The 72089-nt window shown below is 39.7% G+C and overlaps 4 protein-coding genes and 1 pseudogene across 5 annotated transcripts; 2 read left to right on the forward strand and 3 right to left on the reverse strand.

The window, feature by feature from the left end:
* The first annotated feature begins 11813 nt into the window (after window positions 1-11813).
* LOC141623351 (peroxisomal nicotinamide adenine dinucleotide carrier-like) lies at window positions 11814-17956 on the forward strand. 2 transcript variants are annotated; one of them, XM_074439462.1, is made up of 12 exons: window positions 11814-11912; window positions 12744-12897; window positions 13193-13306; window positions 13526-13600; window positions 14670-14800; window positions 14975-15029; window positions 15538-15690; window positions 16450-16518; window positions 16616-16723; window positions 16825-16893; window positions 17361-17415; window positions 17637-17956. In XM_074439462.1, exons 2-12 carry the CDS (start codon window positions 12817-12819, stop codon window positions 17825-17827), a joined length of 1101 nt encoding a protein of 366 aa, XP_074295563.1. In that variant the 5' UTR covers window positions 11814-11912; window positions 12744-12816; the 3' UTR covers window positions 17828-17956. The 2 variants fall into 2 exon arrangements, with proteins under 2 accessions (XP_074295563.1, XP_074295564.1); XM_074439463.1 differs by having other exon boundaries at window positions 11910-12096.
* An 846-nt stretch (window positions 17957-18802) lies between these two features.
* LOC141623352 (putative inactive ATP-dependent zinc metalloprotease FTSHI 4, chloroplastic) lies at window positions 18803-38218 on the reverse strand. Its single transcript, XM_074439464.1, has 3 exons — window positions 37800-38218; window positions 36515-36770; window positions 18803-21304 (listed from the first exon to the last, which is right to left on the reverse strand). Exons 1-3 carry the CDS (start codon window positions 38109-38111, stop codon window positions 19257-19259), a joined length of 2616 nt encoding a protein of 871 aa, XP_074295565.1. The 5' UTR covers window positions 38112-38218; the 3' UTR covers window positions 18803-19256.
* On the forward strand, window positions 28998-33404 carry LOC141623353 (uncharacterized). Its single transcript, XM_074439465.1, has 2 exons — window positions 28998-31878; window positions 31979-33404. Exons 1-2 carry the CDS (start codon window positions 31259-31261, stop codon window positions 32157-32159), a joined length of 801 nt encoding a protein of 266 aa, XP_074295566.1. The 5' UTR covers window positions 28998-31258; the 3' UTR covers window positions 32160-33404.
* A 3102-nt stretch (window positions 38219-41320) lies between the features above and the next one.
* On the reverse strand, window positions 41321-52029 carry LOC141617485 (uncharacterized; annotated as a pseudogene).
* Window positions 52030-67898: 15869 nt separating this feature from the next.
* Window positions 67899-68933, reverse strand: LOC141617486 (uncharacterized). Its single transcript, XM_074434685.1, has one exon. It carries the CDS (start codon window positions 68931-68933, stop codon window positions 67899-67901), a length of 1035 nt encoding a protein of 344 aa, XP_074290786.1.
* Between the last annotated feature and the right edge of the window lie 3156 nt (window positions 68934-72089).

The raw sequence follows: 72089 nt of genomic DNA on the forward strand, positions 1-72089 counted from the left end.
GATGCTATGGGTGATATGACAGTACACATGGAGTTTTATGATGATATTCGAGGTAAACAGGCTTTGGATCCTAAGATAGTGGAGTGGAGAGCAGGAGTAGAGAAAGGACAGTGTCCGGTTTTCCATTCATACTGAGACGGTAGCTTGAGGTTTGATGGTAGGTGGTGTGTTCCTAATGACGAGGAGTTGAAAAAGACAATCATGATGAGCGCATTGCACACCATATTGAGTTCATCGGGTGGAGACAAGCTTTACAAGGATTTGAAGAAAGCGTTTTGGTGGCCTGGGATGAAGAAAGAGACAAGTGAGTTTGTGTCCGTTGTTTGACATGCCGAGAGAGTTAAAGGGGAACAGAGAAGACCACAAGGTAAGATTCAGTCTTTGGAGGTGCCTGAGTGGAAGTGGGAATCCATTTCCATGGATTTCATTGTGGGTTTTTAGAAGAGTCAACAAGGTAACAACATGATTTGGGTGATAGTAGATCGTCGACCAAGTCGACTCACTTTGTTCCAATGAAAGATACATGGACTAAGGCACAATGGGCTATGGCCTATCGAAAGAACGTGCTTAAGTTACATGGAGTCCCTAAGGACATAGTGTCGGACAGAGATGCGAGGTTTATATCGAGGTTTTGGAAGGAGTTGCAGGAATCGTTGGGAACGACTTTGAAGATGAGTACGACATTTCATCCTGCGACAGACGGGCAGACTGAGAGAACAATCAAGACTCTTGAGGATATGTTGCGAGCTTGTGTGATGGATTTTGGTGGTAGCTGGGAGCAGAGGTTGGACTTGATAGAGTTTTCTTACAACAACAGCTATCACACCAGTATTGGTATGGCACCGTTTGAGGCTTTGTATGGGAGGAGATGTAGGAGTCCGATCTGTTGGGACGATAGTCTTTGAGGCGGTGGTTTTAGGACCAGAGATGGTACATGAGATGGTGGAAGCAGATTAAGATGATCGAGAACGTATGAGAGCGACCCGGGATCGGCGAGAAGAGTTATGCAGATCTACATCGTCGGGACATAGAGTTTCAGGTTGGGGACAAGGTTCTTCTGAAGGTGTCTCCTATGCGTGGGGTTATGAGGTTTGGGAAGAAAGGCAAGCTAAGTCAGAAGTTTATAGGGCCTTATGAGATCTTAGAGCGAGTTGGGGAAGTGGCTTATCGTTTGGCTTTACCGGCTGCATTGGAGAGAGTGCATAATGTGTTTCATGTATCGCAGCTGCGGAAGTATGTGAGTGACCCGTCACATGTGTTGGAGGCAGAGAGCTTAGAGCTGGATGAGTCTTTATCATATCTGGAGGTACCTAAGCGAGATCTAGACCGAAAGGTTAGAAAGACTAGGGGTGGTGAGACGATTACGCTTAAGATCCTTTGGTCTAACCACGAGTCTGAGGAAGCTACATGGGAGGCAGAGGATATCATGAAAGAGTGTTACCCTTTCCTTTTTGATCAGGTATGTGTGGTTACGGGGACGTAACCTTGTTTCTTTTAGGGGGGTAGGAGATGATCGCGAGCAGTTTCTAAGAGTTTTATACACCCTTTTTATATGTTGTGTCGGTAGGTTGTCGGGATGAGTTGGGTAAGTAGCGTGCTTTAGATTGAGTTTTGTTTTGGTTGTTGAGTCGGGAATGTTTTGGAGTACCTTTGTTTTGGTAGTGGTTTGAACTTCGGGGACGAAGTTCCTTTTAAGGAGGGAAGACCAATAATACCCGTATTTATATGTCTTGGGGTACTCTGTCGAGTAGCCCTTACTCTGTCAGTATGGGCAAGTTGCGGAATAAAATAGTTTTTGACTGTTGGGCACTCGATCGAGTAGTGGGGCACTCGATCGAGTAGGGGGTACTCGATCAGTACCTTGGGTACTCGATCGAGTGTCCGGTTCTGAGGAGTTTTCGCGGGTTTTGTTAATTATGCGATTAGGGTATTTAAACATAATCATCGTTGTTTTAATTCACTTTTACCAAAACCTAAAACCTGTTTAAGAGAGAAAGCGATCGAGTCATCTTCCTAATCGCATCCTTAACAATTCCGGAGTTCGACGGTCGGTTCGTATCGTAGTTCGTGTCGTTGGATTCCTTGCGTCGAGGGTAAGCTTTTAATATAATTTATATAATGTTTTGCTAGGTTTGGTCAAACCCTAATTTAGGATTTGGGGTTTTGTGAATAGTAAGTAATTGGTAGTCTTTATGTGTTATATGTTAGGAGGAGAATTCGTAGAAGAGGCGTTTTGAGACAGTTGTAGATACCGTCTGCGTGTTGTGCTTTCCGGTAGGATTTCTACTCGGTATTAGTCCCATAATGGGATATTGGTGATGTCTTTGTAGTTAGTTGTTTGATATGATGATTGTGATTGTGATTGTGATTGTAATTGTGATTGTGGTTGTGTTTGTTGATGGTTCTCGAGATGCGTTCTCGGCTGAGTGGGGTCACTTGCGGGAGTGATCTCACGCCTTAGTTTCGCCCTTCGTGGAACCCGCCACGAAAGGGGATGTGCACATTAATGGACAGGGTTATCGCTCAATACGATGAGCGGGGCTTAGGTGGGAAGCAGGCTGCGGTCCCCCAGCTGGCGGTGGTCGGTGGACGGTCGAGATTGAGATGATGGGAGTTGGTGGTGTGTGTGTGTGTGTTAATTTTGTCTATTTGTCTTATTGTTGTTATCTATATTGATTGTGTGATTAATCGACCCGGTGTTGTTTTGTAAAACTGCGGTGATCCATTCGGGATGGTGAGCGAGATATTGAATAGGTATAGAGATGATCTTTGGGATATTTGGGATGGCCATGACATGACGATAGAGTCTTCCATTTGTAGTTTAGTTTTTATTTACATTTGATTGAGAAAGACGAGTTTGGAATAATGTATTGTACTTTGGTTTGGTTTCGAGGATTGTACTTATTCATTAAATTACTTATAATAAATGTTGTTTTTGTTTTGTCTATTTGATTATCATACCTCGGGCAACCGAGATGGTGATGTCTTCATACCCGAGTGGTCCTGGTAAGGCACTCGGAGTATGGGGGTGTTCTGATTATCCCCTCATTTGCCCGGTCCAAATCCCTATACCACTCCCTTGCGAAGATCGCGGAGTGAGAAAATGAACATGGTTTCTTTCACTTGGTCGAGTCACGCCGAGTTGGTGGAGACATGGGCTGCAATAATCAATGAATATTTCCATGTGCTTGGTTGCATCTTCATTTGCAGCTCCCCCAAATAGATTCCTCTCGACCAAATTTATGAGGGACGGCTTTGGCTCAAATTTTCTTGCCTCCCCTGGTAACGTGAATCCCTTGTAGAGATTATTTGCTTTGTAGGTTCAGAGTGACTAGCAATGGTCGCTTCTTCGGCCATCTCAGGAATGTCTGGAAAAGTGACGGTTTCAACTGATGAAGTAGAAACTGGAGAAGACGGTGGGTTGTCCTCGAACAGTTCGTTCTCGTAGTAATTGGAACGAGAACTGGACTCTCCCCGGCAACGGCGCCAAAATTTGACACAGCTATCGCAACCCTATCAAAGATAAAACCTAACGGTCTCAACTAAAATGTAGCAGAGGCAGTCGAGTATCGAATCCACAGGGAGGAAATGTAATTATAGCCGTCTATTCTAATCCTATGGTAACAATTGGGGGTTGTTTAAATTTTGATTTCTAAACTACGAGAATTAAAGCGGTAAATTACGATTTAACTATCAAGAAGAGAGGGACATGTCGGGATTTCGGTTCACTACGGTAGTCCAACAACTCAGCAGTAAAAGACTCAGATGAACTAATGTGAGACGGATGTTAGAAGGTCCTTTCGGTCCACTTCCTACCCTAAAATACCACTAACTTAACTTTCGTCCTCATTAGGGTAGTCTACTGTTTATAGAAGGCCTATTTAGTCCAATCTTTCGATCCAAGATTAATTGTAGCCAGATTAATGGGTGACATAGAAGCGTGCACTCAACTAGGTCGGGAATTACAGTTAAATTGCTATAGTGACAGGGTCCTTTAATCAATTCGTCCAATTCATTCACTACGTCGTCATTTTTCTCGCATGATTCCCTAATCCCAACATGAAAGGGGTTTAGCTACTCATGTCGGTAATTAAACTAACAATGAGATAAATTTCAAGAGAGAACATAATGAATAAATGATAAAACGTAATAATGAAAATTAGGGCAAAGAGAAATGATAACATAAACGAGAAATTAAAGCAACAAGTAATTCTTATTAATAAAGAGAAGGGAGGAATTACAATCCAAGCAAATTCCGGCGTAAAGAACACGAAATTCAATGAAGCAATCACGAAAATAAGAGTAGCGATCGAAAGCAAAAAGTAACGTAGGAAAGGAATGTAGTTTTCTAGTGTAGAAGATTCGATAAAAAGGAGATGCTATTAACCTAGTAAATCATAGGTTAAATAGCCAAAACAACCAAGAGTTTATGCGGAAATAAGTAAAGCATGGACTGATTAAAGCCCATAACGTCGAAAAGCTCTCGATCGAGTGGGTTAAACCACTCAATCGACCATCATCTCAGCAGAAGTCCCTCGATCGACCAGCTTCTTACTCGATCGAGGACTTGGCCATGTGTAGCTTACTCGATCGACTAAGGGATAGCTCGATCGAGTACCAGGGGGTCTAGAAATCACTCGATCGACCAAGGGATAGCTCGATCGAGTACTTTTATCTTCAGTTCAGCTCACGTCTTCACCCAAGTGCCTCGTAGTGCGTTCCACGACGCTTCCAAATGCAGTAACTCACTCTGGGTCAATCTCGTCTCCTCTAAATGCATGCAAAAAGGACGAAAAGGAGTATGGTTCCACCACTTTCGCGATCATTCCTACAAAAAGGACAAAATACACCAAAGTAGCCAATTCGGGGCAAAATACTATAAAAATAGTATAGAAAAGCATAGAAATACGTGCTGAAATAGGCCAAAAAGACTATATATTAGGCACGTATCAGGTGTAGTCGAATGTCGTCGGCGAGAAGAACGCAGGTGTCACCGGATTTCGTTCGGCAGGCCGATGGGTAGGACGACTTGCGGGAAGGAAAAGGTTGAGAAGTGTAAAGAAGACATCAGTCCCAATGTTGAGAAAAGTCAAGTGCCAACTAGAAGAGCTTACAGCCACAAGAAACAAAAGCAAAAGGAGGATCCTAAGATGTCTAATACGTAGGTCTGCTATAGAGCATGGCTTGTTCATTTTGTCTGATGGTTCTCACACTGTACTCTCTTTCGTCTGTTGGTTATTATCCAACAGCATGCTCATATATATGTAAATCTCTGACTTTGTACTCACTGATTCAATTCAACAATTAATACAAAATCTCAACTACAAATTTGCTCAGTTTCTCTGTCATGTCTTCTACTTCCTTAATGGCAATAAAACCCAACATGGTATCAGAGCCTCAAGGATGAGGAGACTGATAACCTACCATGTACTGAGCATTTACTACTCGTTTAACACCACAACATTGAATCTCTGCCTATTTATAGAGCAGATCTTACTTGCTGAAATTACAACCAATCCATTCTACAAATCTTCCTTAAACTCCTCTCACTAATCAATTCATATGGAAAATCCTTTCTCCAACACTGATAACTCCAACACAACATCCAGAACACCCTCCTTCATGGAACCAACAGATCCCCTTTACTTGTATCCTGCTGAAAGTGGTCATCCCTTAGGTGTTGACACCAAGCTTTCAGGGATAGAGAATTACTTGGAGTGGAAAAGACAGATGGAAATAGCCATCTGCTCCAGGAGAAAGATTGGTTTCTTGACTAGAGTGGTTAAGAGACCAACAAATGATCCTCTAAGGGAAGATGCTTGGGATACCTGCAACAGCCTTCTCATACAATGGATCTTGCAGAATGTGGAGAAACCCATCAAGAACTCAGTTTTGTATGTCAAAACTGCTAAGGAGATCTGGGAGTACCTTCAGAGGCAATTCTCTGTTAGCAACGGTGCAAGGAAATTCAGGCTTAACAAGGAATTGGAAGATCTGGAACAAGGTGACAAAAGCATCTGTGAATACTTCACAGAGCTCAGGATATTGTGGACTAATCTTGAGATTATGTCAGACTGGCCACCTATTTCTCAAGTGACACCTGAAGTCAATGCCTGGCTAGATGCACAGTTGAAAGAGCAAGAGGAAAGAAAGCTATTCCAGTTCCTGAATGGCCTGCACTCATCCTACACCACTATGAGAACCAATGTGCTCATGATGACACCCCTGCCTACTGTCGAGGAAGCTGCTGCACTGTTTCAGCATGAGGAGGCTCAGAGGAGGAATTACAAGAACAATGTCAAGATGGAAATAGACAACTCTGCCTTTTATGCTGGTCCAAAAGAGGGAGATATAGCACCAGCACCTACCTGCAACGTCTGCAAGAGGAAAGGACACCCAAGGGATAAGTGCTGGAAAGTCATTGGGTATCCAGATGATCACCCTGTGTCACTGAAGTATCTAGAGAAGTCTCAGGGATTTAAGCTCAGAAACAACTACCAAGGGGCTTCTTCCAAGGGACACAGATCTGGTGCTCACAAGAACAAACAAAGCTCACACAACAGACAGGGCAAGCTGGCAGGGAATGTAATGATGGGAGAAGGACAGGCTGATGTAGGTGGATCCATAACATTGACTACACAGCAGTTTGAACAATTGATGAACAATCAGAAAGGAAAGGGGGTAAGCTATCCAGAAACTGAAGATGAATTAGAGTCAAACTTTGCAGGTATGGCCTATCTAAACTGTTGTTATACCTCTAAGACTCCCCATGAGTGGATCATAGATTCAGGGGCATCAAATCACATGGTGTTTGATTTATCAATTCTGGAAAATAAATTGGAACTGTCAGACAAGCCTAAAATTAACTTACCTAATGGTGAGACATCCATTGTTTCACATTCAGGAACTTACACATTTGAAAATGGAATAACTCTAAAGAATGTCCTATATGTGCCCACTTTCAGGCACAACTTATTATCTGTCCAAAAACTAACAAGAGATGAGCAATGCTATGTTATTTTTTATGCCAACATGTGTGTCATACAGGACTCTCACACCAGGACTACTAGAGGAATCGGAAAGGGAAGCAAGGGTGTTTATTATTTATTAAATAATGGTAGAAAACCACACCCTAAGTTAATTAGTGACTCTAGTTACTCTAATGTATGCAATTCTGTTGTTTCTGCGGTTCCTTTTCAGCAAAGGGAAGAGTCAGGTGTCACAGTTTTCAACTCTTGTAGTGCACCTGACAACTTATGTAATGGGATTGGAAATTTTAATGACAAGAATTCTGATCTCTGGCACTTAAGGCTAGGGCATGCTTCCAATGGCAAACTGAAACACATTTCTCACATCACTCAACAGCTTCAGTTACATTCAAAAAGGATGTGCATCACCTGTTCCATGGCAAAACAAACCAAATTGCCATTCCATGTCAGAACTGAGAAAGCCAGTGATCTTTTTGATCTTGTCCATGTGGATGTGTGGGGTCCATATAGAAAGGAAACAAGGAATAAACACAGATACTTCTTAACTCTGGTTGATGATTACAGCCGAGCTACCTGGGTGTATCTGATGAAACACAAATCTGAGGTGGCTCAACTGTTGGTCAATTTTTACAAATTTACTAAAAATCAATTCAAGAAAACCATCAAAGTTCTCAGGTCTGACAATGCCCTGGAAATCATTGAAGGAGACAGCAAGCAATATCTGTTGTCCAAGGGAGTTTGGCAACAAACCAGCTGCATAGACAGACCACAACAAAATGGTGTGGTTGAGAGGAAACACAGACACCTCCTTGAGATTAGCAGGGCCATTAGGTTCAGCTCAGGCCTTCTCTCTCTTTTGGGGAGCGTGTCCTAGCTCCGCTTTCATAATCAATAGATTGCCCTCTCCTCTTGTGCAGAATAAGACACCCTATGAGATTCTTTTCAACAAGTCTCCCAACTATGAGATGATGAAGGTCTTTGGCTGTCTTGCCATGGTTTACAACCCCAGCAGAGACAAGGACAAATTTCAACCAAAAGGTATACCATGCCTCTTTATAGGATACCCCCTATCTCAGAAAGGATATAGGGTGTATGACATAACAAAGAAAACTGTTTTTGTTTCAAGAGATGTACAATTCTTTGAAGAAGTGTTCCCTTGTAAAATCAAAAATTTCTATCAACACATACCCACACTCCACTCAGGCCACTATCAATCTCCTCCCTCTGTCCCCTTGGACAACACCACCGGGTTTATTGAGCCACTCATTGGTACAGGTGCTCCTAACTCTTACGCACTCGATGTTCCCGATCCCGATCTTTGAAGAGACTCTCATACTGTCACCAACTGTGCAACCAGGTGATGAAGCCAACTCTCCTGAGGCTCACCAAGAGAGGCCTAGGAGAGCAAGGAGGGCTCCTGAGTGAACCAAAGACTACATAGTTAACAACCCTGTCATGGGCCCCTCAACTGTTGCCAATGTAGAGAAGCCATTTGCTGGACATGTCAGCATAGTCACTACACAGAGAGATCCTCTCACCTTCAAAGATGCTATTAAGGATCCTAAGTGGATCCAAGCTATGAATCTTGAACTTCAAGCTCTCCATGATAATAATACCTGGGTCCTTACTACCATACCCAAAGGCAGAAAAGCCATAGGTTGCAAATGGATTTACAAAACCAAGTTCAATCCTGATGGCTCAGTTGACAAGCACAAAGCAAGATTGGTAGTCCAGGGGTTTAGGCAAATGTATGGAGTGGACTATGATGAAACTTTTGCCCCAGTAGCAAAGATGACTACAGTCAGGGCCCTCCTTGGTGTTATATCCATCAATAATTGGGAGACATGCCAGATGGATGTTGCCAATGCTTTCTTACATGGTGATCTAACAGAAGAAGTGTACATGAAGCTACCTGAGGGTTATGGTGAGGGCATCCTGCAGTCAGTTGGTCAGGGGGAGTATAAACATACTGAAGGAAAGGTCTGCAAATTAATCAAATCCTTATATGGTCTAAAACAGGCTCCTAGGCAATGGTTTGCCAAATTGTCCCAGGTCCTCCTTGATTGTGGCTTTCGACAATCACATGCTGATCACTCTTTGTTCATTAAGCAGCAAAATGGTCACACTACTGTTGTTCTTATCTATGTTGATGACATGGTTATAGCTGGGGATAATGCTTCTGATATACAGGCCTTAAAGCTACAACTCCATGCCTCCTTTCATATGAAGGATCTTGGTGAACTAACCTACTTTCTCGATGCAGGAAGTGGAAAGAGAATCTGCGATTATTTTCATATCCCAAAGGAAATATACTCTAGATCTTTTGCAGTCATTTGGAATAGACAAATCTAGGGCTATTCAACTACCTGACAATCCCATTCTCAAACTTGAACCTGGGAAAGGCACTCCCTTACCTCAACCAGATGTCTATAGGAAATTGGTTGGCAAGCTCATTTATCTTACCATTTCTAGACACGATATTGCTTACTCGGTTCAAATATTGAGTCAATTTCTCCAAGCTCCCACCATCGACCATATGCAAGTGCACGAAGAGTCCTCGGATATCTTAAATCCGCACTGAGTCAAGGATTCTCTTTGCTAGTCGATCTGCAGCACACTTAAGCGCCTTGTGACTCGGATGGGCTTCTGTCCCTTTAGCGAGAAGATCCACTACTCGGTTTCTTGTATTCTCTGGGCAAGTCTCCTATCTCATGGAAGTCCAAAAGCAACCGTAGTGTTCGGGTCCTCTGCTGCGAGGTGAATATAGGGCCATGGCCATGACAACTGCGAAGTCACCTGGCTTTTTCAACTTCTCCAAGATCCGGGACTAAAGCATCGGGTCTGCTCACCTCAAGTGTGACAATCAGGCTGCCCTTGCCATTGCAGCTAACCCGGTTTATCATGAACGCACAAAACACATTGAGGTCGACTGTCATTTTGTGAGGGAGAAAATTCAGCAAGGCCTTCTCGCTACCTCCTATGTCAACACTAAAGATCAAGTGGCGGATGTTTTCACTAAATCCTGTCCAATATCTCAACATAAGTACCTACTCTCCAAGATGGGAGTTTCAACAAGTCTCCACTCTCATCTTGAGGGGGAGTGTAAAGAAGACATCAGTCCCAATGTTGAGAAAAGTCAAGTGCCAACTAGAAGAGCTTACAGCCACAAGAAACAAAAGCAAAAGGAGGATCCTAAGATGTCTAATACGTAGGTCTGCTATAGAGCATGGCTTGTTCATTTTGTCTGATGGTTCTCACACTGTACTCTCTTTTGTCTGTTGGTTATTATCCAACAGCATGCTCATATATATGTAAATCTCTAACTTTGTACTCACTGATTCAATTCAACAATTAATACAAAATCTCAACTACAAATTTGCTCAGTTTCTCTGTCATGTCTTCTACTTCCTTAATGGCAATAAAACCCAACAAGAAGACGGCGGGTGGCTGACGATGGTGGTGGTGTTGGGCAGGTGGCCACTGGTGGAGGTTGGCCGGCGACAAAGCGAGTGCGGCGTAGTAGTACACGGATGGTTTTGGATGGATTTTGCTTTTTTGTTTCTTTCCAATGTACTCGTGTAGTACTGTACAAAGTATTGATTGGATTTTAAATTTTTTTTTTTTTGTTTTCAAATGTAGTGCGAAGAAAGTTTACGAATGTGTGTTTGTAAAATAATTTATCACAAAGTACATAATTTATTAACATATTATATGAAGGTATTATTTGTGTTATGAAAATAATTTATTAATGTAGCAGTATTTAAATTTTGTTCATTAATTATTCGATTGGTAGAATAAGAGGAGAATGAGCATATGAAATTAGAGAGAATAGATTAGAGAGAGAAAATAGAAGGAGAAATGAGAAGGGTATAATTGTCAATAGTGTACTATGATGAGTAAAATATGTACTGCGAAAATCAGCACCCATTATGAAATTTGTTCGTAGATTAACATTACAAATACTATCTAATGTATTCATAAACATTGTAAGCATTACATTCAAAAAAGACATTGGGTAAAAAATGAAAAAATCAAAGCCATCACTGCATACACTCGAATAAATATCAAATTCAACCATGTACTAGTGTACTACGCACTGACCAACATGTTACAACACCACTGCTACGTAGTATGTACTACTATGAGCATCGTTCAAAACCCAACTAACACCACCGATAGAGCGTCGTCGAACTGCCCCTCCCTCCGGCATCTACTACCGTACCTCTACTCCATTACTGTCGTGCAACAAATAACATTACCACCGTGCCGACATCAGCCTTCACGTCACCGGAGGACCACCGTCGAACCACAACGGCAACACATGGCCATAACACACCACCACCAACAAACCCACAATGTCACACTAATTATTCCTTTATTAATTTGGGCACAAACCCTAATTAAAAAGGAATAAAATTGTAAGAAAGAGTCAATTAAATTATTAATATGGGATTAAAGAATTAAATACCCGATCTTAATTCGAATAATCGTTCATAATTGAAGGATTTCAAGGAGATTTAAGAGAGTTAAGGTTTCAACAATAAGAGAAGGTAGAGAGAAGGTGGAGAAAATTAGGTTTGATGATTTTTAGTCAAGGGTAGAGGAATGGAAAGTTTGGTGCAAAATGTACTATAATGAGTAAAAATCGTACTGCGAAAATAAATTATTAATTTACCAATGTAGTACAAGATTAGAGAGGGAAAATGGAACAGGAAAATGAGAGGGGTATAACCGTCAACAGTGTACTATGATGAGTAAAATGCGTACTGCGAAAATCAGCACCCTAAAAAAAACATGCCCTAAAAAATAGAATTTGGGAAGACGTTGACAGCTAGCAGTTTTCCTTATCTTAATTCTCCTGGTGGTTAACTGTGTGGCGCAAAAATAATAGTGTGTCAGCTTCTTCTCTCAGTTTCATCCATGGTATGTAATCCCATCTCATCCCCGATATTTTAATTTTCATTTCATTTCTGTAATTCTATTCTTGGGTTTTTCATTTCATTTGTTTATATGATTTGGATAACATCCAAATAGTAGTGTTGCATAAAAACAACTATACAGTAGCGGAACCAGGATTTTACGTTTGGGGGGGATAAATTTCAGCGGGGTAAGTAAATAAATCGGAAGTTTCAATATTTTTCATTGTTCACTCCCTGCCATGCTCCGCCACTGTAAATATGCCTTCTAATTTTGCCAGTTTAATGTACTTCTAGCTGGTAGTTATTTAGTTTATGGTTCATTGCGTCGTCGTAGTTTGCAAATTTTAATCTTCGTGAGAAATATATCTGATTGAATGGTTGAGAGATTGATTAATTGCAATGTTTGTAACCCAATTGAGAGGTAAGTTGGGTAGTGGGTAGTTTATTTGTGATTTTATTTTTCTTGTCATTTAAGCTGATATATGCACCATCAGAATTTGTCAAAGGTTCACCATGATTTAATTTTTTTTATCATTGAGGTAATTCACTAATGAAAGCACTTAATTGACGGGGCAGCGATAAATGGCAATACAAACAAAGTACATGGGAGTCATGTAGAGTTATGCACTGTCTGAATTATGTCGAAGAAAGAGAGGAATAAGTTTTGGTAAAGGGGATAAAGAAAAGTCCGGAGATGGGGATTGCTCATTTGATTTGAGGGGATAATATGTTTTAGGGTTAGACTCAAATTTAAGTTTGCATTTTGCACTGTGGAGTATTGATCAATATTAATTACCTGTTGCAAATGTACTGATACGTGATTCTTCATTTACAGCTTTAGAGATTCTTTCTTTAAAAATTTTGTGGTGAACCTGGTGCCTTTGGTGATGCATTGAGTAGGAGAAGGTATGTCTAGCGCTTTAGCAAATGGACTTGCAGGAGCTGGAGGCGGTCTAATTGCCCAGATACTAACCTACCCTCTTCAAACGGTATGTAATCTGGTGTTTTCTTCTGTGGTAGTTGTGCTTTGAAATATCAAATTCTCATATTAGATAGTCTCAACACTTGTGATGAGATTATCGTACAACTGACCCATATTATGGGTAGTTATTTGTCAGTTTTATCCAGTAGGTTAATTGGTATATTAGTATATATGGGTTGGATCTAGTCAAATTGGTTTGATCTAGCATTATAATAACGTGGGATCATCTCATAGTTGACTAACTGAAGCAATCTATAGCTTATGAAACATAATCAAAAGTGGGTGTGGCATTATGATGTCAGGTTAATACACGCCAGCAAACTGAAAGAGTTGTCAAGAAAGGGCTAGAGGGTAGCCATGGATCCTTACCTTCTGCAAGTCGTCCTTCTGGAGGCACACTTGTCCAAATCCTTCAGGCTAGTTTTTCTGGTTTTTGAAAATTTCTTCTCAAAACATATGATTTCAAACTTTTTATATATTTACTCCAGAATGTGAATCTTACTTGTTGATGCACTCTTCATTATCAGTCAGAGTTAATGAACTTAACTGCTGAGCTTCAATTAACCTTATTGCCTTAGCTGTCTGCCAAAGCTTTGTAAATATTTGTTGTGAATTTGCATTTTCTCTTTCATCAGGTTATTAAAACCGAGGGCTGGGGTGGTCTTTACAGTGGTCTGAAGCCTTCTCTGTTTGGGACAGTTGCTTCACAGGTTTGTCTGATCTATATGTTCAACTGGTTTTACCGAATTCATCAACCTGCACGTTACAGACCTGGTATTACAGAAGATATAATTGTTTTAGCTTTCTGTCCAAACTGTTTGAGACAGTGCTTGCTATTTTTGGACTTTGGTGGCATGTTTGGATGCTGAACAAGTTTTTTATTCAATCCTATTCCTGACTACAGGGCTACAGGCCCTTTCCAATTCTCGAAGAATTAAATCATTCTGATTTTCTTCCAAGAAGAATATTTTTTTTTCTACTGGGGGGTTGGATGTATGCAACTTTACCCCTGTCTTGACTCTTAACAACACATAGGTTTTTTTTTCTCTCTTTTTTTTTGCCCTGAATGATCATAATGAATATTGTGTCAGGAATAGTGTCAAATAGTATATCACCTTAAAAACCACATCAAGTTCTATGAGCAGTTTTCTTTTATTGATTGAAATTTATTGGATATTGTGTCCTTGACACAATTGGAAATAGAAACTAAGTAACGAGTATATAATTATAGTGGTTGAAATTTGAAATGTCTTTGAAATGTCTCTACAATCTCCTGTGTAATGGTTCATGGTTGAAATGTCTTTGAAATCACTCTGCAAGTTGAAATGAGATGATTATGTGCATATTAAGGATGTTTTAAAATTCGTTACTTTTGGATCATCATTTAGGTCTCTCATGATCATGTGTGATTGACCAATGATGACTAATCTAGATATAGCTAGAATATAACTTTATAAACACATAAAGAGTGTATTTTTTTTTTAATAAACTTCTTTGTCTATGTTCCCATTTCCAGTGGAAACAAAGACTTAAGATTCTTTGGTTTTGTATTATGATGAACTATAACAAATGGCCCACTTACACCAATTGCGCATCAATTTATTGTGAACTGTTGGTCATTTCTATTCAATTCTCGGCGCAATTTTCATTTTGGGTTATTTGTAAACAGCCAACATAGAGGGTTGGTTACATCAAACCTCTCCTTACCTTGCAACTTGCGGGAGTCCTTGAGCTACCGTGATAATATTTTGCTGTAAGCTTGTTTATCTTTTTTCCCAGGGTGTGTATTATTACTTCTACCAAGTTTTCAAGAACAAGGCTGAATCGATCTCAGCAGCACGCAAGGCCAAGGGACTCGGTGATGGAAATGTTGGAATGATGTCATGGCTTGCTGTAGCAGCTGCCGCAGGGTAATCTAAGTAATCTTGTTGTTTTTGATATAAAGTTTTAGTTACCCTCTATAGTTGGTGTCTGCGAAAACTGTAATCGTCCCGTCTAAAGAAACCAGGACAAACATCTACGAACGTCATAACAAGAAGGCCAAATTCTTATACTAATTTCTTGATGTATCTATTAACTTGCAGATCCTTGAATGTTTTGCTGACAAATCCAATCTGGGTACTTGTCACACGGATGCAGGTGCTCGCAAATCTTTCCTTTACTTAACAATTGGAAATTGTTTTCATTTGATCACGTATTCATATGGAACGCCATTTGCCCGAATATTTGAACTTTTAGTTTCTCTTACCATTTTGAGTTGTTGAGCATTTCCTTTTAACTTTTAAGAAATCTCTTAGTTTGATGTATGTATGGTTCTTGAGCTTCTTTGCATATAGTATGTTTGTAAGATTTTTAATTTTTTTTCCTATGACCAGAACAATAAAATAAATCAAGAATATCTATCGAAATATTATCGATCAGTAAAATATAGTTATGATGTGCATCCTCTCAAATTTCTGCTAACAGGTTTTAGGTAGAATGGCTGTTCTAGTCGTCTAGATGCATCTTAGGAACTCTAGAAAGCAACAGCTTTATTTATGGGCATTATGTGTAATATGTTTTGGTTACACTTGTAATTGCAGAACTTGCAGTGTGTTTATCAGAGCTCATGAAAGATATCTAATGTCTGCAGCCTTTTTCCTTATAGACACACACTCAAGCAGAAAGAAACATAATGGAGAGAAAGAGGGATGCTCTTTTGAGGGAGGCTTCTGAAAACAATTGGATAGACTCCACTTTACAAGAAAAGTTGGCCGAACTCGAATCAATGAAACCAAAGCCATATGGAACGTTTCAAGCGGTGGGTGTCATCTTTCTTCCAATTGGTTATATTAAGGCCTTCGTCGTTTCATATGGCTTAGTGATGGATGGCAAACAAATGGTGTGCTCATATTATGTTTTCAGTCACCGAGACCTCTGTATAGTGTAAAAATATGAAGATAGACTTGCTAGAGTTTCCTGCTGACGGCTATGGTGCGAAATTCAATAATGTCTAGAACATGACATTTGGGGTGATGACACTTCGCTTGAATTTTACCCCCTTTCACTTTGATTCATTTCATTTGCTTTGGGCCAAAAATTTGTAGAAGTTGAAACATATGTGAGAAGTTGGTGTCCATACTTAACATGAGAGTGTTTTTGTGAGTTATTTCTTGCTCAATGTAGAAATGTTAGTGAATTGATTTGAGTGTCAAAAAAAACAATTTGGTCCTTCTAAAAAGAGGGGATTTAACATCATGTATAAGTAGGAGTTTCATGGATAAGCATCAAACTAACTAATGCAAGGTTGTACAAGGTTCACAACCTTGATTGATGGAAACTTGACGAACTTGAACGAACTTATTTGAACTAGCATGTCATAGCTATTGTTACTTTGGAAAAGCATGTTTCGCATGTAGTCTAACTACTAATGTGACCTTGAACTTATGGTGCTATTAAATTGCTGATTTATGTGACCATCCCTGCATCTCTAGATTTCAAGACTTATATGAGTGATTGTCAGTGTGTGTTATTATCTTCTGCTCTATTTTTATGCCTTCTTAATTTGTAATGGTGACAGGCATCTGAGGTTTACAACGAAGCAGGCATTAGAGGATTTTGGAAGGGCATTATTCCAACTCTAATAATGGTTAGTCTCCCTCGAGTCAGCAATCTATCTTATTAGAAGAAAAACATCTTAGACCTTTGAATCTTTGATCTAACACGATGAAATTTATTTTTATCAGGTCTGCAATCCATCTATTCAGTTCATGATTTATGAGACCTCACTTAGGTCTCTCAAAGAGAAGCGGGCTACTAATAAGCTTGGTGTAAAGCAAGTGACAGCATTGGAGGTAGGTCATAAGTGGTATTACTGCTTGTCTGTTTAAGAATCTCACTGAAAATGTAAAAGAAAAAAAATCGCTGAAATTTCACTTCATCGTATTTTACATAGGTTTTCTTGCTTGGAGCTGTGGCAAAACTTGGTGCAACAGTCGTAACATATCCTTTACTAGTAGTCAAGGTATTTGGATTTCTGTCTTCCTTAGTCCTGCAATTACCTTAACGTTCAATGCGTCGTTGAAAAGATTGCTAATTATCCAGCATAACTATCAGTTAGTACATAGTAGTATATGATTAGTCTTTAAGTTGAGGGCGGGGATTAAGAGGGTGATGAAGATTTCAAGGGTGGTGGGTCGGTGGGGTCGTTGGGTCACGGCCCACGGGGTCTTGTGGGTTGGTGAGGTCTGGTGGTAGTTTCGGTGCTGCCTGATGGTGGTCTGTGGGGATATCCAGGAGGATAGTCATATTCAGTGAAATTAGTGCCTCGGTAATTAGAAATTGCCGGTTAGTTGATCCGTCAATTGTGTTTGTAAATTGGCCTTCTGTATATGATTCAATAATTCCTGTCTCTGTGCCTTTGTCTGGATTTAGGGAAACCCGAGTGAAAAATTTACTAATACATTTATGTGAATTTGATTGCGTTTGCAGTCAAGGCTTCAGGCAAAGCAAGACATAGGCAAAAATATCTCGTTGAGATACTCGGGTATGTCATCTGACCTTAATAATTCTTTTTTTCCCCCCTTTAAAGTTACGAGCATACAAACTTTTGTGATAGAGACTCCCTCCTAATTTTTGGAAATTCCTCCTTTTTGCCTTTTTCAGTGGAATTCATCTGTTACCAAAATCATAAAATGTTTTGCTGTAGTGTGAATACTATTTAATACTTAGTACTCCGTATATGTTTTATTGAATTATTTGCAACAGGAACTCTGGATGCAATATTCAAGATGATTCAATACGAAGGATTGCGGGGATTTTACAAAGGGATGAGCACGAAAATAGTTCAGAGTGTATTTGCGGCTTCTGTGCTTTTCATGATGAAGGAGGAGCTTGTGAAGGCTTTTTTGGTTCTAGGAGATAAGAGCCGCAGGCTTAGACTCAATGCCCTGAAATGAACGTGAGATAATATTGTACATATTTTAGTTGACAAAATGTGAAAATTGGTCCATTTGTTGATACTGCAATATTGCACGCTATTATGTGAAGAGGAATTTGACTAGCAGTGAATTTTTGCGCCCGGACCATCTTTTTGTTATGCTAGGCTCGTTTTTATTTTTATGAAATGTCAAATACGATTTCAAGCCTCAAGAGGAACAATGTCAAAATCGATTGAATGTAGTGATAACACTTAATTCAATATCAAGATAATAAAGTGATATACGCAGTATCAAGTCATCTTCACTATCCCCTATAGCGGCACAATGGGTGAGGGACTGAGGGGTAACCCGTTAAACCCGACACCGACACAAAAGGGAACATGGAGGTAATATGAATTTGTGTAGATAATTTTAATTGATTCTAATAAAGTAAATTGATATGGGGTGGTTCCAAAATGCAAGTTCAAAGGCTACATATTCCCACGAGGCGCCTTGCTAGGTTGCACCAAAACGGACACGGACACGACACGGACACGTGATACGGCATCTCATGAAATTTAGGACACGGGACACGCTATTTAAATTTAATAAAAAAACATATTTTATGGTTATAAATAACGTATGACTTTATTTTTGTATGTATTTGATACTAAATTTAGGTAATTGAAGGTAAAATTTGACCTTTAACTATAACTATTTCTCATTTCCCACCCAAACCAATCTTCTAATCAATCTCTTTTGACAATTTATTCCTCGTCTAAACTATAACATATTTAGGCGTGTGTCCAACGAGTGTCGGGTGTCCAGGTGTCGGACACGGTGTCGGACACGGGATGGCTAGTTAGGAGGAGTGTCCGTGCTACCTAGGCGCCTTGTTCATTGTGGCAGAACTACATTACAAGTGTTGAAGAGGTTCCTTTGGGCGTGTTCATAGTGATAGGCAGCATATGAGCTCAAAACGATACTCTCTCACATTAACTGGAATCATAATAGTTGAATAAAATACTCTTCACATATATTCAAGTATTCAACGGATGGTATGATTTCCGTGAATAGAATGTATGATACACGACAAGAGAGGTGCGCACCATAACAATTACGGAGTAGTGGTTTGTGCACCATAACAAGCGATGGTGACATCAACCAAATTCTATGTTCCGGTGCAAAAAAGAGTTGATTTATATAATTGGTAAGAGAACATCATATGAAAAAACATACAAGTTTACAACTACTCGGACATTAGTACATGTAGTCAACAACCACCACAGCCTCGCCCCAATACCTTAAATGTTATACAAGGTTCCCGCCCATAGCTATATCAGAGGGTCGTAACTGATCTATTTGTGGAACACCTTAATTCTTTATTTGCGACCACATCGTAACCCAAATAAGCTGATTTTACCTATGCCTTCTTGATCAAAACCACACACTTGGCCAAAGGAGATGGTCATAGGAAATGGCTAGCAATCAAAAGTTGTGGCCTATCCTTTTCATCTTCAGTCTCCTTTGAGGCTTCATTTCTGATTTCCTCAACTCTTTTATTCCAAATATCATCTACTAACTTCCATGTCTCGTCACTAACTATTTGAGTTTCCATAGGACGAGGGGCACCAAAGGTTGCAAATCCCACATTACCTGGTGCAAATGTAACCCTTCCAGGACAACTGACACCATGTAAGCCCCATCTACCTGCATAAACCAATGCACCATATTCATCAACAGGTATAACATCAGGCTGTGGAATTTTTGGAGATGTTTTGAATATATCCCAAATTTCGGCAGCTTTGATTTCTCCGGTATCAAGGAGTTTATCGGTAATTGTCTCCAAAGCGACACTATGTTCACTCAACACAGATGAACATGTATCCATAGCATAACGCATGTATTCTTCTCTAAGTGCTTCAAGTTTAGCAGCAAGATTGGGGACAAGATCGCGTTGACTCCTGTAATATGCTTTTCCAAAGGCTGTCATTCCTGTCTGGAGTATCAAAAATTCGGCGAACTTTGAAGCTTCAAGAGTAGCTTTAGAAGAAATCCAGCATAAATTATCAATACCGAATATCTCCTCTTCCACAACTCTCGGAGCACAAGCTCGGACAATGTTGGTTACATAATCGGATTTCCTCATAAATACCCTCCTGGAAAACTCAGTATATTGCATGCTAGGCTTACTAGAAATTGAATTTATGTTTGTCCCGACAAATGGACGGTAAGGGTCAGGGAAACAACAAGCAAGGATAGCGACAGCTGCTTCTCGATATGCTAATCTAAGCTTCAAATCCTCAGGAATTTCTTTATTATCTTCTTGCCCGGTTTCAAATGTACCCTTCTGCCTTTTTAAAGCTTCTAGAAGTTCTTCTCTGCCTATATGGTCTTTATCTTTTCTAGCTGTCAAAATCCCAGCTTCATTGAGAATATTTTGCAACTCCGCTCCAGTAAAATCTTCAGTCAGCTCGGCAATTTCTTGCAGGAGAACTTCTTTTTCCTCCTCAGACTGAAAAAACTTGTTTCTTGCGTGTACCTTCAATATGGCCAGTCTCCCGTCTTTGGAAGGCAAACCTACCCTAATAATCTTGTCAAATCTACCCTTCCTTAGCAAGGCGGGATCAAGGATGTCCAGTCGGTTGGTCGCTCCTATGACCAGAACCTGTGATGTGGCAACTTTGAAACCATCCATCTCAGTTAATATTTGAAGCAGACCTTGTTCTCTCTCGGCCCCACCACCTCCAATGTCCGGGCCACCACGTTTGCTACCAATCGCATCTATTTCATCAATAAAAATGATAGAAGGAGCAAATGATCTAGAACTAGAAAATAGATCCTTCACCCTAGATGCAGCTACACCTACAAACATCTCCACAAAGTCTGTTCCATTAGCAGCAAAGAAAGGAAGTCCCGCTTCCCCAGCAATAGCTTTTGCCAACAGAGTTTTTCCAGTTCCAGGAGGACCATGGAGCAATACTCCCTTAGGGCAGTATATGCCTTTATCTTGGAACTCATCTTCGTTTTTCAAAATCCGAACAATCTCCTGTAATTCTTGTTTGATATACTCTTGGCCTGCAAAATCATCAAATGTCACTCCTGTTCTTTCTTCTGCTGATATGAATTTTGCTCGACTCTTCCCGAGTGAACCTAATGCACGCCGCTTAAGGGGCTGCCTTGACTTTTTGTCAGGTTTACCCAAATCACAAGGAATTAGCTTTGCATAGATAGGCTTCATTTTACTGTCAATCCAAACATACAATGCTATGGAAAGAGCTAGCCTCATGGACCACACAACAGCTGTTGCAACAGAAGAATACACTTCTGCAGACACCGTGTTTGCATTGATCACGTCAACATTCACCAACTGCTGATGCAACTTCCCCCAGACATCGTTCCAAGAATCAATTGGCATCTGATCAACTATATGACGCTTGTATACAACTTCCTTCTGTGGATTTCCTTCTGGACCCCCTCCTTCAACCATTTCATCTTTGTAGTAAGGGAGTATAACTGTAAATTGGAATCACAATCAGTAATCAATTGAGAATAATAGATATTTACGCAAATTAACTATGGACAACCTGAGCTTTATGAAAGAAGAAAACACAAACCACTGAAAAATAACAAATTCTCAAATAACATGTACTGTTGATAAGATTATCACGAGCCTCACCCATATTATGGGCAATTATGTCTAGACTACAGTTTCTACTTTCTAGTGTGTTTATAGATATATCATATATGGGTGGGGATTTTTGTGAATTGGTTTGATCTCACGTTATATTTATATGGCTACCTCTCAAAGATTAATTGACAAAATGTAGACCTTTTGATATCACGAAGATGTTATCCCACACAGCACTCTCTCCCCAAGGCCCAAGTAAATACAAAGGTAAGCATAAGAAAGAAACAAATGGGCGAGGGAACTTACCCTTTTGAGGCAACCATTTCTGGGTGCTAGAACATGCAAGTATCAGAAAAAGGAGGTCCAGAAACAAAGTTTTTCAGGTGAAAGATATGAAGGATAAGCTCTGTTCTAAGTATGATGAGATCAAGGCTGCTTTTGAAGAATATTATATCTCATTACTTGGTACATCTAAGCCTGACACTCATGTGAATAAGAGGATTGTGAAGGCTGGCAAATGCCTTAATGAACAGCACTGTGAGACTCTTGGCTCCTGTCACAACTGAGGAGATCAGGAAAGCCACGTTTTCAATCCCAGGCAACAAAGCCCCTGGACCTGATGGCTACAGTAGTCAGTTCTTCAAAGACTGCTGGCACATTGTAGGCCAGGAGGTGAGTGCAGCCATTAAGAATGTTTTCCACTCTGGCCAGCTACTAAAACAATGTAACAATACTGTGATCACTCTTGTGCCTAAGGTGGAGATTCCTGAGTCTGTTATGCAATTCAGGCCCATAGCCTGTTGCAATACAGTCTATAAATGCTTGTCAAAGGTAATCTGCAATAGATTGAGCAGGATCTTGCCAGATATTGTGTGCCAATCCAAGAGTGCTTTCATACAAGGGAGGGACGTTGTAGGGAACATACTTATTTGTCAGGATCTAATCATGTTGTATAAGAGGAAGACTTGTTCTCCTAGACTGTTGATGAAGCTTGACCTACAAAAGGCGTATGACTCCATTGCATGGTCTTTTGTTGAGGAAATGTTAAGGAATCTAGGGTTTCCTGAGCAATGGGTACACTTACTTATGCAATGCATAACTACTCCATTTTACTCAATTACTCTGAATGGGGAAACATTTGGCTTCTTTAAGGGAAAGAGAGGATTGAGACAAGGGGATCCTCTCTCCCCGCTGTTGTTTACACTGTGCCTTGAATATCTTAGTATAGTTTTGGAGGTGAGACAGCAGCATCCTAATTTCAGATTCCACCCACTATGCAAGAGAATTGGAATTTCACACCTTTGCTTAAGGAGAAGAAACTTCCAATGAACTTATACTTAATGCCTTTGATTTTTTCTCTAAAGCTTCAGGTTTGGCTATGAACAAAGGAAAGTCTAATTTCTACTGTAATGGCATGGATGACTGGCCGAGTACTTAGATTGAAAGAGCTACAGGAATGAAGAAAGGTACTCCTCCCTTTAAATATCTGGGAGTGACTGTGGCTCCAAAAAGATTGTCAGTGCTGGATTGTAGTTGCTTAGTTGATAAGGTGGTGGATAGAATTAGGGGGATAGGGGCTAGGTGTCACGGTCCAGTACTCTTGCCGGATCGTGGCGCGCACCCTTGCCCGGCTCAAGACAAGATGCAAGCGACAAGGATCTTCGTACTAGTGAAGGATCGCTCACTAGCACGATACTCGGGTCTCGGCAACACTCGACAGGATTGCAACGAGAGCGTCAAACACTAGTGCTTGTCAAGCACTAGGCATTCGTAATCGGTCTCGGGTGTGTGAGTCGGGATCCTAGTGTCGATCCCACAAACACGGCTTGTTAGAAAAGTGAAGGCAAAGAGTCGTTTACATCAAAGCAACAAGAAGCAACACGAAGGCACAAGGTAGGAAGCAGATTTTCATTCACTAGTACTCCCTAAAGAGGGAAATTTGATATTTACATCCTGGTAGCAGGAAACATTGAAAGTGTAGAGTAGCGATATACTTATTTATGAAAAAAAAAAGAATTCTAAAACTATGCTAAACTAGGAAAGTATTTACTAAAAATATACAAGGGAGAAATTACACAAGTATGAATAAATCTAAGGGTTCGAAGTGTGCGGATTGTCACACTCTCCCCCACCTAATCTGTTGCCGCCCCCGGCAACACAAAAATCTTGAATGGTGCTTCAGTGAGACTCCTCGGTGAGCTGTGGCCGTCCATGCTGCATTGAGGTTTGGCTTTCTCTTGAGTCCGGCTTGTAGATACTTCTCAGTCCACACCATGAGCCATGATCGGATTCATCGTCCCTTCAAGAATAGAGTGCATTTCCTTGACGGTGAGACTCCCGAACATCATGTCCTCCAAGTGGTCATTCTGGGAAGTCCAAGTCCTCGTTGCTCGAGTGGAAACTTCACGAGATCGTTCCAGGTGCTCGCTCTAGCGCACCTTCACCTTGTCCATCACCACTTTAGTACCTGCATTCAAGGGTAAGTGAGTTCTCCGGTACGCCGAATCAGCACTTCGGCGCGGCCCCCTGATGGTACGAGGCCTTCTTGTTTGGGTCGACTGACCCTCAAAATCCTCGGTGAGGTGTGGCCTGAGGTGTGGCCGTCCATGCTGATTGAGGTTTGACTTTCTCTTGAGTCCGGCTTGTAGATACTTCTCGGTCCACACCATGATCGGATTCATCGTCCCTTCAAGAATAGAGTGCATTTCCTTGACGGTGAGACTCCCGAACATCATGTCCTTCAAGTTTATCACTTGCCTGGGTCATTCTGGGAAGTCCAAGTCCTCGTTGCTTGAGTGGAAACTTCAAGAGATCGTTCCATGTGCTGGCTCCAGTGCACCTTCACCTTGTCCATCACCACTTTAGTACCTGCATTCAAGGGTAAGTGAGTTCTCCAGGACGTCGATTCAGCACATCGACGCGGCCCCCTAATGTCACGAGGCCTTCTTCTTTGGGTTTCACGACCCTCATTGTTTACTCCCCTTTGAGGTGGGAGACTCTCCTTTTGTCTCTCGGGCCACTTAGCAGCGTAGTTAGCCCGAGTCTTGTTCACCCTCGGTTCCGCTGAACCATTGGGTACTCTCCAAGATTGCGTCCCCCGTCTCGGCGTCGGTATCACCCTCACTGCCGAGATTCGAGGGCTCCCATTGTCCTCGTCCCCATCCACGGTCTTCACTACGAAAGACCCCATCAGCAGCATCGAACCGTCACCTGGCTTTATCACTGCTAATGCTTTCTTTCACCCACCTGAACCGCGACCTTCTTAGCCACTCCTTGGACACGCCTCATCTTCCCGTTAACTGGCTTGAGGCAGTTGTTCGTGTCGCTTAGAACTAGTCCCAATCGATCAGCTTCCTCTTTAGTCACGAAGTTGTGGGATGCGCCCGAGTCGATCATGGCTCGTACTTTCCTCCCATTCACCATCAAGTCCACGTACATGAGCCCGGTGGATTTCTTGGCTAGGGGTTCTTCCAACTTCCCCATCGCGCTTATCCTCTGTAGTGAGCTCATACGCGGCTAGTCTTCCTCATCACCCGAGTCTTCGTCATACTCTTGGTGATAGTCGGCCGGCGCCCCGTCAAGACACTCTTGAGCCCCCTTTGGCATCTTCTGAATCATTGCATTGAACTTGGGACATTCGGCCATCCTATGAGGACCCTTGCACACAAAGCACGCGAACGGTTTCTTTGTTGTAGACGCAGTTGAGTTTCCCACCTTTGGAGATTTCAAGATGAGCTTGTGGGCGCGTTCGAACTGCTCGCCACTTAGCTTGGCTCCCCTGTGAGCGAAACCGACTGTTCCCAACCGAAATCGAACTTGCTTGTGACTTCCTTCCGTTGAACCCAATTTGAGGTGCACCCGTATTCTCCGTTGGTGCCACCTCTCGAGGCACCTCTCGCTCCCCGTAGAAATCGAGAAGACGCTCCGCAGCCGATATGGCTGAAGACAGAGTCTTGGGGTTCTGTCTCATTACCGACATTACCTCTTGTTGAGCTCACCTCTTCAATCCGTTGACGAGCTCGAAGGTTCTGTCCGTCTCGGTCATTTCCGTAATCTCGAGCATGCACGCTGAGAATTCCTTCACATAATCCCGGAGTGATTTGGTGTGCTTTACTTCCTTCAGCTTCCTCCGAGTGACAAACTCGGTGTTCTCGGGGTAGAAGTGGTCCTTCAAAATCTTCTTGAAGTCGGTCCACGATGTTAGCGTGATCGTGCCCGCTTCGATCACCTTGTACCTAGCCCGCCACCACATCTTGGCGTCGTCCACCAAGTACATACTTAAGTACATACTTGCTGTGTCGACTTTCCCTTCTTCGTCGAGCCCACTTACTCGGAAGTATTGCTCCATATCGAAGACAAAATTATCGACCACTTTCGAATCTCTCGCCCCATCGTAGGTACGAGGTGGAGGTGCCTTCACCTTATGGCCCCTCACAGATTTCCCGTCATTGGCCACCGCTTTCACGAGCGTGGTGAAAGTGTTCTCTAACATCTCGACCTTTCGCTGAAGATGATTGATCTCTTCCTCCCGATCATCGGGGATCGCATCACTAATCGCTTGGATGCGGGTGTTCATCCCGTCCACCTCCGTCTCGAGTTCACAAACCGTCTTCTGTAACTCCTCGAGGCTCGCGGCCATCCGCATAACGACGCCCTCGAGTTTGGGAAGCTTGACGTCGATTGATTCCTCTAAGGCATCCACTCGATCCTCAATCGTTTCGCCCATTTTCTTGATCTCGATAAACAAATGCGGCGTGCAGAAACCCGTCCGAAGACCGGGCTCTGATACCAAATGTCACGGTCCCGGTACTCTTGCCGGATCGTGGCGCGCACCCTCGCCCGGCTCAAGGCAAGATGCAAGCGACAAGGATCTTCGTACAAGTGAAGGATCCCTCACTAGCACGATACTTGGGTCTCGGCAACACTCGACAGGATTGCAACGAGAGCGTCAAGCACTAGTGCTTGTCAAGCACTAGGCATTCGTAATCGGTCTCGGGTGTGTGAGTCGGGATCCTGGTGTCGATCCCACAAACACGTCTTGTTAGAAAAGTGAAGGCAAAGAGTCGTTCACAACAAAATAACAATAAGCAACACGAAGGCACAAGGTAGAAAGCAGATTTTCATTCACTAGTACTCCCTAAAGAGGGAAATTTGATATTTTCATTCTGGTAGCAGGAAACATTGAAAGTGTAGAATAGCGATATACCTATTTATGGAAAGAAAAGCTATTCTAAAACTATGCTAAACTAGGAAAGTATTTACTAAAAATATACAAGGGAGAAATTACATAAGTATGAATAAATCTAAGGGTTCGAAGTGTGCGGATCGTCACACTAGGCATCTCTCCTATGCTCGCAGGCTTGTTTTAGTGAGAGCAGTGTTCAGCAGTACGTAATTACGTAATTACTGGCCTAGAATCTTTATCCTCCCTAAAACTGTCATCAGAAAGATAGAAGCTATATGTAGAGCCTACTTGTGGAAGGGAAAAACAGCTAGCTCTAGTCCTGCTTTGGTGGCCTGGGATACTATTTGCAGACCAAAGAAGCAAGGAGGATTGGGTCTAAAGAACTTAATGTCTTTGGAATATGGTTTCTTTGTTGCCAAATATGTCTGCAGTGGATAGAGGATAAGGCTGATCACCTATGGGTTAAATGGGTGCATGTAGTCTATATAAAAGATAAGCAATGGACTGATTATGAACATACTATTAATTCCAGTTGGGCTTGGAGGAAGATATGTCAGATAAAGAACATTTTTAAGGATCTTCTGAGGGCCAATACTGGCTTACATTACAGTATAAATATGGGGTATCATTGGATTCAGCCACCAGGTGCAAACAGTGCAAACAGTGACTGGTTTCAATGGTCAATGAATTCCTGGATGATACCTAAACGTGGGTTCATATGCTGGGTAGCTGGGCATAAGAAACTTCTCACCCAGGATCGATTGATGAAAATGAAGATAGCTGAGTCTAAGGTGTGCTATCTTTGTGGTATACAACAAGAGTCACATAATCACCTTTTTTTTCAGTGTGCGTACAACAAGAAATGCTGTCAACTGGTAACAGCATGGAGCAAGGAGATTTTACCAGAGGAAGAGTGTATCCTATGGTGGTGCAGGAAGAGATTTCGATCTCTGTGCAGAAAGAAGGTGCTCAGAAAGAAGGTGCTGGGGAGTATAATGGCTGGACTGATATATCATATCTGGAATGCACGAAATATATGCAGGCTTGCTTGAGCAGGTGGTCACTACAAAAATAACGCGGGAAACTGACGGAGATTCTGACGGAATTATCAAACCGTTAGATAATTAGGAAAAGTGACGGAAAAGTGATGGATATTCCGTCAGTAATCCTTTACTGACAGAATTTCCGTCAGAATCCTTTACTGACGGAATTTCCGTCAGAATGCGTTAGAGGTTACTGGCGCATTAAAAAAAGCAAAGGCGCCAATATATCTTGACGGAATTTCCGACAGAATTTCACTATTACTGACAGAGATTCCGTCAGATGTTCCCTTCAATAAATCAACCACACAGGCAATAATTGATAGAACACTCCTGGCGGAAATTCCGTTGTTGACTTTCCTGACGGAATTCCGTCAGAAGTTTTCTTAAATACCAAAAACACGCGAAACAACCCGTCATTCTATCGCACAATATTTTTTCCCAAATCAATTTTTCTCCCAAAACCTAACACTAAATCCGACACCACCACCACCACCCTCCTCTCCTTCCAACCACCGCCATCTCCACCCCAGATTTGTCCTTTCTCTCTTCTTTTTCCTTTTCCTTTTCCTTTTCTTGTCTTTATTGTTTTTTGTATAGGTGTTGCCTCCCAGATCCGCCGCCGTCCACCACCGCCGCTGCCCTCTACCTTCTTTCTCATCCTTTCTTTTTACTTATTAGTGAAGTTAATTAGGTATTTTTTAATCTCCTTTTAATTAATTTTTTTGTTTAATTAGCTTAATTAGTAGTAGTTTAATTAGCTTAATTAGTAGTAGTTGGTGTTGATGCATGTTGAATTAGGATAGAAGCCATTTTGTTGTAATGTTTGTGAAGTGTTAAATTTTGTGTAATAGTTAGTAGTTAGTAGTTAGTAGCTTAATTAGTAGTAGTTAGTAGTAGTTTTGTGAATTAGGAAAGAAGCTTAATTAGTAATAGTTAGTAGTAATTTTGTGAATTAGGATAGAAGCTTAATTAGTAATAGTTAGCAGTAGTTTTGTGAAGTGTTAAATTTTGTGTAATGTTAATGTTTTTAAAATGATAATTTGACTTAATGTTAATTAGATTAGATATTTAAAATGAAAAATTAGTCATGTTACTTAGTTTTTGTTAGTTGACATTATTAGGAAAGTAGTCATTGTTGTATGTTTTGTTTTTAGTATTATTGAAATTAATGTTCATATTGATTTAGTACCCGTTCAAAAATTACTCATTAGGAGTAATTCTTGACTAGTCCCCGTTTTGGGACTGTCTTTGTATGTTTCAAGTCACTTAGGTAGTAAACATGTATTTGTGATTTGTTAATGAGGAAAGAGCTCGGTGACAATTCCTTTAATGTTCTCTGAATGCATATGTGGAGTAATTATTTATTCTACATTGTGTATTTGGAGAACAGAGGGGAATTGCTACCGAATTTTTTCCTCATTAATAAATCACAAGTGTGTGTTTGCTAGTGACTTGAAATGTACATTGATGGGTTTAGGTTGGAGTGATAAGGACCCAATTCAAAAAAAAGAAAGATTACTTGTTGACAATAGTTATTTGTTGGTGATAATGTTTATTGAGTATTATTTTTGGTTGTTATTGTTTTTTTATGACATATATACAAACAAATTGAATTGTAGATATATAAAAACATGAAAATATTAGAACGACAATGGATGTATGAAAGATTAGACGAAAAAAAGAAACCCAAGCGTGAATTTGCAAAGGGGGTGAAAGATTTTATTGACTTCGTGGAACAAAGTAGTATGTATAAGAATTTTGGTGAAATGAGGTGTCCGTGTAAGAAATGCAACAACAGAGCTTTTAAAGGGAAGAAAGAAGTTGAAGATCATCTTTGGTCGAATGGTTTTCCCGATAATTACTATGTATGGACGTATCACGGTGAGGAAATGCCTACCAAAGGAAGTTCAAGTAGTATCGTAGTTAGTGAGAATCCTTACCGGGAGCTCGTGGAAAATGCATTACGTGATAATGTTGAACAAATATTGGAGGAGCAACTCAATCCCGACGACCTTAGCGATAAAGAAGTGCGTTATGACACCCGAAACCCCCAAGTTTCTTCCTTTTATAAAATGCTAGAAAAAGCCGAACAACCAGTGTATGAGGGAAGTAATATGAGTTTGTTGCAAGCGGCAGCTAGGTTGGTAACACTCAAATATGAGAATAACATATCTCTTAGATGCGCGAATGGGTTTGTGTCGTTCATAGGTGACATTATTCCAAAGACTAATGAAATGACGCGTAATTTTAATGAGATTAAGAATTTGCTTAAGGGACTACACCTACCCCACGAGAAGATTGATGCATGTCCTACTAGATGCATACTTTTCGGGGAGGAAAATGCTAATCTTGAGGAATGTACAAAGTGTCCTGCATCTCGGTATAAAACTACAAAAAATTCAAGTGGAAGGCGAATTCCTTGTAAACCGTCTTATTTCCCGCTTGCGCCAAGGTTACAACGATTATATGGAACCAAACACATAGCAGGTGAGGTGAGGTGAGATGAGTTGGCATCATAGAAACTCTCGATTAAGAGAAAGGGGAACAATGACACACCCAAGTGATGGAGAAGCGTGGAAACATTTTGATAAGCGTGGAAATATTTTGATAGAGAGCATCCATAATTTGCAAGTGAGCCTCGTAATGTTCGGCTTGGTTTGTGTACAGATGGATTTAACCCTTATGGGCAATTTGGGAAGAATTACTCATGTTGGCCCGTGATCGTCACTCCGTACAACTTACCTGCTTGGTTATGTATGAAGCGACAATTTATGTTCTTATCTGTGCTCGTTCCAGGTCCTAAGAACCCTAAGACAAATTTGGATGTGTACCTCCAACCGTTGATTAAAGAGTTGAAAGAACTTTGGGAAACCCGCGTGTACACCTACGATGTTTCTAAGAAACAAAATTTTCAATTAAAGGCTGCATTAATGTGGACGATCAATGATTTCCCGGCATATGGCATGCTTTCCGATTGGTCCACAAGTGGGTACCGTGCTTGTCCTTATTGTCAAGAAAAAGAACATAGATCTTTTTGGCTTAATAGCAAAAAGGTTTGTTGGTTCGATTGTCACCGTGAGTTCTTAAGACCTGATCATCCTTTCCGCAACAATTGTAAGCATTTTCTAAAGAACAGAAGAACTGAGAATCGCATAGCCGCGTCGAAATTAACGGGTGATGAAGTGTAGGATTCCGTAAAAGACTTGCCAAAAATAGTTGATGCTTCTGATCAAGAATTGAAAAGATTGAAAGACAAGAATGAAGGTTGGTGGAAACAAAGCATACTTTGGGAACTTCCTTACCGGAAAACGTTGTTAATTCGACACAACTTAGACGTTATGCACATTGAAAAAAAACATTTTTGAACAGCTTATCAACACGATGATGGATGTACCGGGTAAAACTAAATTTAGCCCTAAGGATAAACTCGACTTTAATGAACTTTGTTATAAACGGTCAATATCATCTAGGTTTGTTTTAGAAACTGCGAAGAAAAAGGCTCTATGTGAATGGGTTGCTAATTTGAAATTTCCGGATGGTTATGCTTCATATTTGAGTCGGTGTGTTGGTGTGTTGACCATAAAAATATGGTGTTCATTCCATGAAAAGTCATGATTGTCATGTCTTTATGGAACGGCTACTCCCTTGTTGCCTTGAGAGAGTTGCTCCCGACTGGTTCTTGGAATGCAATAACTGAGATAAGCCAATTTTTTAGAGACCTGTGTACTTCTACGATTAGAGTTGATTCTATGGAACGTCTAGAGAATAACATTGCGGAGATAATATGCAAGTTAGAGAAGATATTTCCCTCGTCTTTCTTCAATTCCATGGAGCATTTGCCTATTCACTTACCTTATGAAGCGAAGGTTGGAGGACTTGTTCAATATCGATGGATGTATCCATTTGAGAGATTTCTTAATCATATAAAAAGAAAGATTGGCAACAAAGCTCGGGTGGAGGGTTCCATATACAATTCTTTTTTGTTAGAGGAAATTGCAAATTTCTGTTCCCTATATTTCGAAAGTCACAATGACACAAAAGCGAAAGATTTAGATGCTGGTGTGAATTCCGATGACGACCTAGATTCAATAAAATTACCCGAGTTATTCAATACTGACATGGGAACTACGACCGGGAAATGTATTCAGAGGTACTTGGGTGAGAAAGAGTATGAAGAAGTTCATTTTTATGTGCTAAGGAATTGTGGAAAATTTTTAGAGTCTTATGAAAAGTAAGTTATTACTTCGTCATTACTCAATACATTTTTAATTATCAAATTAGATCAAAATTATAGGTAATACATAATTAAAACATTTTTCTGGTACATATAGGGAATTTGAGACACATATCAAACTCACATTTCCTGATGTCACGTCCTCTGATGATGTTTGGAGCAAACATGATAAAAGTTATCCGAAATGGTTCCGAAATGAAGTAAGTAATACGTTTGCTTCATACTCATATACCAATGCATTTATTTTGTTTGTCCATATCTTTAGTTATGGAGAATAATATACATAACACCTTAATTAACATATTGTTTTATTGATAGTCTTATAGATTAAAGGACCCTTTAATAATAGCTCTAGCATTAGGTCCTAGTAGCAAGGTGAAGACATGGAGACAATATTCTATCAATGGCTATAAATTTCGAGCTTATAAGGAGGGAGTTGATCTTTCGAAAGCTACCTCAAGTAATGGGGTTAGTGTGAATTCTACAGAAGGGTTGGACTACTATGGAATCCTAAATGAAGTGATTGAGCTTGTTTATTATACCGAGGAAAGGGTTTATAGGGTGATATTGTTTAAATGTGATTGGTTTGATAATTCCCAACAACGACTTAATATCCATAAGGTATACGGACTTGTAGATGTAAATGAGAAAAAGAAATTTCGTTAATATAACCCATTCGTGGCCGCTTTTCAAGTCGATCAAGTTTGTTATGCTCTTTATCCCACCACTAAGAAAGGTAATCAATGGTCTGCGGTTTTTAAAATCAAGGCAAGATCACGTGTTGATGCTCCTGTTGACGAAATTGTCTTACAAGAGGATGTGGTTGTCAATGATCACTCATTTTCACCAATTTTGGTGGAAAAGTCACATACTGAAGATGAATATGAAGTGGTTGTGGAAATGGGTGAAAGGGAATATGACGGGAATGTCGGAGAAGAAGAGGATAATAAAATTGAAATTGAAGAAAATAGAATAGAGGAAAATGGGGAAGAAGAGGAAGAAGTCGGAAAGCTTTTTTCAGATGATGAACATCTTTTGATTCATAGTGATAGTGATAGTGATAGTGATGAGTGATGGGAGTTCTTGTAATTCTACTATATTAATGTATGAATTTTAATCAAATCATTTTTATGTATAAATTTTAATCATTCAATCAAATTTGAAGCACTTGTAAGGAGTTTGTTTGATTGCATTGTTCATAGTTAGTGTTCATGACACTTCATTTTTGTTGGACTAACAATTTGCGTTGTTAAATTATATACTTACTAGCTTAAAACCCGTGAAAAGTTGCACGAGTATACTTGTAAACATTTTTGAAACATTATTTAAAATTATTTTAAAATAATTTGTGTATATACGTGAAATATTTAAAAATGAGTAAAATATTCATAAACATCCGTTAAAAGTTTAACTTCAAATTATTGATCATAACTTGGAAACATGAATATATGTTAATAACCTAATCACTATTACTAAAAGCCGAACTATCACATGTTGATGATAGGAAATCAATATAGCTTAATGATGATGATGATGATCATAACTTGGAAATTATTGATCATAACTTGGAAACATGAAATTATTGATCACACTCCAATTTTTTCGGACTAACAATTTGAACTAATGATTTTTATTGGACTGACAATTTGTATTGTTTATAATTAGTATATGGCAGGTTTCATTCGAAAGTTGATAGGGAGCGGTAGTAGGGGAGGTCGCCGTGACAAGGAGCACGAAGAGGCTCATGATGATGATGACGAGGATGTTGAGTAGGAGAACAAGCAAATCATTCTCTCGCAACAACAAGAAGGTGCTTCATGGTAAGTGTTCTAATATTTTATTTTTACCTTTATGAAAAATATATCATTCAAATAATTTTATTTGAATTTCCAATATCTATGTATGTTTTTGTTTTAATTTTCAGGTGGAGTGACAAGTCTGTTAAATCATATGTGAGTTGGTCGTTCACTAATAACATTTCAGATGACGAGTACTTCACCAAATGAAGTGAGGCGAGCCATGCGTAGCGCTTGAAGATGTGGAATTGGTTTAGGGTAATTTGAAAGTTACCTATTATTTACTTTACGTTAATAATTTTTATTTTATTTTTTTTAATTAAAGTCATCTCTTCTATAGTTCTATTACTAATTAAACACTTGTTTTTGAAATAGAAACATGTGAGATCCGTCGATGAAGGCTATGACGCTAAGGCGGAATGGCAAAAGGAGGTCACGAGGCGGATTACCAAGCTTCTTAATGGACTCAAATATGCAAAGCAAAAACCCACTTGGGTCCCGGCCACTTGGTGGGTGAATCTTAAGGCTAGAGAAGAAAAAGACCCTGAATTTGCCAAAATTTCTAAAATAAACACGGCAAATAGAAAGTCGGGTTCTAAAGACGGGAAAGCATTAGGCACCCATACTCTAGGCCGTAAGAGTTGCTCCGATGCTTTCAAGGAATTGGTAAGTATTGTATTTATTATTTTCACAAATTGGTTAGAATTACTGATTGCCGAATATAATCAATTTATGTTTTTATGCTACTTTCAGGGTGAGTCGGCCACACCCTACAAGTTGTTTCAAAAGACCAAGAAAAACAAGAAGGGGGAGTGGGTTAATCCTCGAACTGCTAAGACCGACGTAAGTTAATATTTATTGTATTTCTCTAATTCTTAATGTTAATATTTATTATATTTTCTTCATTTTTAAATATAACATCTTTTTTTCCTTATTTGTTGTTCTTTTAGGCCGTTTATGAGGAAGAGATAAGTCGACCAACGCCCCTCGGAGAGGCTCCATACGAGTACCGTTCGTTCTACACCGCTGTCGATGGTTTTGACAATCGTGGAAGATTTTTCGGGAACGGTGATGTAGCGGCCGAAATGTGGTATGAACGTCCGTGTAACAAAGGTACTCGTCGATCATTCTCTTACACTCCTATAATGGTTTCTCAATTTGCCACCCAAATGAACAATGAGCGAGCCGCACGACAAAGTCTTGAGGAACAAATGCGCACCACTCAAGAAACAGTATGCAGCCATGCAAAAAGCTTTGGCTGAGATGCGACAATCTGGACCCCCTCCCTCGTGCTCAGGTTTCCCCCGCCCTTTCGGTAGAGACGACAATGCGGATGACGGGCATGGCTTTGGTAATGACCATGTTGAGCCTCTAGGTAATTATTAGTATCGTCGTCTATGTTCTTATGTTAGTATGTTAAGGCTACCTTATGTTAGAAACTTATGATTATGGATTAGTATTTTAGTTGGTATGTAAAAGACATTGTTTTACGAGACATGTAAAAATTTGACCTTTAGTTTTTATGTAACAACTTCGTTCTTCCAATCGTGTTCGGTTTTCTATCGATAATTTCATTGTCTACTCTTGATTCCCGCTCATGCGGTCGACATGATAATGGATTCGCGCTTGGCGGTCGACGGTTGTATATGGTTTTTGCAGGTTTGGTGTGTAAAACAATGCAAATTCCGCATTGTGGCTGGGCAGCAAGCTGCTGTTTCCCGCCAATGCCCATAATTTTCCTGACGGAAATCCGTCAGGAATTTGGCGGCTCTCCTGACGGAATTTCCGTCATTAAAGTCAACAAAAATGTTGACTTTTCCGACGAATTTTCCGTCAGGAATTAGGCTTTCCTTTCCTGACGGTTTTTCCATCAGATTGTTGACTTTCTGGCCCATCCTAAATGAGGGCTTTGACGGAAAAACCGTCTGATATTTTAGATATTTTGGATTCCTGATGGAAACCGTCGGGAATGCGTTTTTCGTGACGAATCGTACTGACGGTTGATTCCTGACGGTTTTTCCGTCAGGAACCCAAGAACCCGTGTTTCTGACAGGAAAAGGGCTTTATTGACGGATTATTTCCGTCAGTTTCCCGTGTTTATTTTGTAGTGGGTGACCAGACCAGAATACCTGGTTACTCAGTTGCAGAAGGACATACGGTTTCGAATTAGGAATTATATGTTACATTGTAAGTCAAAGAATGGATGAGTAATTTGTAATGTAATGAAGGATGTTAGTCTGAACTATGCCTTCCAATATGTATGTTTGGAGATTATGGTTTCTAATTAAAGCTTACATTTTCCCAAAAAAAAAAAAAAAACTTACCCTTTGTTTGGATGGAGGAATTTGAAGGAATATGGAGTAGGAAAAGGGAGGGAAACATTTTCCTTTATTTGGTTAGCAAAATGACTCATTGAAGTGGCTAGCTTCTTCTTATTGTGAAGTACCAGTCATTTGATACAATTCTAGACGGAATTTTCATTTTGGGTCATCTGTGAACTATGTTGCTAACAAATAGGGTTAACGTTGTGTACATATGAATTCCACTACCCCATTTTTTGTGGGATTCCATCCATAACAAAATGCTGTTGTAAGTTGGATAATTGGAGTTGGAGAGATATTGAGGAGAGAAGAGATCCCTTTACTTTTCTCCTGCAAGGTAAATTGAAATCCCTCCAACATGGGGAATATTTTATAAGGAAAACTCCGTTGGTCCATTTCCCCTCCCCTCCCTCCTCTCCCACTTTTTGTATCCACGCACACCCCTTAAACACTAGAAAAAAGTAAACGAAACCAGATGTGCAAACAATGTAGATGAAGATGTAAAGCATTTCTAACCTGATACTGTCTGACCAAAATTCGAGTACTCCATGTATTTCACATTTTTTGTGTTCAATAGTCTCAAAAAGTCGCTATAATCAATTCGATGCGAATTCACAGGATCCCACTCAGTGCCTTTGAGCTTCCCCCGCATAGTCAATAAGGTCCTACTCCACTCTGAGGCCATTACAAGCTGTCTTTCTAGTTGTACATTTGCTTTGTTTTCAAACTCTTCTTGCTTCTTAACCCTTTCTATTTCAGCATTCCTCAGTTTCTGGAGTCACAACAACAACACAATCATCTTAATAGCAAAAAAAAAAAAAAAAAAAAAAAACTTTTGGTACACTCCTAATGGACCTTCCAAATGCCACATCGACAAATTTTCAGCCAGTTTTTTGCTTCTAAAATTTACAGGATTATCAAAAGATGAGTACGAGGCCAGGAAAAGAAGGCACCTGACCTATTTGCACATCATGCAGTAAACACATTCGGCAAGGCAATTCTACGGAATAAGCCATTATTCTCAATATCCGAGAATTCACAATATAGTTTTCGCCTTTTTATGAATCACAACTTACCTACCTAAGATATAACTTAGAGGAACTCTTTGAAAACTCGACGGCATGAACGCAATACAAAAATTGATATAAAGAAACTGATTTTCCTCAGCAAATTAGCATTCAACTTAATATGCCAAAGTCATAAGCAATCTCCAACAAGCTATTTCCTCAATCCTCCACAAGTAGCCAACCACTCGAGTCATGATCCTCTCCATTTCCCTTCTTCATTACCTAATCAACGGCCCAGATTTAATCTTTAGCCAAATATACACCCTTTCCATTTCCTCTCTCCAATACCTAACTTATTCTGGACCGTTCCGTTGATTCAGTAATGCTCAATGGACCCTCCATTTCCTTGAAGAGAGGAGCCAAGTTCCAAACACCAAGCAATTGAGTTTCCTCTATTAACTCAACATTATACATACAATGTATCACTAAATTGAATCTCAGCAGCACAATCACGTGTTCATTAACTACATTTCAGCTGTTTCTCAAATCAATTATCCCTTACACAACCCAATTCACCACAAACACAAATAGGGCAATTACTAATCTTGTATGAGACAGTCTTACATACGAGACAACTCGAAATAAAAGACAAACATTAATATACAAAATGACACTCCATAAAATAAAATAAACCCAATAACAACAGCAGATCCCTTCTCTCTAAGAAATAATTAAAACCCATGATTCCAATCAACACAAAACAACTAAAGAAAACAAATTGTGAAAGTAAGAACCTCAAAGAGAAGTGTTGCCTCAGCATCTTCATCTTCTTCTTCTTTTGCAGGTTCTCCATCTGCTTGTTTAACTTCAGTAGACACGAAATTTGAATTAGAAGTGCATTGGGTTGTAAATTTGAGGGTTTTACGAGGGTTTAAGAGACAAATTAAGGGTTTATATGAGCAAAAGTTTGGGGCTTTCAAAGAAAAATTCAAGGTACTGTAACAAAAAGGAGAGAAAAAGGTGGAATTTTGAGAAGTAACCGTTGAAAGAGAATTGAAGGAAGAAGAAATGTCAAATTGTTTGCAGAAATGGGTTGTTGATATCATCTTGTCTAGATTTTCTAAAGCATAGGACGAGATTAGAGAGATACACACAGTGAGTGTGATGTGTGTGTGTTGTTAAATGTTACTTGCCCCGTAGGGATGAACAAGAAAGGAGTTGGAACCTGAATTTCATATAACTCGAAAATTGGGTGAACCAAAACCGGTTGAATTGAACTCAGGTTACAGCGATGAGCCGATAACCAATACCAAATTACCAACCTTGTTAGTTCTAAGTTCTAACTAGAAATGATCAATCACCAGCCCATTGGCCTCTACCCTACCGGTTTTTTGAAGAGCTGGGCCTTAGTTTTGGCCCAAAAAAAAGCCCATGGGCACCTAAAAAAAGCCCAAAATATTTTGGTCATAGGGTTTGGGCAAGCGTTAGCTTAAATTTTGGCCCGACCCGGCCCATATTTATTAATAATGAATATTTTTTCTAATAAAACCTATTAAAGTAGCGTTAAAGTTTTATCCAACTCTTTACAAACTCAAGTATATTTTTTTAGATTTATAAAACAAAGTATACATAACATAAATCATATCTAAGAATGCATGATTAAGCATTCTAATATGGCGATTTTTGTCATTATTTTATTTTAGAGAGCAATTCATATGCATTTCATCATATTTTGTACAATTTTATACACTATGTATGTTTTATAAGTTGTAACTTAAGGTATTACGCTAATTATTTCCTAGGGTAAATCGTAAATTTTAGGGCCTGAAAAAGCCCATTTAGGCCTAAAAGCCCGCATTAGCCCATAAGGGCCGGATTTGGGCTTGCTAAATAAGCCCATGCACGTGGCCCGGCCCGGCCCGGCCCACACAAATGAGCCGTTTTTGTTAGAAAGGCCCGGCCCAAGCCCGCGTTGGCCCGGCCCATGATCACCTCTAGTTCTAACCCAAACCCCACATGAAGTGCCCTATGACCCGTTATTGATTACCTGATGAATGGACCACTAATGGATTAGCTAACAACGGTTCAGTGAGTCGAAATCGACATCTTAATTGTTTTCAATTAAAACTAAATTATGTACATCCAGAAATTGTTCACACAAGAAATTATCTATCAAAAGTAAATGGCACACTATAAAGACTAGGAGTGCGTATTAGTATTATTTGTAACTTTATAAGTATTATAAATACCGCCCCATATAGCTATGTAACACAATTCAAATTAATACAATTATTACTCCATCATATAATCTATCTATCATTGATGATTAAGGAATACTATTAGGAATGACTTCATGAACCGAATGAAGCGTGCGAGATGAAGAAATTGAACCAAGAATAATCGCAATTATATTTATAGATGAATCGTGTTCAACCGTCCAGTTAAGCATGAGATGAAAAGACTAACTCATGATATTGGTTCCTCCGTTCCTAAATTTAAGGAGAAATTATCCAACTAGCTGCTTGATCGAGCATTCGAGCTATAAACAAGGGATAAAATGGCTACAAACAAGGAAGAAGAATACATTGCACCTAGAAGACGGGAGAGACAATGACAATCACACAATAAGCATTAACAAGTTATAACTCTTATTTAGCAAAAATTCAATAATGTTACAGTACAACATTATCCTTGATCCAAATATATAGTCGCTCGTGGCTTCATTCTCATTTAAGGGTTTCCACGTAAAAATATTTGTCTTATCTAGTTTTATACTTCTTTGCTTTCACTGTCTTTCATATTCAAAAATATACTGCAAATTGAGCCCAAAGCAAGGAAATAGGTGATATACCAAGTAAGATGCAATACAATAGCCAACGGAGGATTTTGTTGAAAATGGGCGTGAAGCTCAATCAGTCTCACAGTTACGCGGTGAATGTCTTTGTGCACCTCAAAAGCTTTCCCCTCTTTAAATATGCACAATATTTTCCCTGGGAAGAAAAAAGAAGGATTAAAACTATGAATTTATCATTCAAGCAATCACTTCAAAGTTGAAACCATTATACAACAATAAAAGTAACGTTTAGAGATACCACTAGCATCAAACATGCGACTGAACAAGCTTCACGCAAATCCACCACGGATAGCCATAATCAAAATCTAAAAGATATGTAAGTGTCACCTAACTAATGCTTACAATGTCTTCAATAGCAATAATACTGAGTACAAGCCACAAATAATAGATGGAAAAATTTAAGCATGCTAGCAAACAATATTGCGTCTTGTCAATAACGGTTAGAGAGCCTTTCCTATTCTATACAGCTCCAACCACATAGCTACTCTGTATTTATATATGCTTATATATGCTGCACAGATCCTGTCTCAATTTTTAGTGAACACGCTGACATCGTACACAACATCATGGCCGCCCACACATAATTATACAAATCTCATGAACAACCTCTTGCTTTTTATAACATCCACAGTTTAGCCACTTACTTTAACTACTTGCTACTTGTAACAAAAGACCAGAACACTATCCACTTACAATGTTATGGTGTAACTACAATTTACATATACTTTCCACAACTGTAGACCAAAGGAATAAGAAATAATCAAACCAAAAACAAAAGCCAACGGATAAAACAACCACTATTCCCCATGCTACCCACAACATGCATTAGATAAAACAAATAACACCATCAAATGGTGCTTCCCAGATCCGACCTTCAACATAATGCGAATAAAAAATTCACAACTCAGTTATATCAAAGCAACAGCTAATACCTTGTATGGCCGAAACAGAAAACAAAGCCACTCTTGCCTCATCCAACTACACGGTTCCACTTTTCAATTCTCATCCACCAAATGAAGACATCTTAATCTAGTGATCTCTCAAATAGTCAAATGTCAAAAGGAAATCTTTTTTCCTCAAATGGGAAACCTATACTTTAAAACAGTGTCATTCATAAGAAGAGATTGGCAAAAGACACCAAAATAGTAGAGGTGATGTTCAGGCACATACCCGCACAAGGAGTACTGCAAACTTCCCAAGTTGCTACAACAGAAGCGGGGTCGACATTTGGCAATTTTAAGACAGATAGCAGCAAGACTGAAAATTGCTACTTCTCAGGCAAAAATCATCATTCAATAATCAATCTCCTCTCTTCAAAAAATTGTAGACATTCATATATTTGAGAGCTCATAATTGTTGCAAATGCATGCAGCCATAGCAGTCAAGATAACAATATAGTCACTCAACTACACCGGTATTAGGTCAAGCTTTGAACAAGCTCTGCAGGAAAGAAATCTCTAACTAACTCTTCAGTAGATTTTCAAACAGGCCGAAAGAGTGCTTAAGATGTCCAGGTTTGCAGTATGTTTTAGCCATGATTTGGCATGGGACACGATCGACTCGGAGGCCAGAACTCCATATCTTGGCAAAAATTTCTTCAGCCTCAATGAAGTTACATTTCAAGCAATGACCTTTTATCAGTTCAGTATAGGTTATAACATTTGGATTGTATCCAGTTCGAAGCATTTCATCATGTAGTTGTAGTGCAAGCTGAACCAATCCTACATTACAAGCAGCACCCACTAAGACATTTCTTTCGACCATCTCTCTCAATGTTGATAGAGCTCCTTTAATGTTAGAGACCTTCAACAAGGCAAAAATGATGGCATTGTAAGTATATATGTTTGGACAAACCCCAGTCGAAATCATTTGCTTTTTGATTAACAATGCATTGTCGATGTCTCCACATTTTCCATAACCATATACGATACTATTCCAAATGAAAGGTTCTGGAACAATTGAATTATCTAACAACCATCTCAATAACTTTGATGCCCTACCAACCTCTCCACGTGAACAAAAGCCCCGGGCAATCAATTTGTAAGTGAGCCAATCAGGGGAAACTCCTATACTAAGCATTGAGCCAACAAAGCTCAAAGCCTCATCGAATTCTCCAATCTTACATAGGTGACTTAAAAAGGTATTGCAAGTGAACGCATCAGGACGTATTCCTCTCTTAAACATTTCTCCCAAGCAACTAAACGCATGTTTCATCTTATGGTTTAAACAGAAACCATGGATAAGAACATTACATGCCACAACATCTATTGGTGAACCATCTTCCAACATCTTTCTCCAATTCTCAAGAGCTTCAGCAACGTCTCTACTCTTAAAGCAGCAATCCATTAAGATGGTTGAAGTAATCAAATGAGTGGGTCTCCTTTTACAGCTATCATCTAAAATCTCAGTAAATAGATCCCTGCCAGCTTCCACCAATCCTTCTTTGCATAAAGCATGAAGTAGAATGTTACAACTAATCCTGTTTGGCGTAATGCCATGTGTAGCCATTGAAGAAATATTGTCAAGGCTTTATCAATCTCTCCGTGTAAACAGTAGCCTTTCATCATTGTGTTGAAAGTTGCACTATTAGGCAATGGGCCTCTAATTAACATCTCTTGAATAAAATATTCCGCCTTCTCTAAGCAGCCAGTTTTACAAATTGCATTGATTAATTAATTGTGTGTAACTACATCAGGAATACAGTTTTTCTTTACTAGTTCCCTCCATAGCCAAAGAGCGGCATCCAACTTAACTTCTGAACATAATACACGAATCATAGCTTCATCTTCATAACATTCAGCTGTTCCGAAGATCTTTGGGCAAATAATTTCAGGAAATGAAACATTTTCCCTGCAAGATTTTGAAAACATATTAAAGATCATAAAACATAACACTTCAAATTACACAATCCAACAACCACTTGGAATAGCACTTCCTTAATGATAGAAGAAACATTTAATGAAGACTAATAAATTACATCATCCAATATTTTTTAAACATCACCATAAGGATTGAAAAAACCATCAACAATGGTAAACTCAAGTCAGATCCCCTATAAAGTTAAAATGACATAACACTATTATTAAAATAATATGATGAGATTCATTAAAAGAATTTACAATAAAATGAAAAGCAGTTTCAAGAAAGCCACCTAATTGTCTTCAAGCGATTTAGAGTGTTCATTAGCACGGTGCACATTTGTAACACCCCAGTTTATGAAGGAGCCTTTAGCAAGACATTCCCTAATAAACCGGACTGTTATCATCTCGGTTTCCCGAGGTAGTGAATAACAAAGTACAACAATACCAAAGTACTTTAAATTAAAACTTAACGATTACGTGTTTATTACAAATTATCCAACTAATACTTAATATAAGATAAATACAACCTGCAGCGGAAAATAAATTAAGTGATAAAATCTTCTATGTGATCTAGACTTCTAGGTAGATTGGCCAAGTCCTCACGCATCCCATAGCTCCCAAGTCGGCTAAACAACTTTAGTACTGTCACAACCGCTCCCATTATGGTTCATCACGGTGTTCACGAATACACAGTGGTCAACCACGAGGTTGAGTAGGGAAAACAATGAAACAATAAATATGATATGCATGCTCCTCCGTCACCTCCATCTCCATCTCAACTCATATCTCATCTCATACCCGGACAACCCCATACCATACCGATCCCCGGAGACTATATATATCGACCGTAGCCGATCTCACATTTCGCGGCAATGAGGACACCAGGGCAAGTCTGCAGAACCCGCCTGGCCTTATCACAACATCACATCGTATCCCATCATCGTCACCGCCACATCCTCCTCCAACTCCAATGCATATGAAATGCTCAACAATACTTAATGCAATGCAATATGTATATAAATCATCGAATCGATAAATCATAACGTCATGCCGATTTACCGATGTTGTGATATCATACTCAATACGATCAAATCAGTCAATCACCTTTCCGAATATAAATGATAACGTAAATCAACAACCATGAAACAAGTCAACACAATTCAACAACAACGTGTAATCGTCAAGTGTATTTCCCTACCTCAAAGTGCCAAAGCAATTCCATTAAGCGATTAAGCGTGATCTTAAAACAAAGCAATGCATTTGATTATCGATCCTTCATTTAATCCGTCACCTAGAACAATTATAATATTTATAATTACTAACTACTAAATATAGAAATCTCCCCAAAATAGAACTTTCCCGATATAGTAACTTTCCACTTTAACATCTCCGACTAGTAATCCATCTCTAATTATTTTAATCAACTCGGGAATTAAATTAAATAAATTATTTAATTGACAAAGGAATAATTTATTCAAATGACTCGGGAATTAAATTAAATAGCTAATGTGATAATAAAATATTAAACGAATTAAACGTTTTAAGAAGACCCGAATCAAACATAAAACAATTCAAACATCCCGACTCAAACCCGTCTTTAATCATTTTAATGCACTCGGGAATTAATTAATTAATTTAGAATACGACCCATTACGAAATATAACGATTAAATTATGAAAACCCGTTTCAAAACCAAAACAACTCAACATCGACCACCGTCCCTTCACACTCACTCACGCACCACCACAAAGCCACCGTGAGGCCGTGATGCCCACCACCCGTGGTCCCCACTTCAACCTTGACCACCAACAACCGCCCCCAAGTCGGGTCATTTGCCGCACGGCGGTTCAAACCAAGGCCGCCATTTGACCTGGTTCACCACCACGCAAAGACAAAACACCTCTCGTTCTCCCCGACCACCACCGCAACCCACAACTACCCCCCGCCAAACAACCACCATTCGACTCGCCACCAACCCACGCACACAGACACCACAAAGACCACCGTTTCGACCTCCCCTAGTCCACGGTGGTGCCACCCAAAACCTACCCGTCTCAAACTCCCCTGAAACCCGTGTATAAACCCGTTGCTACCCCTCTGTCAATGCCGCCTTTATCACTGTTGCTAACACCACCCGTAACCACCCTAACCACCACCAAAAGGGGCGACTCCAATCACCCATTACCATTACCCCGACACCAACCACCCTTAACCCCTCCCTAAGACACGAAACAACAACCAATCAACCCGACGTAAATGCGAAACCAAAAAAAAAAAAAGTTGAACTCTTACCTTTTCCGCCACCACAACAGCCACCAGGGCCACCCACGGTCGTCGACAAACACCCTAAAGGCTTCCTTGCTGCGCCGTCAACACCCATGCTCCCTCTCTCTCTCGTTTTGCGTGAAAGCTGATGATTGGTGTTGATGAAGGAGGGAGGCGTGAAGAAGGGAGGCGTGTGTAAGGTTAGGGTAAAACTAGGTTAAAATTTAGGTTAAAGGTCAAGTTAGATGGTAAATGGGTCGTGGGTAACGTGATTGGTAAATGGGTAAGCTATCGTTCGATTAAACCCCGTCCCAACAAGTTTACGAGTAACTCGGTCTTACGATATCAACACGACTAAACAATTAACTCGACTCAACTATTATCCCGACATAATTAGTAATATAAAATACATAGTAATTAATATATAATAATATCCGTTTACTCGATTATATAAAATACGGGGTATTACAGTCTTCCCCTCTTAAAATGAACTTCGTCCCGAAGTTCGCTCCCACACCAAACATGTCATCCGAATATAAAGGCATCCCGTATAACTAACACAGTCAACACACAACTAGACTACATAAACATCAGAAGGGTATTGTATATCGTACATACAGTTAACACACACTTTTGACACATCAATTAAACATAACAAATACGAAATATTACATTCTGCCCTCCTAAAAATAAACTTCGTCCCGAAGTTTAACTCGTCTACACTTAACCCAACTAACTACGACTAATGATTGCTGAGAACACAAATGTATAACAACTAAATAATCACTTGAGAACACCGTCATCTTCCATCTAAATTCCGATCTCAACTCAAGTAACTCCATAACCATGGTCACACTGGACCGTAAACGTAACTCGGCACAAAGGCCCCACAACTCAATACCAGTGGCCAATCTCAATCTCAATATCAATAGTTTAACTACACTCTTCTTTTACACATCAACCAACTAACAGAAGTATGAATAAAACATATAGAACTCATTTGCATAGATACCCCACAACGAAACATCTACTTGGTCAAAACTACCATCTACAAACAAGTGCAACATAAACATTAAGATTTTACAATCCTACCCGACTAGAAACATGGTTACGTCCTCGTAACCTCTTTTCAATTTTCATATACCTATACAACAAAATCATTATCAACCACATGTGACAGGAAAGGATACATGATAAGAGATTGCGCATCAACATTAAGGTCGAAACGAGGTTTTATTAAGGAATTAACTGATTGTCAACAAGTAGCATTTATTACTAGCTCATGCTTAACTTAAAAACACAACATCAAACTAAAAGAATAACAAGAAAGGAACCAAGGTTTACACGGTTTCACAACTAAACAAATTTGATGATCAATTATAGACTATGAACGAGCGAGAGCAAAATCAACAAAACAATTTAAGAACTTCTCACATTTGTAAACATATCACAGAAATAGATCTACCACTACTATCTATCACAATCACAGGATCTTATTGACACGTCCATTCAACCCTTTACTCACTCACTGGTTTAGGTCACGAATTAGGTCGATGAATTTAAGCAATCAACAACATACCCATAATTCATACTTTAAATTATAAAAATTGTTTGCACGATATCAATTCTGAAAACATGTTTCCCAATAAAAGTAACTACATATGATCTATGACAACGACAACATTACTTCCATATCACACCTATGTTTCACGTTTTAGCAACCATATCATTCAATTGTGTCCAGCAACTTAGTATAATTCATTCTCAAGAAAAACAAGAGATATTGTATAAATAGTTTAAACATATACATTTGCCATCATATACTTTGTAGAACACTAGCTATGATAAAAGATTAGCAACTTGAACAACTTCTCTGATTTGCATGATTGAATACTTAGGCAACTCGTAGGCTCAATTAAATGTAACTATAATGACTATCATTTAAACCAATGCATATCATGTGAATCATCAAAAGAGTTATCCCATTATAATTGCCAACATAGTTATCATGACAATTTTATTATAATATAATTGATGGTAACGACTGGAGAATATAGATATGCCAATTGTCATGTTATATCAAACAGTTTCCTTTATATCACACCCATACAATTGCAAGAATCACTTTAGCATTTTATGACAATATAATAACGAACATATTCAATAAGGAATAACAACATTGTTTATTATCATGTTATAGTTTTAGGTCCAACTGAAATAATTTAATGTGATGAAGGTAATAAATATAACTATTGGCACACAACTCATATGAAAGACATTAGAACTTAGATGCATCCTACATGTGTGAACATTTGGACATAATTATTATAATTATTCATGCGAGTATATTAGAACAATCAAATTAACTTTTAACGCCATCAACTTTACCAAGATATGGGAACATAGTTTTATATTTATATATATCCGACCACCATGCAAATATGATGAACATACTAGAGATATTACAACATGCCAAACATACATAAAATATGCAACAACTGGACTCGTATAAAATATTTCACCCTTGATTAAGAATCAATTTAAGCTATCCAATTTTACTCACGCTATCATGCCAACAATGTTATCAACTAGACTTTAATTTTATCTTTGTTAAGATACATAACTACTGAACATGCGTGCTACTATCATCATATAAAACATTATAAGATCACATTAATAAGGCTCATGAAATAACCAAACAATTATATGAAAACTCACATAGTACGCACATTTTACAAGTCATGATTCACGTTGTAACTTTCAAAAATCACAAATAAATAACCGTCCGACGAATACTTGAGTTAGATTACTTTTTATAACATACCGAGAGTTAAAAACACAGGGGAAAAAGAATTATGTCTAAAGCACAAGAATTTCATTTTTAAAGCATTTTACAACTCAGTTGTTCCAAATAAGTATGTGACGGCAATTGGTCCGAAACTTGGGTCAGTTTGCAAAACTCACCATTTAATATAGAGACTTCAAGAATTTTCGTGGCTTATCAATTTGAAAACATATGCGAATCTTCTGATCGATCGAGTTGGAATTAAGCAAAAATTATCAATACAATTTAAATGAGGATTTTTACAAAATCATTGGTCAAAACATCACCGCACAGAACTTCCCGACCACAGCCCACTAATATATTTATTACTCCTAATCCGTATATCATATAAGCATGAAACCAACGCCAAATGAACACTAACTCACGAGGCTATCTCTCACAAAATTTCATCCATAGGGGATTAACAGAAAAGAAATGACAGCAAGATCAATTAGGGAGTAAAATCAAACAAACGTGTTTCAAAGACTAGGTCATTCATCTACTATGTTCCAAGCTCTTACAACCACACTATCGATACTAACTCATCCTAACTTAAATCTCACACTGTATACCTTCATAACATCTACCCCATAGAATCCCGTTGCATCTCGATCTACTCCTTAAATCTAATCACGATTGCTATGACTAGAAACATGCAATTCAATAGTGTTTCTTATTACTATCACAAGACTATACTAGCATGGCTTTGGGATCACATAACCGCATATCACTAGACATAATAGTACTATCAGCACCTCATTCAACATCCACCTAGGTAAATATCATAATTTCGTAATTATTTTCACGCTCACGATTACCACATTCCAACACTTCATTGATTACCAATCTGAACACGAAGATTTATTTCTCATTTCCACAACATCATATGATCACATCATCATTCATACAAAATACTTACCGTAACGTTGTCCTGTAGAATGGTTAGAACATATGGGTCTCAAGGTGTACATCCACTCGATTATATTCAAGGTTTTCCTTCTAACTACCCATTCACTCAATTTCTCTCGGGTTACCTGGTTCAAAACTGAGAGGGCAAAAGAGCACGTATTAAGGGCGCCTTCTTAACCGCACTGTGAGCTCCTATCAGTTTATTCCCAGGGGTTCATTTTACTTGGATACATCCTACGTTCATTGGGTTCATTGGTTTAGGCACGAGGATCGTTCGCTCACGATACCACTTTGTAACACCCAGGTTTATGAAGGAGCCTTTAGCAAGACATTCCCTAATAAACCGGACTGTTATCATCTCGGTTTCCCGAGGTAGTGAATAACAAAGTACAACAATACCAAAGTACTTTAAATTAAAACTTAACGATTACGTGTTTATTACAAATTATCCAACTAATACTTAATATAAGATAAATACAACCCGCAACGGAAAATAAATTAAGTGATAAAATCTTCTATGTGATCTAGACTTCTAGGTAGATTGGCCAAGTCCTCACGCATCCCATAGCTCCCAAGTCGCCTAAACAACTTTAGTACTGTCCAAATCTGCTCCCCATTATGGTTCATCACGGTGTTCACGAATACACGGGGTCAACCACGAGGTTGAGTAGGGAAAACAATGAAACAATAAATATGATATGCATGCTCCTCCGTCACCTCCATCTCCATCTCAACTCATATCTCATCTCATACCCCGGACAACCCAGCCATACCGATCCCCGGTAGACTATATATATCGACCGTAGCCGATCCGCCGCCGCATTTCCTTGTTGAGGACACCAGGGCAAGTCCTGCAGAACCCGCCTGGGCCTTATCACAACATCACATCGTATCCCATCATCGTCACCGCCACATCCTCCTCCAACTCCAATGCATATGAAATGCTCAACAGTAATTAATGCAATGCAATATGTATATAAATCACGAATCGATAAATCATAACGTCATGCCGATTACCCGATGTTGTGATATCATACTCAATACGATCAAATCGGTCAATCACCTTTCCGAATATAAATGATAACGTAAATCAACAACCATGAAACAAGTCAACACAATTCAACAACAACGGTAATCAGTCAAGTGTATTTCCCTACCTCAAAGTGCCAGCAATTCCAATTAAGCAGTTAAGCAGTCCAGAAAACAAAGCAATGCATTTGATTATCGATCCTTCACGAATCCGTCACCTAGAACAATTATAATATTTATAATTACTAACTACTAAATATAGAAATCTCCCCAAAATAGAACTTTCCCGATATAGTAACTTTCCACTTTAACCGAGTCCACTTAATCCATCTCTAATTATTTTAATCAACTCGGGAATTAAATTAAATAAATTATTTAATTGACTCGGGAATAATTTATTCAAATGACTCGGGAATTAAATTAAATAGCTAATGTGATAATAAAATATTAAATGAATTAAACGTTTTAAGAAGACCCGAATCAAACATAAAACAATTCAAACATCCCGACTCAAACCCGTCTTTAATCATTTTAATGCACTCGGGAATTAATTAATTAATTTAGAATACGACCCATTACGAAATATAACGATTAAATTATGAAAACCCGTTTCAAAACCAAAACAACTCAACATCGACCACCGTCCCTTCACACTCACTCACGCACCACCACAGGCCACCGTGAGGCCGTGACAGCCACCAGCCGTGGTCCCCACTTCAACCCAGCCACCAACAACCGCCCCCACTGGGGTCGACTGCCGCCGGCGGTTCAAACCAAGGCCGCCATTTGACCTGGTTCACCACCACGCAAAGACCAAACACCTCTCGTTCTCCCCGACCACCACCGCAACCCACAACTACCCCCTGCCAAACATCCACCATTCGACTCGCCACCAACCCACGCACACAGACACCACAGCACCACCGTTTCGACCTCCCCCTAGTCCACGGTGGTGCCACCCAAAACCTACCCGTCTTAAACTCCCCTGAAACCCGTGTATAAACCCGTTGCTACCCCCCTGTCAATGCCGCCTTTTACTGTTGCTAACACCACCTGTAACCACCCTAACCACCACCAAAAGGGGCGACTCCAATCACCCATTACCATTACCCCGACACCAACCACCCTTAACCCCTCCCTAAGACACGAAACAACAACCAATCAACCCGACAGAAATGCGAAACCAGAAAAAAAAAGTTGAACTCTTACCTTTTCCGCCACCACAACAGCCACCAGGGCCACCCACGGTCGTCGACAAACACCCTAAAGGCTTCCTTGCTGCGCCGTCAACACCCATGCTCCCTCTCTCTCTCTCGTTTTGCGTGAAAGCTGATGATTGGTGTTGATGAAGGAGGGAGGCGTGAAGAAGGGAGGCGTGTGTAAGGTTAGGGTAAAACTAGGTTAAAATTTAGGTTAAAGGTCAAGTTAGATGGTAAATGGGTCGTGGGTAACGTGATTGGTAAATGGGTAAGCTATCGTTCAGTTAAACCCGTCCCAACAAGTTTACGAGTAACTCGGTCTTACGATATCAACACGACTAAACAATTAACTCGACTCAACTATTATCCCGACATAATTAGTAATATAAAATACATAGTAATTAATATATAATAATATCCGTTTACTCGATTATATAAAATACGGGGTATTATCATCCAATATTTTTTAAACATCACCATAAGGATTGAAAAAACCATCAACAATGGTAAACTCAAGTCAGATCCCCTATAAAGTTAAAATGACATAACACTATTATTAAAATAATATGATGAGATTCATTAAAAGAATTTACAATAAAATGAAAAGCAGTTTCAAGAAAGCCACCTAATTGTCTTCAAGCGATTTAGAGTGTTCATTAGCACGGTGCACATTAAAAACTACTTCAGGTACTTCATTTTCATTGAAGCCGTTATTTCCTAAATGAGAACCTTGACCAATATGTTCACAAGAATCCTGCACAGTTGCTGCCAGATCTTTAACAAACATAGTGACGGAATCATATCCAAATGTCCTGTATAGAGACAATATAGCAAAGGCTTAGATGAAATTTGTTCACCAATAATCCAGATTCCAGACTATAAAACAGACGAAATGAATCGTCTGAAGAACACAATAAGGATACAAGTGGTATCAGTTACATTTAAGATTCCTCCCAATCAAGAATAAAGCTAGATTGTCATTTCTCACCAAACAGTAATGCAAGGAGTGATTTATACAGGACGTCTATGAGTCGTATCTCATTTAGTTAACCTTGGAGAAACACAAGAACTGGAATTGCACATAAATTACAAAGGGCGAGTTAGGTTGCTTAACAATATTTATGTAAAAGTGTAAAACAGAGCAAGAGCCAATTCCCATGAATATTAAATCCTACAATACGTAGGAAATTTAATACCTACTCACTCCTTAATAAGTATAAATTCCAATGGACATCACTTTGGACAATGTCAACCAAACAAGATTATCCACATAATATATTTAGCAAGTTATTTCCTATGAAATGAAATTTCTTATAGACTTCCGCTTCCTACATTCACCAAACAATCATCTAGGTCTTTAGTAGTATAATTTTTATATGCATTGTGTTATGGTCCGGCCATGGTGCACACTCTTGCCTACACCAAAGCAAGAATGAAAGCAACAACGTATAAGATTTTTTCTAGTGAGGGATCACCCATTAGCACGCACCAAGTCTCGGGTATAATACCACGTTTTTATAAGTCTTGTTACTCGGCCGAATAGGGCTTACTCGGCCGAGTAATGCGTCATGTGTTTCTGGTCAGGCTACTGTCCAGGAATACTCGGCCGAGTATGGTAATACTCAACCGAGTAAGGGATACTCGGCCGAGTATTCTCAATACTCGACCGAGTATCCGGTCTGATGGGAATTATTTCCGCGGTTTGATTAAAGATGATTAGAGTTATAAATTACGATTAACAGTTTCACTTTTCATTTTTACCAAAACTTAAAACATTTCTACGTACTCTAATCTCTCCCAAGATCGTTGATTGTTCGTGAGTCCTTGTTCATTTCTCTCTTGCGTCGGTAAGTCACTAGTCTTATAGCTTTGTCAGTTTTGTCTTTTAGGGTTTTAACCTAGTGTTGGAAATTGGGAAAAAATGGATATTTTGCATGTTGTGATTGGATTATATGATTGTTGTTAGGTGGAGAATTCGTAGAAGAGCAGTTATAGCTTCCTTGTTGACTCGTAATCGGATCTGTGCTAAGGTAGGGTTTCCCTACTCAGTTGATTGCGTAATTGATTTAAGATGTGATGTTGTGATTTAATTGATATGATTAGTATTGTTGATTGATTGTATTCTGGAGTATTGGAGTTGTGGTGGATGGACTTTGATTGTGAGGTGTGTCCTCGGCTGAGTGGATTCACTTTTAGGAGTGGCTTCACGCCTTTGATTCGCCCCTTGTGGAACCCGCCACAAGAGGGGATGTGCACATTAAGGAATATGGGTTATTGCTCGTTGCGATGAGCGGGGCTTAGATGGGCAAGGCTGCGGTCCCCCACTGGCGGTGAGGATCATCTGTTGCGACAGTGATCTGGCAGGACTACACACTTAAGTGTTTAGTCAGTTATGTGACATGATTGGGAAGGGAGAATGGTTGTGGAATAATTGAAATCGATATTGTTGTTTTTGCTTATCTTAATTATGCAGTGAACTGACCCCGTTGTTGTTTTGTAAATCTGTGGTGATCCATTCGGGGATGGTGAGTAGATTGTGACAGGTGATGGTTGTTTCAGCTACGGGGACGAGATGGGTTGTCATCACTTCGAGTCTAGATTCCGCTGTTACGAGTTTAGCTATTTTGGTTTCAATTGTATTGAGATTCATATACATTTCTTTTGATTTGGTTTTGAGACAATGTAATCGTTTAGCTTTATATTTTTATAAATGTTTTGGAACGGTTACCTTTGATATACTAGCCTCGGACAACCGAGATGGTAACAACTTCTCATGCTTGGGTGGTCCTTGTTAAGGCACCTTGGTATGTGAGGGTGTTACAAAGTGGTATCAGAGCGACGATTCTGGAACCTAAAACCAATGAACATAGGAAGTCTAAATAAAATTAACCCGCGTAGGAGTTGTTTGGAGCTACCGCAAAGACTTGGGAGACGTCCCGAAGTCACATTGAGGCCCTTACAATTTTGAGCAGGTCAACATGGGGGTGTCTTGGGAATCGTTGTGTGTTTGAAGTAATGTGTGTTGTACTCGTAGCTATGATTTTGTGAAGTTGTTGGATGAAATGAGAAAGTGAATTGCATAGCTTGAACGTGATAGACTTTGAACATGATGTATGATTTATTACTTGGCTTTTGAAGGGTAGTAAAGTGTTGGTAGTATCGTATTGCATGTTTAAGTATGTTTCTTGTAATTAGATAGCTCGTTTTTGGCATGACTCGACCGAGCAGGGCGAGTACTTGGCCGAGTTGGGGATACTCGGCCGAGTAACCAAGCACTCGACCGAGTGTTCGTTTGTGTGTACGAAACAGTAGCTACTGGTTGTGATGACTCGGCCGAGTAAGTAGGGTACTCGACTGAGTGAGGCATACTCGACCGAGTAACGAGTATACTCGATCGAGTATGTTTTATGTGTTTTTGAGATTGTCTACTAGAGTGGAATACTCGGCCGAGTAGTCTCATTACTCGACCGAGTAGCCCTTACTCGACCGAGTATTTCACAGTACTCGGCCGAGTACTTCGTTGGCGGAGGGTATTATTTATTTTGAGCCGTAGGATATGTGCTTACGTCTCCTTGGTTATATCAGCTCAAAATGCCGCCAAAGAGGTCAGCAACTTACATTCAAGCTACTGCGATGTCTGTGGATGAGATTGCCCGTATGATTGAGCAGCAAGATGCGCTCATGAAGGCACTCAAGAATGTGGGTAAGGGCAGCGATAAACCGGTGGACGCATCCCCGCTAAGCACCACCATTTCTCGCTTCTACCCCTCTACTTATGAGGGCACTGGTGAGCCAAAGCTGCTCGATAACTGGCACCGCGAGATGGAGAGTCTTCTAGAGGTTGTGAAGTGTCCGATGGAGATTGCGGTAGAACAGGTTGCATTCTACCTAAGGGGCGAGGCTGGGATTTGGTGGCAGAATGTGAAATAGGATGCCAGAGTATACTAAAAGGACCAGGGATACGATGTTATACCGTGGGCAGGCTTCAAGAGCGCTATGAGGGAGCATTTTGTGCCGGAGCACATCCGTCACAAGCTGAGAGCTGAGTTCGATTCTTTCACCATGGCTGATGATATGACTGTCACAGAGTACTATCACCGGTTCCTATAGTTGTCACGCTACGCAGAGGATATCCAATTTGTTCAACGAGGTTTAGCTCTTTGCTTTGAAAAGGGGTTGACACCAAAGATCATGGATAGACTACCAGCTGGGGTACTTACTGATCTGAAAGAGGTATATGCACGAGCTGGGCATATTGAGAGGTTAGTGGACTTGGCCAAGGAGGCTAAGGAAATGAATGCTGAGAAGAGAAAGGCGGAGAGTGAGGGTGGCAACCAGTCGGGCCACAAGAGGGGCAATCACGGTCAGTTTAGGGCTTTTTCTGGAGGGTCTGGGTATGCAAGGGCATCTCGGGCTTGGGGAAGAGGAGGTGGTCAGAGTACTAGTGACAACTTCAACCTTACCTGCTTCAAATGTGGCGGAGTGAGTCATAAGAGGTATGAGTGCACCAGCGCTAGAGGAGGAGGAGGCTTTTCGGGAACTTATCAGGGAAACTTTTCTCAGGCTCCGAGCCAAAGCTTTGCTAGCAACATGCCATCTAGGTCGTGGGGCAATCGTGGAGGGCAGACCAACAACCATGGCGGCTACAACCGCAACAATGGAGGGTCCTATCAGCGTCCGAACAACAGTGTGACTCAGAACTCGGCAGCTAAGCCGACTACTTCGAATACCACGGTCCATGGTGGAGGTCAAAAAAGTAGTGGGAAGCTCTTTATGATGGGCAAGTAGGAGGTAGAGAACGATGCTCATGTTGTTACCGGTACCTTTATTGTTCATAATACGCCATCTTTCGTCCTGTTTGATTAGGGGGCAACCCACTCTTTTGTGTCTAGGAGTCATGCCTTAGTAATGGGTTTGAGAGAGTATGACCTTGTAAAAGATAGTGTGTTTATACCTTCTGGGGAGTCGGTGTCTTGTTCTAAGTTGTATAGAGATGTGTCCATGTTGGTGGGGGAGGTAGACTTACCGGTCAACTTGTTAGAGTTTCCTATGGATGAGTTTGAGGTCATCGTCGGGATGGACTGGTTGGGCAAGTATGATGCTAAGATAGATTGCAGACAAAAGAGAGTGTCTTTAAAAGGTCATAAGGGAGTCAAAGTATCATATAGGGGGTTCTTAGTGAGACCAAAGTGTAAGTTTATCGCAATGATGACTTTAAAGTCATATTTGAGAAAGAAGTGTCCTTTGATCCTTTGCCAACTGAGAGATATGCGTGTGGAGGAGTCGTCGGCGTCTGATATACCTGTGGTTGAGGAGTTTAGTGATGTTTTTCCGGATGAGATATCGGGGTTACCACCTAAGAGACATATCGACTTCAATGTTGAGCTCAAACCGGGGACGGGGCCTATATCTAAAGCACCGTACCGTATGGGGCCTAAAGAGTTGGAAGAGTTGAAGAAGCAGTTGAATGACCTGTTAGACAAAGGGTATATTCGGCCTAGTGTGTCACCGTGGGGAGCACTCGTGTTGTTTGTGAAAAAGAAAGACGGGAGCATGAGGCTATGCATCGACTATAGGGAGCTGAATCATGTCACGGTGAAGAACAGGTATCCTTTGCCAAGGATTGATGATCTTTTTGACTAGCTGAGTGGCGCAGGGATGTTTTCTAAGATCGATTTGAGGTCGGGTTATCATCAGTTGAGGATAGCAGATGAGGATATTCCTAAGACAGCTTTTCGGTCACGATATGGTCACTATGAGTATGTAGTGATGCCTTTTGGGTTGACGAATGCACCAGTAGTTTTTATGGATCTTATGAACTAGATTTTCAGCTCGTTCTTGGATAGGTTTGTGGTCATCTTCATTGATGACATCTTGGTCTATATAAGACTAAGGAGGAGCACGAGGAGCATCTGAGGTTAGTTTTGCAGACTTTGCGAGATAATCAGTTATATGCCAAGCTATCTAAGTGCGAGCTTTGGTTAGAGAAAGTGGCTTTTCTGGGTCATGTGATATCTAAGGACGGTGTGTCGGTGGATCCTAGCAAGATTGAGGCAGTGACTAAGTGGGAATCATCGAAGAATGTTGCTGAGATTCGGAGTTTCTTGGGCTTAGCTGGCTACTACATGAGGTTCGTGAAAGACTTTTCTAAGGTCGCGAGACCTATGACAGCGTTGATGCGGAAAGAGACCGGATTTCGCTGGGATAAGAGTTGTGAGACGACGTTCTAAACCTTAAAGGAGCGTTTGACCACAGCTCCTATTCTAGCTCTACCTGAGGGAAGTGAGAACTTTGAAGTATACACAGATGCTTCAAACAATGGTTTGGGTTGTGTTTTGATGCAGAATGGTAAAGTTATAACTTATGCGTCGAGGCAGCTAAATCCGTATGGGGAGAACTATCCCACTCATAATTTGGAGCTAGGTGTAGTGGTTTTTGCTCTACAGATTAGGAGGCACTATCTTTATGGGGCAACCTTTAAGGTGTTTTCAGATCATAAGAGCCTAAAGTATATCTACACCGAGAAAGAGCTGAACATGCGACAGAGGCGATAGATGGAGTTGATTGGGGACTATGACATGGAGATCATCTATCACAAGGGTAAGGCCAATGTCGTGGCAAATGCTTTGAGTAGGAAGAGTGTACATTCGTTATGTACATCTATATCCTTGCTGAAGCTGAGGGATGAGATGTCCAAGATGGGGATTCATATGATTCGAAAAGGGGATGCCATCGGGGACTTGACTATCGAACCAGACTTGTATGATGAAATAAAGAGGAAATAAGAGCTTGATCCCAAGATTCAAGAGTGGAAGTCAAGGGTAGAGAGTGGCACCGATTCGAGGTTTCCTATCCACACATATGGGAGTGTTCATTTTGATGGGACATGGTGTGTTCCTAGTGTTGTGGATTTGAAAAGGCCGATCATGACGGAGGCTCATTGCACTCCTTATTCAGTTCACCCGGGGGGTGACAAGCTTTATAAGGACTTAAAGAAAATGTTTTGGTGGCCTAATATGAAGAAGGATGTGGCCGAGTTCATGGCTAAGTGTCTAACTTGGCAAAGAGTAAAGGGTGAGCAACGTAGACCACAAGGTAAGATTCAGTCACTTGAGGTGCCAGAGTGGAAGCGAGAGTCGATCTCTTTGGACTTTATCGTGGGGTTACCAAGAACTCAGCAAGGTAAGAGCTTGATCCCAAGATTCAAGAGTGGAATTCAAGGGTAGAGAGTGGCACCGATTTGAGGTTTCCTATCCACACATATGGGAGTGTTCATTTTGATGGGACATGGTGTGTTCCTAGTGTTGTGGATTTGAAAAGGCCGATCATGACGGAGGCTCATTGCACTCCTTATTCAGTTCACCCGGGGGGTGACAAGCTTTATAAGGACTTAAAGAAAATGTTTTGGTGGCCTAATATGAAGAAGGATGTGGCCAAGTTCATGGCTAAGTGTCTAACTTGGCAAAGAGTAAAGGGTGAGCAACGTAGACCACAAGGTAAGATTCAGTCACTTGAGGTGCTAGAGTGGAAGCGAGAGTCGATCTCTTTGGACTTTATCGTGGGGTTACCAAGAACTCAGCAAGGTAACAATATGATTTTGGGTGATCGTCGACCGTTTAACAAATTCAACTCACTTCATTCCGATGAAGGATACTTGGACCAAGATGCAGTTAGCTTTGGGTTATAGGAAGCATGTGCTTCGGTTACATGGTGTGCCAAAGGACATAGTGTCAGATCGAGATGCGAGGTTTATATCACGGTTTTGGCAAGATTTGCAGGATTTGATGGGAAGGACCTTGAAGATGAGTACAACTTTTCATCTTGCAACATATAGTCAGACTGAGAGGACTATCAAGACCTTGGAGGATATGTTGAGGGCTTGTGCCATGGAGTTTGGTGGAAGTTGGGAAGATAGGTTGGATTTGATTGAGTTTTCATACAACAACAGCTATCACACCAGCATTGGGATGACACCGTTTAAGGCTTTGTATGGCCGGAAGTGTAGGAGTCCAGTTTGTTGGGACGATAGTGCAGAGACAGTGGTTTTAGGACCACAGATGGTGCAGATATGATTGAGCAAGTTTGCATAATTCGTCAAAAGATGAAGGAAGCTCAAGATTTCCAAAAGAGTTATGTAGATTTGCACCGCCGAGACATTGGGTTCGTAGTAGGTGACAAGGTCCTTTTGAAAGTGTCACCTATGCGAGGGATGATGAGGTTCGGCAAGAAAGGGAAGTTGAACTAGAAGTTTATCGGCCCGTATGGGATCTTATAACGCATAGGTGAAGTAGCCTACCGGCTAGCTTTACCACCATCACTGGATCGAGTCCACAACGTGTTTCATGTTTCGTAACTCCGGAAGTATGTGAGAGATCCATCACATATGCTTGAGGTTGAGAACATAGAGCTAGATGAGTCTCTAACTTTCCCAAAGAGATCTTAGACCGGAAAGTGCGCAAGACAAGGAACGGTGAGACCGTCTTACTAAAGGTACTTTGGACTAATCATAATGTAGAAGAGGCCACATGGGAATCAGAGGAGTCGACGAGAGAGCGTTTTCCTCACCTTTTCGATCAGGTATGTTTGGTTACGGGGACGTATCCGTTGTCTTTTAAGGGGGGTAGGAGATGGTCGCGTGTTTGTTTTGGGGTAGTTGGGTTTAACATAGCTATGTTTTTGTCATCTTTAGAGTTTGAGTCAAGCGTTTTGTCTTGTATAGTTTGAGTTGTTGGTACTTGGAGTAGTAGTTCTTGTTGTTGTTGAGCAGTTAGTGTTTTGTTAGTTTGTTTTATTTTGAGTATGGTATGAACTTCGGGGACGAAGTTCTTTTTAAGGAGGGAAGACTGTAATACCACGTTTTTCTAAGTCTTGTTACTCGGCCGAGTAATGCGTCGTGTGTTTCTGGTCAGGCTACTGTCCAGGAATACTCGGCCGAGTATGGTAATACTCAACCGAGTAAGGGATACTCGGCCGAGTATTCTCAATACTCGACCGAGTATCCGGTCTGACGGGAATTATTTCCGCGGTTTGATTAAAGATGATTAGAGTTATAAATTACGATTAACAGTTTCACTTTTCATTTTTACCAAAACTTAAAACATTTCTACGTACTCTAATCTCTCCCAAGATCGTTGATTGTTCGTGAGTCCTTGTTCATTTCTCTCTTGCGTCGGTAAGTCACTAGTCTTATAGCTTTGTCAGTTTTGTCTTTTAGGGTTTTAACCTAGTGTTGGAAATTGGGAAAAAATGGATATTTTGCATGTTGTGATTGGATTGTATGATTGTTGTTAGGTGGAGAATTCGTAGAAGAGCAGTTATAGCTTCCTTGTTGACTCGTAATCGGATCTGTGCTAAGGTAGGGTTTCTCTACTCAGTTGATTGCGTAATTGATTTAAGATGTGATGTTGTGATTTAATTGATATGATTAGTATTGTTGATTGATTGTATTCTGGAGTATTGGAGTTCTGGTGGATGGCCTTTGATTGTGAGGTGAGTCCTCGGCTGAGTGGAGTCACTTGCGGGAGTGGCTTCACACCCTTGATTCGCCTCTTGTGGAACCCGCCACAATAGGGGATGTGCACATTAAGGAACATGTGTTATTGCTCGTTGCGATGAGCGGGGCTTAGGTGGGCAAGGCTGCGGTCCTTCACTGGCGGCGAGGATCATCTGTTGCGGCAGTGATATGGTAGGACTACACACTTAAGTGTGTAGTCAGTTATATGGCATGATTGGGAAGGGAGAATGGTTGTGGAATAGTTGAAATCGATATTGTTGTTTGTTCTTATCTTAATTATGCAGTGAACTGACCCCGTCGTTATTTTGTAAATTCGTGGCTATCCATTCGGGGATGGTGAGCAGATTGTGACAGGTGATGGTTGTTTTAGCTACGGGGACGATATGGGATGTCGTCACTTCGAATCTAGCTTCCGCTGTTACGAGTTTAGCTGTTTTGGTTTCAGTTGTATTGAGATTCATATACATTTCTTTTGGTTTGGTTTTGAGACGATGTAATCGTTTAACTTTATACTTTAATAAATGTTTTGGAACGGTTACTTTTGATATACTAGCCTCGGGCAACCGAGATGGTAACAGTTTCTCATGCTAGGGTGGTCCTTAGTAAGGCACCTTGGTATGTGGGGGTGTTACATCGGGACAGTGGGTGTGTCGAAATGCTAGTCACGATTATCATGGTCGACATACAAACGCAATCAAAGTAAGAAATACAATTATTGAAAACAAGCAACAAACATTAACAAGCTTAAAAGTAGGAGACGATTTTCATTAACTAACACTTCCCTAAAGAGGCTTATTTGATAGTACAACTTTAGTAAGACTGTTGGAGGAAATGTTGACTATGCAAAATCACAATACGTTTTCTCCACTCTATAAAACTAAGGTAAACTAAGAATCACAACTCAAGTTCCGGTTTATAGGAAGAAACCTTGGAGTATGACCTTTAAAACTCCTACTTACTATACAACCAAGTATGGAAATATAAAATCTACAGGTTCAAAGTGCGAGGACCATTAATATCACGTTCATCCAATTTTAATATCACAATCAATCGGAAAATCCGAGAACCTATGACTGGAATTTCTATTAAGATCGAAATTTCGCTAAACCGTGAAATTATAAGGACACTTGCACAATGTGGTAGCACGACCAAAACGAATTAAAATCAAATCGATAATTACAAGATCATTCACCATTAAAAACTCTAGAAATATCAATTCAACAATCTAGGCACAACAATAGGCAAATTCATGTACATTATCATAGAAATGTTGAATCTAATTGAATCGTGACGAAATCCTCACAGTTAAATGAATTACAATAATTAGCTTACCAATGCCGTGAAGGAAAGAGAGAGGTGAATCTCGCCATTGCTGAAAAACTTGGGCATATAAATATTTATATTTATATTACAATTTGAGAAGGAAAATAAATGAATGAATGAATAAATAAAAAGTAGATTTGATGAATAAAAATACCTAATAAAGAGAAAGGTGAAGCAGCCGCCATGAAAATGGTTGAGAAGAAATCAAAGTGAATGGGAAAGAAGGGAGACGACTGCTAATTGCAGATACACTTCACTGGCCCGTTCATTAGTATAGCCTTATAGGAATGACCCAAAAGAAATGAGGACGCTCATGATTTATGAATTACTCTCTCCGTCACGGTTAATTGTTTTCCTTTGGTTTGACACAAAGTCCAAGGAAAGAGAATGAGGTCGATAACTAAATGACAAGTGGACCAAATTGTGTGGGAATGATTAAATTGCTCATCAAGTTCATTTTTTAAAATAGAAAGGACAATAATTGACTGAAATACCCCAAACTAGAATAAGACAACAAATGACCGGGATAGAGGGAATATGATGGTTATGAAACTGTTTACTGTATATTCTAAATGAATTTTGTTTTAAATTGAATTTGTTCAAGTCTTATAACTTACCGGTTCGTCGTGTATTCTAAATAAATTTCGTTTCAAATTTGATTTGTTCAAGCCTAAGTGATTTTAGGAGTGGTTTGGTTCATCTAGGGATTTAATTCATGTAGTAAGTTGCAATTCACATGATTTGAGTTTCTATATACAATTCATGGGAAATAACCTAAACTTGTTTGGTTGCCATTAAGTAATTCACATTTTCCATGAATTAAGTTCCTATATGTTGTTTGGTTGGAGCATCTCAATTCCCATGATTTTTGATTATAAGTACTGTTTTACCTTTCATAACATTAATTATTCTCAAATATAAAAAATTTAAATGGTTTGAACAAGGGCAAAATAGTAATTATCAAATATAAAGCATGTAGGCATTGAGAATGACCAGGGGAGTTAGGTATAGGAATGACAAAAAAGAAATTAGGATTGTTGGTGCTTCGTGGTGGCTACCTAATAAGTCAAATTATGATGATATACGGCTAGACTTTGAACAACAATCTAGCAAATCGGTGCTCCATTATTTCACCGTATTAGATTGATGGTGAACCGTGGTTCATGGTGGCGACCTAGTTAATCACTCGAATTAGTATAATTACTAGTATTGATATTATTACTAGTAATGTTCTTCTTCTTCTTCTTTTTCTTCTTCTTCTTCTTCTTCTTCTTCTTCTTCTTCTTCTTCTTCTTCTTCTTCTTCTTCTTCTTCTTCTTCTTCTTCTTCTTCTTCTTCTTCTTCTTCTTCTAATAATAATAATAATAATAATAATAATAATAATAGTAATAATAGTAATAATAGTAATGATAATAATAATAATAACAATAACAACAATAATAACAATAATAATAAAAGGAGGAGAGGGCGATTTGAGAGTTAGGGCACGGGGTTGTTGCTGCCACCCTATTCTGCCGTCAAAGTCACCACCGTCCCACGTTGGCCACTTTCATGACGTCGGTCGTGGGTTCAACGTTGTAGGGCTGCGTTAGGGTTTGTGAGGTGAGGGATATCGCGTGAGGGAGAGGGTTTGTGCGTCCATCTGAATGCACCGTCGCTCTTCTGCTGCCACCCATTGACCATTAGACCTCACGTCGCCGGTCTTTGTTAGTGGTGGCTGCCAGTGAACGTCCCTTTCCGTCCTGTTTAGGGTTCTCTTTGGATTAGGGCTTTTTCTGGTTTTTTTTACGGCTGCTTTTGGTGGCTCGTCGGATTTTGGGTGGTGATCCTTCACGACGATCATTCGTCCCTGCTCTGTCAGTGTCGCCTGGTTATCGTCGCCGGTCCCTGCCGCCTGTTTCTTTTCTGCCGGTGTTGTATGCGTTTTTCTCCTTTTTTCTTTTGTTTTCTTCGCCCGCCTTCTTGCTGCCTCCAGCACCGTGGGTGAGGGTGTTTTTAGGTTATGTGACTGGCTGGTGTTGGTGGGAGCTTGGTGTTGCATTTTTTTTGGGGTTGTCGTTTGCTGCTCACGGGTTTGCCGTGTTGTGGTGTTTTTCGCGTCGGTTTTTCGGTTTCTTTCCCGCTTTTTGTTCGCCATCGTTCCTCGCCGTTGTTTCACTTCTTTGTGTGGCTGGCAGCCGTTGTCTTTGGTGGTGGTGGTTTGGTTGTGGTGGTTTGTAGGGGTTTGTTAGCTTTTCTTTCGGTAAGGTGGTTTTGTGTAGCCTTTTGCTTGTTGGTTGCTTATGTCATGTCCGACTTGGTAAGGTTTCACTGTCCTTTTGTCGGTCTCCATGGCTGTTAGGATGGAAGTGGTAGAGGACTTGTTAAAACTGCTATGCTACGACACTTTTAGGATTAACATTGTAGTGGTGAAGCTATGGTACTTATACGTCAAACTCTTTCTGATAGCTTGACTGTTTATTCTAATGCTGAGATTACTTTACAGTTGATGGGGGTTTGGTTATGTGGGGTGTGCCTTAGAACCCATACCTTTCCTACTAGGTGTCGGCATAGTCGGGACGACATTGTGGCGTCTCCGCTTTGTGGTGATGGCCTTGTGCGTTTTATTATTTTTGGTATTCCCCGGCCTTCTGTCCTGTCTCTGTCGGTTGTCTCGTCTGATGTTAGGGTTGAGCCAGTTGGTTGGACCATCTCTATGCTTGATCGTTTGCTTTCTTTGGGGTTACGCACCGTGAAATCTATCCCTCCTAAGTGTCGCCTTGGGTTTGCTCGGTTTTTAAAAGGGGCTTTAGATGATGTTGGTGGCTCTCCTGGTGACCTCTCCTGCTGGATTCGTTTGATTGTGTTGCCCCTTTGTATACTTAAGACCTTTTCCCCGATTATTATTATTATTTTTATTTTATTTTTAATTATAAAGGGGTGCGCGCAGCTTTCATTAAAATAAAAATAAAAGTTTTCATGAAATTGGTGGGGAGCCGAGAGACAATCTGGGCTCCCACACCCTTAGCAATAGCAAAGCTAAGTCTAGTAAAAATGTAAGCGGCCACCCGAGCCCACGCATCCTGAGATACCGAGAATTTCTGGATCCGCTTGAGCAAGGCAACAACATCCGAACCCAGCTCCCCAAGTGAAGAGAAAGAGAAAGGAAGGAAACCATAACCCGCTACCGCGCACAAATCCCCATACTTAGCACACTTTCGATTTGAAAAAGATCGGCGACAACCCGGCCAGGCACAAAATCCGTCATCGATCCGAGTCAAAGGAGAAGAACCTGTCAAGTCAACGCACACATCACGCCCCCTGTCCCAAGAATAAAGCAATAAATCCGCAGGACGAAGAGAGCCACCATGTCCATCAACCAAACCGATATCAACCTCCTTTCCCGCAGAAATACCAGATCTATAGCAGATGTCGAAAAGAGTGTCCCGGACAAGGTTATGCCGATGTTTAACGCCCCGTACAAGACAAGACAAGAAACAGCGTGGTCCCCAAAAACATCCTCAAAGAAAAACCCGAGAGCAAGCCAGACAGGCCTAGATACCGTGAATAACGGAACACCCAGACGATATACCCCAAAGACACTACGGTAAGTCCTCCCGTTCATAGTCCCGACCCAACCCCGAGATAGGAACCGCACGTAACCAATCAGAGGAGTGAAAACCTGCCGAGATCGCCATAAAGCAAGCCGGGCGTGGTGTCAAAGAGAAAATAGACTCGAGGCAAAGAAAGAATCGTCGCGAAATAAATGTCCGCCAATTTCTTTATAAGTTTGGGGGCGCAATTTCACTAGGGTTACCTAAAATACCAGATCCCGTAGTCGCAGAAACACTGCGCGGCATCATCAAAAGCAGGGCTAACAGCCTACAATACCGGAAGGGCCGAGGAGCTTAGCTCGCAAACCAAAGAGATCGCAAACGGACGCAATAAAAGCATAAAATAAAACATCCCCGCCGCATAGACACCAAGACCACCAAGCTGAAAAGGGAATGTAGCAAGGCGCCACTGCTAATCCCCAAAACCCGCCCGACGGTGACAATACGTTCCAAGCTAGAACGGAGTGCGGCATCAAAAAGAAGATGGACAGACCCAAAAACACTAGGGGAGCAAGTACGAAGTGAGAAGTAGAGCTTGGAAATACCAGTACAAGCTCGAAGAAGAAGCAACTCACATTGCGGGTCCTCAATCCTCGCAACCAAATCCATTAGCTCAATGGTCTTGGTTACTCTCTTTGCCACAATCCCACTGCTAAAATCAGAACAAGCATCGATGGTCCACCCAAAATCGTAACACCACGCAATGGCCGAGAAATAGAAGGGGGAAAACCCGTGAAGTCAACTCCGAGGATCCTCAACAGGCCAAAAGACCTCCGTCTTGGAGACATTAAGATGCAATCCAAAACGAGGGCCATCCACCATAATCAAATCCAAGACCTTCCCCAAAAAATGTCTTTGACGAGGATCGATCCCATAACCTCTTGGTATTTATTCCTATTATTATTATTATTATTATTATTATTATTATTATTATTATTATTATTATTATTATTATTATTATTATTATTATTATTATTATTATTATTATTATTATTATTATTATTATTATTATTATTATTATTATTATTATTATTATTATTATTATTATTATTATTATTATTATTATTATTATTATTATTATTATTATTATTATTATTATTATTATTATTATTATTATTATTATTATTATTATTATTATTATTATTATTATTATTATTATTATTATTATTATTATTATTATTATTATTATTATTATTATTATTATTATTATTATTATTATTATTATTATTATTATTATTATTATTATTATTATTATTATTATTATTATTATTATTATTATTATTATTATTATTATTATTATTACTATTATTATTATTTCACATGGTGCCCCTGAGGTTTGGCTTAATTCACGTGGTACCCCTGCGTTTAAGTTTGTGCACATGGTACCCCTCAACTTTCATTTTAGTGCACCATCTACCCTTTTTCATTAACGCTGTCAAATATTAAACGGCAGCAGGTTTATTGACTTGTTGACCTATTTTGGGGAGAAAGTTTGTTGAAACCCAACAACCTTTTGAATATCCAACTAACTAAAATTTGTAACTAACTACAACTAACTAATATGACTTTCACCAAATACCCCTGAAGTTTGAGATTTGTGCACCAAATACCCCTGAGATTTGAGAATTGTGCACTAAATGCCCCTGTTACCAGAAATGACCTCTAACGGCTAGAAAAGTAGCCGTTGGACTATAGTTATTGCATATAAAGAGAGTTGATGTTAAAATTTAGAGCAGTGACTCTTAAACACTACTACAAACACATTCCTACTATAATAATGCAATCATCATCTAATTCAAGATCTAATTCAAAAGGGGTGAAAATTGATAACAAAAATTGCCCTAAATGAAAGAAGAGATTCAACATAAGGTCATCTAGACCTTTAGCAGCAAATCCATCAAGATTGTACTACAAATGTGATGAATGTGAATGCTTTCAATGGTGCAAACCAAAAAATGAAGACATGAATGAGTTGGTTGGTGAGGAAGCTGCACAATTTCATGATGCTAATGCTATACAAGAGTTTAAGAAGAAATTGAAGGAACAAACAACTATCATTTGTGACTTCAAAAGAGAAATTGTAGATTTATCTAAAATGTTTCAATTGAGTTTGAAAATAGGGATAATAATGTATATGTTTTTAGTCTATATTATAATAAAGTAAGTGTACTAGCATTGTGATATCAAAAAAGAAGATTTCAGAAACCTAAAACAAATTCCATGCATTATATAACATCATTGGCATCCAAGCATCCAAGAGTTTAACCCAAAAACTTACATGACTCATCTAGTTCAACAACTAACAGCCAGTTTACTGAACAAATACTGCCCAAGATGACTTATCTAAACAGAGTTCCCAGTTCTTCTATTCACCATTTATCTAACCCAAAAAATGAATAGTTAGAAGTTGGAATTGACATTACAAACACAGTTATAATGTCAATTACAACTCCTACAAAAAGTCAAGTTAAATCCAATGTTTTCAGCAACCAAAATAAAATGTTACCACATTAACTTCTAAATCAGATTGGAGGTTGATTTGTTGAAGTTGAAGCACCATCAGTCCTTCTCTTATTTGCTGTTGGACCACCTTGGCATGATCTTGCATTGTGGCCTATTGTCTTGCAAATAGAACATCTGATGATGGTGGACCTGCTACCTCTCTTTCTCTTTTTCTCACCAGGCTTCCTCTTTCTTTGTCTAACTGGCCTTCCTGCTGATCTTTCTTGTAGTGGTGGCTGGATCATAGGAAACTGAAATTCAGGCCACTGATCCTTATCAGGCATAGGGTGCATGATATTGCTATAAGTTAACTTATAGCACATCCCAGAGAAGTAGCCATTCAGATATTGCATTAGTTCTTCTTTGTTGTGATAGATGACCCTACATGTATGCTTATATGATATCCCAGTCACCTGCCATGCCCCACACAAACATGTTTCATTCTTCAAATTTACAGGAAAGGCAGTTGTGGTACCTTCAACCACCTCAAATTCTCCACCTCCGGCTTTTATCACTCTGCAATGCCTTGAGTCTGAACAATTAGACTCAATAATACCCTTTGTATATGGGGTGGGATCATATGGTTGTATAACCTCAACTATATCAATTCTTTCTGCTATCTTGTTCATCTGATATTGTCTTATCTCTTCCATCAAGACAAGAATTGGTTTGGCCCTCATGTCATTAATCACAACATTAAAAGACTCAACAAAGTTTGAGGTATTATGATCACAAGCTGTTAGTGGATCAAATTGATGTTTGGACCATTGTTGGGGAACATTGGACAAGTAAACAAAAGCTTCTCTAGAAAGTCTAGCTATACCTGCCATTGCTTTGTTGAAGACAAATGGTGATGTTGTATTGGCAGCCTTCCAAAACAGATCATGATAGCCAGGCCCTGCCCATTTCTCCTTGAAATTTGTGTACAAATGCTGAGCACAAATTCTTCTTGTGGCAGTTGGGAACACATTTGATATAGCCTTCTCAACACCTTTCATTCTATCACTAATGAAAGTCCAGTCCCACTTAGTACAACCCTCCTTCTGAACTGCCATCTTCAAATTTTTGAAAAAATAACTTCATGACTCAGTTGTCTCCTTACCAGCAATAGCATATGCAATGATAAACAAGTTATTGTTGCCATCTATAGATAATGCAGACAATAACATTCCCTTAAACCTCCCCTTCAGATGACATCCATCAACTCCTATTATTGGCCTACAACCTCTCAGGAATCCTTTTGTCCAGGTAGAAAAACTAACAAATATTCCCCTAAAATAGGTCAACCTGTCAGTGTAAGGGGAATGCCATGTAATAAGTGCCTATGAACCAGGGTTGGTCTGTTTGATCATCTCAGCATAAGCAGGCAGAAAATTATAACTTTCCTCATGTCCCCCAAACACCTTCTCAACAACTACACTTCTGACCTTGTACATTGTCCTCTTTTTCACAGTAATCCCAAACTTACCCATTAACAAGTCTGCTATGCCCTGAACTGGCATACCAGGATTTGCAGTCAATTCATCTTCTAATTTAGAAGCCATCCATTCAGTTATTGCCATAGGATTGCACTTCAGGAAATGGCATTGGATATGTTCACCAGTAATTGTCTTGATTGCCCAAGTTAGTTTATCAGGGATTATGGACACATGTATCTTCCAAGTACAATGTTCTCCACTACATTCAGCTGTGTACCTCACCTTATCAGATTTGCTATCTATAACATTGAATCCTTCTTGAATGCAGTAATCAGAGAGCACTGACACAAAGTCACCCTTGGTTTGGAACAATAACCAGGGCCTTAACTTAATCTCACCCCACCTTTTAGGTACATACATCTTACCATTCTTGTATGCCTTATCCAAAGAAACTGCCTCATCCCCTTCCTTTGCTTCATTAACTGTCTTATCAAATGGATGCATTTTATCCCCTTCCACTGTTTTATCAAATGGATCCCTACTACACTCAGATGATTGCTCATCTTCAGTACCATCTTCATCTCCTTTACTCTCTTCATCAGAGGCAGAGTAGTCTTCATCAAATTCCTCACTCTCTTCACCTTCATCCTCATCCAAGCCCAAATTTATTGGCTCACCCCTTTTCTTACCCCTTCATGTCCTTATCTCAGTTGCCTCAACATCACTTTCAGGAGCACTTGACTTAGATTTTGGAGTATAAATACCTTTTCTCCTAGCAGTTGATCTAGGAATTTTCTGCTTTAGGCCAGGCCTTTTTTTAAACAATTGAAACAAGTTTGGGGTACTTTCAGGGGCACTTTGATTTTCTCTGCTAAATCTATTAGCAGTTGGGCAATTTTGGGTAAACTGACTTGGTGTAGTGTTTGTTTGAGTTTCAGGGACAGTTTCAGGTATGGTGGTGGTTGGACTTTTAGGAGTAGTTTCATGAGAAGTTGGGTTGCTGTTTGTTTGAGGTTCAGGGTTAGTCTTTTTTTGAGGTTCAGGATTGGTCTTTTTTTAAGGTTCATGGTTAGTCTTTTTCTCAGGTTCAGGGTTAGTCTTTTTTTGAGGTTCAGAGTTGGTCTTTTTTTGAGGTTCAGGGTTGGTGTTTCTTTGAGGTTCAGGGTTGGTGTTTTGTTTTGCTAGATCAGCCAACTCTTGAGACTCATAGACTCTAGTATAAACAGTCTCATTTGTCTCCACATCCACAGTAGGTACTTCAATTGCCAAAGGTTCAACTAACAAACCTTCACTCTCCACTCTGTTTTTCTCTATCCTTTCCTTTTCCTTTTCCTTTTCCTTTTCCTTCTGCATCTCCTTCCTCTGTTCTTCCATCATTCTTGCCTTTTTTATTTCAGCCACTAACCCAAACTCCTTAATTGGCTTATTTGTGTCCTCAATCCACACGTCAATTGTCTCATAGCTTTCTTAATCCTAAAACATCTTCAGTAAATCCCCATCATCCTTAATGTTTATCTTAGCGTCATTCCTTCCTCTATAATACATATCATAGACATGGAGCAATAAAACTTGTTGTTTCTCAGCAACAACCCCAAGATCAGCAATTACATCTAGTAATTGTATAAAATCCACATCATATATAGCATAATCAAACTTTTGCCCTTTGTAGTGACATTGCAACCAAAACGCAGTTTCCATCCTACCATTTTAAACCAAGCATTACTTAAATACAGTCAAGTAAAACCCTAACCCTAATTATTTCAAAAAAATTAATAATTGACAAAATCAGTCCAAAATGGAAAGGGATAACAAAATCAGAAAAACAAACAAATACCCTAATTATTGAATTGCAATATTCATAAAACCACATCAAAAACCCTAACTAAAATCACAAAACAACAATTATCTACATGCAAATAAAAACGTTCACAAAAAGCCTCATTTAGGTATGAGTTAATCACAAAACAAAAGAAAAAGATACAAAGAAACAAATTTTAACAAAAAAAAAGGAATAAAGATGAAGATGGTTACGTGGAATACAATAGCAACAATGAAGATGATGAAGATGTGATCAAAATGAAGAAGATTGATGAAAAATAAGAGCTGATTTGGGGTTTTTCGAGTTGATGTGATTGATTGTTGAGGTTTGTGTAGGATAATCGTGTAATGTTATGGGGAAGTGAGAGAGTTGTCCTTTTTTTTATTTGATTCTGAGTGAAATAGGGAGAAAAGAAGTTAGGTTGAGGGGGAAAAGGGGGGAAAATAAGTTGAGTTAAGTGGTTGAGGGGAGATGACGCCGTTATAACGGAAAGAAAAGTAAGGGTAGTTCGTGCACTAAAATGAAAGTTGAGGAGTACCATGTGCACAAACTTAAACGCAGGGGTACCACGTGAATTAAGTCAAACCTCAGGGGCACCACGTGAATTATCCCTTATTATTATTATTATTATTATTATTATTATTATTATTATTATTATTATTATTATTATTATTATTATTATTATTATTATTATTATTATTATTATTATTATTATTATTATTATTATTATTATTATTATTATTATTATTATTATTATTATTATTATTATTATTATTATTATTATTATTATTATTATTTTATTATTCGGCTCAATCACTTAGTTCGATCAAATTTCGGCTCCATTTCCATTTCAAATTTTCAAATTTCACCTTCCGCCCCATTGGGTTCACTTAGTTCAGTTTAGCTCTAAAAAGCCAGAAAGAACAGGGCCTAAGTTCATGTAGAAGTTCCAATTCCTGCATTTTAGTTAAAAA

This window comes from Silene latifolia, chromosome X (genome assembly GCF_048544455.1).
Source record: "Silene latifolia isolate original U9 population chromosome X, ASM4854445v1, whole genome shotgun sequence".
Taxonomy (NCBI): domain Eukaryota; kingdom Viridiplantae; phylum Streptophyta; class Magnoliopsida; order Caryophyllales; family Caryophyllaceae; genus Silene; species Silene latifolia.

Excerpts from the sequence above, each read along its gene's own strand:
- LOC141623352 (XM_074439464.1), bottom strand. The coding sequence starts at position 38,111 with ATGATATCAACAACCCATTTCTGCAAACAATTTGACATTTCTTCTTCC. Across the intron at positions 36,771-37,799 it reads AGGCAACACTTCTCTTTGAG|AAACTGAGGAATGCTGAAAT; the intron begins GTTCTTACTTTC and ends TTGTGACTCCAG. Across the intron at positions 21,305-36,514 it reads TTTTGGTCAGACAGTATCAG|TTATACTCCCTTACTACAAA; the intron begins GTTAGAAATGCT and ends TCCAATTTACAG.
- LOC141623353 (XM_074439465.1), top strand. The coding sequence starts at position 31,259 with ATGATTGTCATGTCTTTATGGAACGGCTACTCCCTTGTTGCCTTGAGA. Across the intron at positions 31,879-31,978 it reads TTTTTAGAGTCTTATGAAAA|GGAATTTGAGACACATATCA; the intron begins GTAAGTTATTAC and ends TGGTACATATAG.
- LOC141617486 (XM_074434685.1), bottom strand. The coding sequence starts at position 68,933 with ATGGCAGTTCAGAAGGAGGGTTGTACTAAGTGGGACTGGACTTTCATT.
- LOC141623351 (XM_074439462.1), top strand. The coding sequence starts at position 12,817 with ATGTCTAGCGCTTTAGCAAATGGACTTGCAGGAGCTGGAGGCGGTCTA. Across the intron at positions 16,519-16,615 it reads TTATTCCAACTCTAATAATG|GTCTGCAATCCATCTATTCA; the intron begins GTTAGTCTCCCT and ends TATTTTTATCAG. Across the intron at positions 16,724-16,824 it reads AGCAAGTGACAGCATTGGAG|GTTTTCTTGCTTGGAGCTGT; the intron begins GTAGGTCATAAG and ends TATTTTACATAG.